At 42.4% G+C, this 67,859-nt stretch overlaps 3 protein-coding genes across 5 annotated transcripts; 2 read left to right on the forward strand and 1 right to left on the reverse strand.

The window, feature by feature from the left end:
* Positions 1–4,439: 4,439 nt before the first annotated feature.
* Positions 4,440–14,226, forward strand: LOC149275802 (uncharacterized). Of its 2 annotated transcripts, XR_016279377.1 has the most exons (3): positions 4,440–4,582; positions 6,259–6,364; positions 12,086–14,226. XR_016279377.1 is itself a non-coding variant. In XM_089504338.1 (2 exons), exon 2 carries the CDS (start codon positions 6,516–6,518, stop codon positions 7,161–7,163), a length of 648 nt encoding a protein of 215 aa, XP_089360464.1. In that variant the 5' UTR covers positions 4,440–4,582; positions 6,259–6,515; the 3' UTR covers positions 7,164–10,195. The 2 variants fall into 2 exon arrangements, 1 of the variants encoding a protein (XP_089360464.1); XM_089504338.1 differs by lacking the exon at positions 12,086–14,226 and having other exon boundaries at positions 6,259–10,195.
* Positions 14,227–21,971: 7,745 nt separating this feature from the next.
* Positions 21,972–29,247, forward strand: LOC149275803 (zinc finger protein 665-like). 2 transcript variants are annotated; one of them, XM_089504335.1, is made up of 3 exons: positions 21,972–22,237; positions 24,797–24,924; positions 25,835–29,247. In XM_089504335.1, exons 2-3 carry the CDS (start codon positions 24,825–24,827, stop codon positions 26,671–26,673), a joined length of 939 nt encoding a protein of 312 aa, XP_089360461.1. In that variant the 5' UTR covers positions 21,972–22,237; positions 24,797–24,824; the 3' UTR covers positions 26,674–29,247. The 2 variants fall into 2 exon arrangements, with proteins under 2 accessions (XP_089360461.1, XP_089360462.1); XM_089504336.1 differs by lacking the exon at positions 24,797–24,924.
* Positions 29,248–42,012: 12,765 nt separating this feature from the next.
* On the reverse strand, positions 42,013–49,776 carry LOC149275804 (zinc finger and BTB domain-containing protein 45-like). The gene is made up of 3 exons (XM_089504305.1): positions 49,554–49,776; positions 44,946–46,574; positions 42,013–43,563 (listed from the first exon to the last, which is right to left on the reverse strand). Exons 2-3 carry the CDS (start codon positions 46,483–46,485, stop codon positions 43,004–43,006), a joined length of 2,100 nt encoding a protein of 699 aa, XP_089360431.1. The 5' UTR covers positions 46,486–46,574; positions 49,554–49,776; the 3' UTR covers positions 42,013–43,003.
* Positions 49,777–67,859: the final 18,083 nt, after the last annotated feature.

Consider the following 67,859-nt stretch of genomic DNA (forward strand, 5'->3'; position numbering starts at 1 on the left):
TGTTAGCCACATGGATTCCTCGTTAATTGGGCGGGATAAATTATTTATTATCAATAGATTTATTATTGTAATTTAAAGGTAAATTTTAATTTGCTAGTTGTTTATGTCACAAGTATTGCTATTACATTCCGTGATATACGGGAATTACGGTTTATGAGTAACATTAGTGCAAACATCTTTACTAAGGATTCTGTATGTTGAGTTATGGGGAGAAGTCAATGGGGAGTGACACCATGAGTTACCTCACCAGGTGACATTAAGCCTAGTGACACTATTGCATTGAACCAATGGTATTTACTTGGGTGTTGATTTTTCATCCAGAAATAGATTCAGTGAGTCTACCCTAATTTGGACTGGCCACTGGATTTAGGCAGTATGAAAGAGGACCACTACATTACAGATGGATATTCTACGGTGAACTCGCCATGGGTCAGCTTAAGAGGGGCACCCCAAAGAAGAGATACAAGGACTCCCTGAAACAACATCTCAGGCTTGGCCAAATTGATCACCAACAATGGTCTGCCCTGGCCTCGCATCGGGAGGCATGGAGACGCACTATCCACGATGCTGCAGCCTTTTTTGAAAGCTCACGCCGAACGAGTCTTGAAGAGAAACGACAACGCAGAAAGAACCGCAACCTGGAAACATCATCCAAGGAGACTTTCTGCTGTGCTTTCTGCAACCAGACCTGTTTATCCCGCATTGGCCTTTTTAGTTACCAACACGCTTGTACAAAGCGCGGGATGAGTCCTTCCTGAATCTTCCTTCGCGAAGTAAAGCCAGAGAGAGACTCAGTCAAGGAAGCCATGGCCCTGCAATAGCATGACCTGAGCAGGGCTGTTGATAACAAGGTTACCTGTAGGTATCTCATTCATGGGGTCATCAAAAGTTGAAGTAGACTTGATGGCAAATTAACAACAAAAAGAAGTCAACGCTTTAATACCATTGGTCTTTTTGAGCTAGTTTACAAGTGAATTTAAGCCACTCAGTCTTCTCTTTGAGGACAAAGAGACCTCTGTTCATGGCAAACAGGGTGTTTGATGTTAAAGTCAACTGAAATTTTCCTTCCTGATACACTTCTATTGAATTTATAATAGAGCAGTGGTAATGAGTGCAGGTTTAAACAATCATATTTGTTTCTGGAAGTGATACATGACTGCATGAGGGCCATTAGGATATTGCATACTCTCCAGTTGTCCTTGTTTGGCAGGGATACTCCAGATTAATACTATGTCCTCCCACTTACTCAGCTGCTTTTAAAATGTCTTGGGCGCTTTACAGAGCGCCCAAAAAGGGTGCTCTGTCGGCGCGGGTGGTTGCTGTGTCAGAGAACCACAGCGGACAAACCATGTGATTCCCAGACGCAGCAAAAAGAACCCGCAAAAAGCGGGTTCTTTTTGCTGCGCAGAAATGATGCCGCAAGACGCCAATGGAGCACTCGCGGCGTCATTTCCACCACGCGATGTGCAGACACTAAGCATCCGCAACGTCAAAATGGTGGCGCCCATGTAGAATGGGTGCCGCCATTTTGTACGTGCTAGGCGCGTACTAGGCTTAGGGGCATCTGGAAAGGATGTCCCTTTCTAACCCTAGTACGTGCCACACATGTACTTTCTGCCCGTGCAGAACAGGCCTTGGTTTCTCTTTTCCCATCCCACTTTTCCCCATCATCCTTGCCTTCAGCTACTGCAAATAACATCCAAAATTGCAAAAGTAGTTCATAATCAATTAACTCAGCAGTGGGAGAGGAGAGGCAGGGCACAATCTTGCTTTTCTCAGTTGGCACAAGCAACAGAACTGCTGCAACCTCTCTTAGCGTAAGCATTCCTATTGATAAGGGAAAACTTTTTGCCATCTTGACCACACTTTCATGTTGCTTGGCCATATGTGTCCTGGTTTTCATCTGTGAAATGCTGAAGGATATCAAATTGCCATTTTCAGTAACAAAGACAATCTGTCTCTTTCCAGGACACAACACTAATATTAACTTGTCCCCCCCCCCCAACAAAAATGTGTTGCATCTTGCATTCTCCTCCTCAAAGTTTTAAATGAAGGTAACAGCAATAGTTTAATAAAGAGAAAAACAACTAACCATAAAACCACTGGAAACAGCAGATATTTAAAAAAAACATTCAGAAAGTTATTCTAAAAATTCCTAAACAATAAAGTATCAGCCTTGCTTCTCGCTATAGGGGAATTTGAACTCTTTTAGAATGGATGGGGTAGGGAAAAGCATACAAATGGGAGAGTCCAGGGTCAGGAGAAAGATAGAGGTCTTGAAAACTGCATTTGTGTGAGCCTCACACTCTGAGGAGGATTTGTGATTTATAGGTTACAAATTTGTGTTAGTCCTAGCACCAATACTGCACCCAGGTCCTTTACTCCAATTCTGTTTGTGAAATGAACTAAATCAATGTTATAACATGGCCCTTGTGGGCTCTCCCAACTCTATAATTCTATGATCTGTGGGAGCTGGTTGACTTTTCCCCTCCCCTGAGCTTTCTTAATACTGCTGCACAAAGGATTCCTCTTCCTGACTTGCACCATAGCCTTGGATGATAAGGGAAACTTGCTCTCTTTCCCCATAACCTTATCAGTCCAGTCATAAATTTAACAAAGCAAGTCCTGGGGGAAAGCAAAAGTATAAATCTCAGGGGATTTGAAACTGGCATGGCAGGTAAGGCCAACATTCGGCTGCATTAAAGAAAAAGCAGTAGCTTTGGTGGGCAAATTACACTAAGGGGGTTATGAAAAAATAGATATACTCCTGTCCCTCCATATTTGATAGGGTTAGGGGCACAAGACCCCCATGAATATGGAAAAACCGCAAATAACAAAAACACTATGTTTTTATCTGAGAGGACACCTTTCTAGGAATCTCTAGGTCCTCCAGTGGTCAACGTCCAACAGACACTGACCATAGAACTGCACTGGAGGAGCTACAAATGCCTAGTAGAGTATTCTTTCTAGGAATCTCTATGTCCTTTAATTAACTTTTAATTAAAGTTGACCATAGGGTTGCACTGGAGGACCTACATATTCCTAGAGAGAATATATTAATCAAATCCGTGAATAATCAAATCCGCAAATATCAAAGCTGCATTTATGGAGGGATGAGTGTACGGTCTCCCCTCCTAACTGGCGGATCTGGGATCTGCAACCTTGAATACTCACGGAGGGGCGGCCTCTATTCTTTCCAATGGGGCGCGCCTCCGTAGTGCGCCTCCTGCGCATGCTCATGGGCACGCACCCCATTCAAGCATAGGGGCTGAGATATGCGTGGGCTTCCATTTTTGAGGGGAGGGGTCCAGAATGGATTCCCCACGAAAATAGAGGGCCGACTATAGTAACACTCTCTGAGCCACAGGGGAAGGCAATGGCAAACCTCCTCTGAACAAATCTAGCCATGAAAAACCCATGAGAAGTTGGGCTTAAAAAGGTAACAAGATTGTCAAGTTGTATCCAACTGTAGGGAGCAGTGCTTATCTACCTTACTAAGCCAAAGAGCCAGTGTTGTCAAAGACGACTCTGTGGCCACATGACCAGCATGGCAGCATGGAATGCTGTTACCTTACCACCAAAAGGGTGTAATCTGCTGGCAGGCAGAGAGTTGTCTGTTTGTCCCAGTCCTGGAACTGAAGTCAAAGGCTTTCCTGGCCAGCATCCATAGTTTTTTGTGGGTTTGTAGGGCTATGTGGCCATGTTCTAGAAGAGTTTATTCCTGATGTTTCACCAGCATCTGTGGCTGGCATCTTCAGAGACTCTCTTCCATGCCAGCATTCTCTGAAGATGCCAGCCACAGATGCTGGTGAAACATCAGGAACAAACTCTTCTAGAACATGGCCACATAGCCCAAAAAACCCACAACAATCTATAGCGATACCTTTATAGGACCAACCAAAAGGCACAATATCCATGTTGAAAGCTTTCGAAGCTTCACTGGCTTCTTCAGGCGAAGTGTTGCAAAACAAACAGGAGAGAGAAAAACTGAAGATGTTATTCATAGGCCTGCATTTTTGCTGACTCTCTTCCAATCCATTCCAAAAAGAAAAAATGTGGTCCCCAAACTGTGCTCTTTAAGGGATTTGGGACTTCAGCTCCCAGAATCCCAGACTTATTGGCCAACATAGCTGAGGTTTCTGGGAGATGAAGTCCAAAAATCCCTTAAAGGCCACAGTTTGAGGTGAGGACAGCATCCACACTGGAGATATAACCCAGTTTTGCACTTTAACTCTTTGTCTGGCTCTTTGCTGTGGAATTCTAGGAGTTGGAGTTTGTTGTGGGGCAACAAACTCCAACTCCCAGAATTCCATAGCAAAGAGCCAGACAAGTTAAAGCGGTGCCAAACCGGGTTATTTCTCCAATGTGTATGCAGCCCACCTCAAAACCCTTGGCGCCAGAAGGGTTAATACCACAGAGAGGCGGAGCTGGAGGAGGACAGGATGGAGGACAGGGGCCTTTCCTGTGCCAGGGCCCAGCCCCGCCTCGCCTCCTCGCCAGGCCTCCGCTTCCCAAAGGCGCCCAGCCTGGGCCTCCCTTCTTCTTTGCCCCTCTGGATCCCTGGCTGAGGGCTTCGGCGTCGGTGAGGAGGAGGAGGAGGAGAGCGCCTGGCTCTCGATCCCGGCCCAGAGGGGCCAAGGAGGGCCCTGGGTCTCCCCCATGGAAGTGTATGGGGCAGCTCTGGGGAGAGGCTGGGCAAAGGAGGCAGATAGGGAAGAACGTCTATACAGAGAGATACAGAGATTAGATAGATAGATAGATAGATAGATAGATAGATAGATAGATAGAAGGGATAGAAGGGGAAAGTGGAAGAATATAGAGATATAGATATAGATAAAGGACCCCAGAAGAGATAGAAGGGGGAAATGCAGGAATATAGAGATATAGATATGGATATAGGACCCCTAAAGGATAGAAGTGGAAAGTGGAAGAATATATATAGATATGCATAGATATGAATATAGAACCCCAGAAGTGATAGAAGGGGAAAGTACAAGAATATAGATATGTAGATATATAGATATATGTAGAACCCCAGAAGAGATAGAAGAGGAAAGTGGAAGAATATAGAGATATAAATATAGAACCCCAGAAAGGATAGAAGGAAAAAGTTAAAAAAAGATGATAGATAGATAGATAGATATCATTTTCTGTTCATTCTTCTGGGTCAGAACCTAAAACATATGTCTGGTTGCTCTGCACAACTCTGTAGAGATGAGTCAGGATGTTTACAATGGCGCAATGATATCTTGTGACACCCAAATCAGTGTGATAGTGAATTTATTAAGTCTGATCTTTAAAGGAACTATCCAGTGACCTGAAGCCATTTTGGAGGAAGAGATCAACACCTTGGACAGCTCCTTTAAAGTTCTGTTTAAAGCCTAGAGATGATTCACCAGTCCCCAGACATGGAAGCCACCTGTTAGTACTGTGAAGATGGGCCTATGCCAGTAGCCCCCAAACTGTGCCCTTTAGGAAATGTTGGACTTCAGCTCCCAGAAGCCTCATCCATGTTGGCCGATAGTCTGAGGTTCTGTGGCAGGTTTCCAAGAAAGAAAGAGCTGAAGTGCAAAACTCCTTAAAGAGCATAGTTTGGGAGCCATAATGGAAAAGAAAGGATTACTGACACAGCTTGGAAACACAGCTTGGTCCCTTGCCCAGTGCCAATCCTGAGCCATTGGCTCCCAATGTATGGCAGGTTTCCAGGAAAGAAAGAAGCAAATATACCCCAAGGAAACAAATTTAGTGCTGGTCCCTAGCTCACTGAAAGAACACAATTACCAGTCCCCACATCAGTGAGCCTGGGATGCACTAGTCTAGAATATTTGGAGGGTTAAAGGTCCTCCTTAGGTCTGAAGTGGTCCCCCCCCAAAAAAAATGTTGAGGAATACTTTAGCAAACACAATGCAAAGAGCTTGCAGGATTACCAGGTACACAAAAGCTGAAAAGTCTGATTATGGACATTTTGCTCACTCCATAATCTTTGACTTGAGGAAACTAAAGGGATGGTTTCATGCACTGAATTTTACTAGCCTTCGCTGCTGTGAAATTATAGGAGATGTAATTCAACACATACAGTGGAACTTTATTTTATTTGTATGCTGGATGGTGTGTATGTGCATGTATGGCAGAAGAGACTGATGCCAATAAGGGAAAGTTGTTCTTAAATGTTCTTTCAGATTGTCAGTGCATTGTACTGCTCAGCTTTTCATATCTGCTCTTTTTTTCTTTTTTCACCTTTCCCCCGTCCTCCTGCAGATGGTGATGGAAAACAAAATGATGTATGTCTAGAGTTTGAGGAACAGCTATTGAAGAAAGGGATTGGAAGGAGACTTGAGGGTTTCAAAATCACAACAGCTGACAGGTGACCAAAGAAGAAGCATTGAGTTATATCACTGTGTGTATTCTGAAGGACATTTTCTCAACCACAGCTCAGGTGGAGGAGAGGTAGATCAAGGTGGGCACTTGCTTATTCTTCATCAAAACCTTCTGAACCTTCTAAAAATTTAGCAGCCATGGGAGAGAAGTCCCACAACTGCCCCTACTGTGGGAAAGGTTTCCGGCGTAACTCACACTTGACACGCCACCTTGCCACCCATTCTGGGCTTCAACGTCCCTTAGGTGGGAAACGCCTTGGGCAACAAGTGCCAGAGGAAGACCGCCCATACCCCTGTAATTATTGTGGGAAGACATTTGCCCGCAGTGCTCACCTAGCTCGGCACCAGGAGACCCATTCTGGGGAGCGACCATACAAATGCACCTACTGTGGGAAGGCCTTTGGTCGCAATTCCCACCTTACCCGCCACCATAGCACACACACTGGAGAGCGCCCCTATGAGTGTGGAGTATGCGGCAAAGCTTTCACCCGCAGCGCTCATGTCACTCGCCATCAGGGCACCCACACTGGGGAGCGACCTTTCCGCTGCACCCACTGTGGCAAGCGCTTCACTCGTAGTGCCCACCTCCAGCGCCATCAGGGTATCCATAGCGGAGATAAACCCTTCAATTGCCGAGACTGTGGGAAAGGCTTCACCCGGAATGCCCACCTGGAGCGCCACCGTGCTACACATTCAGGCGAGAAGCCGTTCAAATGTGCCAGCTGCGGAAAAGGATTTGGGGCTGCCTCTCACCTTGTAAGACACCAGAGAACCCATAAAGTTTAGTTGGCAGAAATTTCTCCCGTCTCCACCTAAACCAGGAGCAGACATATTGTACATGTATGGCCCTTTCTCACTTTTTTCTCCATTCTACAATGCCTAGATGTTTAGCTTGACCTTTGGGAGAGAACTCTGTGTATGTAACACATTCAGTGATGTTTCCACATGGTCTACAGGGGGACAAAAGGGAATGTGAACTTTTCCCACTCAATTCTGCTACAACAAAGACATTTTTAGATGCTGGAACTACTTTTCCCCACAGGTGGGGAAGAGGCGATACTAAACATGCCTGATGTCATCTGTCTTTGCATGTGCAAAATATTACATGTGAAGGTGCTTTGAAGTCTAGCTTCTCTGTCAGGAAAGGTGCCACTCTGAATTGCAACAAGAATGACATGAAAAACTCACTGGAGATCTGCAAGCTGTGTTTGAATTCTTCTCCACTTCACTCCAGCATCACTAGGGATGTGTGGTTGTGTTATAAACACATCAGTGGAGATAAAACATTTTTCTGACAAGTCTCTTGGAATCAACATAGAATAGCTTTTCATTTGACTTTAGATCTCGAGGTTGAGGAAATGCTGGCTTATAGCATAGTTATATCTCCCTGCATTGCCCACTAATACAGGAATCTAGAGGTGTTTTGCCTTTCTCTAGAAAACTTCAGTCCCCTGTGACTAAAGAGGACTATCTGTTTTTATTTTGAAACCAACTCTTCTATACCACCAGCAGTCTCTGCATCTTGCTTTACAGTCAACTATAGTTAACATCTGCAGAATGTTCAGCCAGCCATGCTTTCTTTTGGGATACTCCATTCTATCTCCCTTGTTTTTGGCCCTTGCCTCTGCATTCTCTGACCATTGAACAGACTATGTCCTCATTGAGCTCTTTGTGGGTCGGGGCAGAGAGATTTGCTCCCATACAATTTTAGCCCTAAAGATTATTTGTCCTTTTGGAAATATTAGGGTTCCGCTAGGCATACAGCTAATCTCTTTCTTATTTCTTGCTATGTTATTTTGGTCATAACTCAGCCCCCAAATTTGCGATCAGCATAGATGGTCATTTATGCTCAACTATAGAGTAAAATATTGAATGCTTTACAGATGGCGAGCTGAAGAAGAGATAATTACATTCATGTCAGCCGTTACATGAAGTTTGGCGGAAGTCTCAACCTCTTCAGAAACTCTTGTCTCCTGTATATTTTGTGTCTCCCAAACCTTCAGTCTCTTCAGTGACTCTTAGCTGCTTCTGCCTCCCTATATCAGTGACTGATATAGTTAAACTGATATGCTTCACAGCTACTTAACTCCAGTGTGGTATAGAAATAGTTTGTAAAATTACATCCAAAATTAGTTACTGTTTATTTTTAAATGTCTTAAAACACAACTTTAATTGAATTTTGAAAGGGGATGTGGGAATGTAAAGGGTGAGTTATAAATGATACTGTCATCTGTTTCAGCCTAAAATGTTTAGTATATTTTCTTCTGCAGAAGATCCTGATGGGGACAGTTGTAATGAAATGTGAACTATTGAAGCTATAGCTGGCACAGCCTGCTGCTGTGAAGCACACGGTAGCTGATTTGGTTAGCAAGTTTTTTTTAAGACTCAAAAACAGTCTTTTTGCTTAGACCTGTGGCCCAAGAAAATGTTTTTCTTTGCCATGTTCCTGGAATTTCACCTAAATGATATATCCCAGTACCTCATTCCCTGTGACTCTTAAATAACATGACCTTTCTTCAGATTTGTGGCTGTTTGCGGATATGAGACAATTCAACTCTTCAGAAATAATGAGTACACAAATGCTTGGCTATGATTTTTTCATCAAGGTGCTGACAGAGGGCACCAACCATGCCATGAACCAAGTTGAATATGGCATTCGGTTTTGGCAACAACATTGGGCATACTTGGGTGTGTAGTATGGATGGATTTTAATTTAAGCTCCTTGGAATCAGGGAAATGAAACTGTTCAGAATGACTGCAAGTTTAGCAAAAATAATCATAATGCATTTTGTTTAGAAAAGAAAATGAAATGAAACTTCATAAATGGGAATAATCAGAGCCAAGAACTGACAGCAATCTGCAGAACAATCCCTCCCTTGGTTGTAGCAGGAGAGAATATATTTTATAATCATTTTATCAGTTCTCCAAATAACAGTCGTAAAAAATTTTAAGCCTAGTGCATCATAACAAAGGGAACTGCAAGATACATCCAGCCATTCTTTTCTCTCTGAAGTTTCTGAACTCGTTGTTACAAAATGGAGGAACCAGTTCTGTACTCTGCAATGCCTTCTTGGTAGTCGTCTTGCTGTAGGAAAACAGAGATGAAGTCCTTGAAAAGAATACCAAGAATGATGGGTCAAAATCGCTCTGCTGTAATTTCATATATTCCTCCTCTATATGTGTGTACACTGTGATGCCAGCAAAGAGAGCTTGGCAATAAGAGTTTTCTTCTTCCTATGAATCTGAAACCAAATTGTATCCCATGTTCGTTTATCTCTTTCTAGAGTGGGTAGAACAGTATAGAAATACTGAAACCACAAATCAGTATTCTTTTTGTGCTGTTATTTGGTGTAGTATTTTGTGCTAGTTGGCTTCTTTTGCTTAGTATTCTCATGGCCCAGCAGTTGCTGGCAGTGAACCTCGGATAGTCTCCCTTATCTTAAATTGCCATTACAGCCTTTTAACTGGCTCAGTGGTTTTCTCTAAGGTCAGGTTTGGCTATTGTGAATGGGTATTTCTCTAGTAAATTTGCCTCCTTCCACAGGGTGAGATGTAAAAGGATGCATTTTTGTGCTCTACTTCGGAGTATATAATCTCAAATCAGTACAAAGTTACCAAAGTGAACAAGAGTACATTCATAGTGCAGAGCTTATAGGAAAAAAAAATACTGTACTGCTGTTCATGAATGTTAAATGTGAATACAAAGAAAATGAGGCGGTAATTTTTTTGCTGTGCCCACCATTTTGAAGGCAGAAAATGGCCGCCATTTTGAAATAACAATGTTGTTTCTAAATGAAAATAGAAAACTAGTAGAAGAACCCGTAGCATCAGAACCTCATTTTCCTTTTGCAGCCTTGTGAAGGTGTGTGATGGATCCCAGGAAAGAACTAGTCTGTCAACTGTGTAACCCCATAAGACGTGGGGGGGAAATGTACAAGTGTTGCTTTATTAATTTGTCCAAATAAAAAAAGAAAAGAGAAGAATCAAGGAACGAAAGGAGAGAGAGAAAAACCATCCTGCTCCTGATCCTTTGCTTAAATTGTTATTTCTATTTTTATTTTTGCAAGTATGTAAAGTGTTTCTGCTGTATACAGGTTCTGTTATATGATTGATAATTATCAGAGCATGGAATTGTTACTCAAAAAACCATTACTTGTTAAGTCATTCCCCCTCCCAAGTAGTTTAGTATGTGCAACGTATCCTTTTATCAGTATGTTGCTTTCAGTATGGCTCCTGTAAATCCACCCCTGTATCATTTCTGAAATAACAAGAAAATTTAGCTCATGTACAGGGATGTAGCTATGAGAAAGGGAAAATGAGTGGCTCTCCCACAAGTTAAAATATTGGCTTTGGTGAAATTTTCTTTTAGCCCCCCAAATTCTAGCACTGCAGAAAGAAACACTGAAAATGTTTTATACCTAGCACTTTGGTATTTTCCGTGTTTGCATTCCCGTGGTAACTTTGCCTGCTCTTTTCCTCTCGGTGCCTAAACTGTATTTCTAAATGCTCAAGATACAGTATGTTTTAAGTTACTGCAGTGCAAGACGTGTGAGGACTGAAGGAACATTTCATTTGGGTGGACGCAATTCTTATTTGAGGGAGCGAGGCCCTCATTTTGTTCTCCCTCCCAGCAGCTAACCACCTGTTTGCCTAGAGCAATAAGATGTTTAAAAGAAAGTATGTGCTCCTCCTTGATGAAAGGAAAAGAAATTAGTATCACAAATTTTAATGCTTTACTTCCAAGCTCTGCCAATTCTGTTAATTCTGTGGAAGCACCATGTGGCCTCATTTCTAATGTGTCAGGTATGGCAAAGGCCCATGGGTTCCAGTTGGAGCTAAAAGTAGAAAACCTGGAAGAAAATTGGGGAGAGTAATTTTGTTCTGCACACTTTTTGTTCAGTTTTTCTATGTGGGGAAAAAATGGAGAATTCTAAGAAAGGAGTCCTATGATAGCTTTTCTCTTATGGAATGAATGAAATGCATCTGAGGTATGTTTTTGCTACTGAGAATGTATAGTATGAATATCTTTATGTAAGACAATCTACAGAGTTAGAGAATGAGAATCCTTGTCTATACAGTAGATATATAAAACACACAGTTCCCAAGTGCATTCCCACACTTAGGGTGCTGTCCCCTTTAGGAGAAGAGCAGTCAAGGCTTTTGTTTTTGTAAATTGTTGCTATCCTTCTAGTAACCTTGATGTAGTTTGGAGATCGCTGCCACAGTGCAGATTTAATGCAGTTTGGCACAGCTTTAACTGTCATGACTACATCCTATGGAATTGTGAGGTTTGTAGTTTGTTGTGGCATGAGAGCTCCGTAGCATTGAGCCATGACAGTTAAAGTGATGTCAAACTGCATTAATTCTGCAGTGTAGATGCATCCATAGTATCCTGCACCCACTATCCTTATGACCTGGGCCCTTTTAGCCCAGCACAGATGCCCCACTACAAAACGGTCGGATTTTGTACTTTGGGGGTCACAATCCAATGCAGAAATACCTGTTTGTAAGTTCTAGTAAATAAAATGGGTCCTACCTCTGTGTAAAAATACACAAAAGTTTTTCTGCAAAACAAGTACCATTTTATGTGCTAATCAAATTACAAATGATTAGTGTCATGTTGTTAAAGCATTTTTAAGTTTGATAAGTAAATATTTCATAGAATTCCACCCCATATGTTTGTATGTGTGCATGTTTATTCTTTCTAGGAAAAAACCTCCCAGGGCTTCAGAATTTCTGGAAGTGTTTAATGTCTGCCTAGAAAAGCTTCTCAGTCACCGCACAGAACCTCTCACACTGTTTAGTTTATCTGATCTATGCGTTTGGTAAGAAAACAGCTGTAGGACAGAACTTACAAACTACTGTACAAACGTTTTTTAAAAATTGAAAAGCTGTATAATGTATATAGATGATTTTTTCTTTCAGAGCTGGTGACAGTATTGTAACACAATCATTGCTGGTGATATATGTTCGGGTTTTTTTTTCTGTACAAAAGTAGATTCTGGTAAAATCAGTTATGCAGATTATGTAGTAGTACTTCAATCCATCCCTAGAGAAAAAGCAGAAATAAGCTCCAATGTAGCTACAATCTGTCTGTTTTTCATAGTGACTTTTTCAGTAGTGGAATGCATACGTTGAGCCATTTTCTTGGTGCGGATATTCACCCTCCATTTTATGGAAAGGATTAATTTAGCCCACTCATCCCTACTGTCATGTAATTCTGATTCTGTGGGGAACCAGAATTCATGCAAAGAATGAATGACATTAGTAATTACAGTTCCCTCCTAGGATTGTCACTAGTGCATGTCAGAAGAGAGGAAAGGGATCATTAAAAGAGTGTCCAAATCTGCTTTAGCATTTGCATATATTAATTTATTTGTCTAGATAGAGATAATGACTATAATTTAAGCAGAAAGAAGCCCAAGGTTACTATATACTCATACTTTTATCATATGGTCATACACAACCATATTTTATATGGTTGTCCTAGAAGACTTTGACCTCTGATAGATTGTTGACAGCAACATTGGTTTGCAATTGGCCCTTTAATGAATTGTTTCCTAGACAATACAGTGAGTTTGCTGCAGTGAGTTGCACCTTTCCTGCTTTGCTCTGTTAAAATCATGAGGGACAAAAAAGGGGGCTAAATATATATAATAACTAATCTCTACCCTTTCACAGGTAAAGAAATCAGAATAGGAAGCCTTTAGCTCTGCAGATTTTCTGAATTACGACTCCCATCATCCCCTAACTGGGTGTGCTGGCTGAAGGTTTTGGGAGTACCAAGCCATTTGGAGAGCCAAAAGTTCTTCATCTTTGATTTAAAGTCTGTTCTAAGATGTGATGTAAATGCTAAAATTCTAGTTGTATGTGTGTTAGGACTTTAAAAAAAAACCCTGCATTTAAAAAAAAGCACAGCAGGGGAAACTTTTTATTTTGTCTGTCTGCCAGCCATGATGTTTTTTTGTTTGTTGAGTGTGTTGGTATGGGGTGTCTTTGAAAAGACAATCTCTTGCAGGAATGAGAAAGGGTATTATCAGTTTTACCCTTCTCATCCTGTTGCTTGTATAGGACAGGTCACATTCCTCAAGAATTGTGCTTGGGCTGATGTACCATGTTCTGTTCACATTAGTCAATGCTTTTACTTTATTGACTGCTTTCTGACAGCAGTCTTTCTCAGTTAATAGCAACACCAGGGAACACTTAGGAAGGTGGGGAGGCACAGAAGGGATGGTGTGTATATTGGATTGTGTTCTATTCCAAATGTTTGATTACTGGAAGAAAAAATAATCATATTTCCCCTTAATGTTCCCATCTTAAACATTTTTCTCTGAATTCAATATTACCAGTTTTGATAGAGTTAACTTTCCAGTAAGCACATTCAGGATCAAATGCATTCTTTTAATTTCTAGTTAATTATTTAGTAGGTGTTGCCAGGCAGAAGTGTCATCTCTGGCCTCCAGCTTGCTCCCCTTCCTAGCCTAATGCCATCTGTGGGGTCAGTTCTGCTAAGACACTCACTTTACATTGGTTCAGCTTGACCTTCCTGAATCTGACTTTGTCTTTTTGAAGGGGTTAGGTATTGCTTACATATTGTTTCCGGGCGGGGATATGCTAGGATTGATTTTGAATTGTTTTGACTCTTTTTGTATTTCTATTAGTATTATTGCCAATGGGTATGCCTTAACAAAGTAGTTATAAATGCTGTTGCAGTTGTACCATATCCAAATTGAACTTCAGGTTCTCCTCTACCGTTTATTACTTATCCAGGTATTGCCCTTGGTATCTTACTCTGTTTTCCTATTGTACTGACAGTATCTGTCTTTTCTCTGTATGAAATAAACCTTTCCCCCCCCAGATTCTGAAATGCTTCTTTTGGTCATCATTCATCCCAAGTAGAACTGTGTCTCTCTTAGCAATTACAGCAAGTGTGCATGGCCAGGAGCCTTGGATAGCTGCAATATAAAAGCAGAGGGCCACACTTTCCCCCTCTTCTAATGGGTGTGGAATGCAACAGGCCATCTCTTGTTTGTGGGTCAATTGAACCATAATGCACTAGACTAGTATTTCAGTGAGTACACAGGAACAGATTAATAAATGGTATTGTTTTGTCCCAAGAGCTCTTTTGAGGACTAATCTTTTTTTTCCAAAGGAAAATACTCTCTCCAGGTCTGACTTGGCTGAAATCTTACTACACACTGAAACTTAGCTAGTGGGAGACAGACAGCATAAGACCCTGGGATTTCCCACAATCCTTGTCTTTCTTAAAGCTATAGATCTGTATTTCCCCTCTTAAACTAATACATAGAAAACCTAATATAATCTTAACTAAATATATGTCTCAAGAGCATCAAAGATGCTCTGGAGGCATGACAGGTATGATGGCCATCTTTAAATATCTGAAGGGTTATCACGCAAAAGGTCAAGTGAGCTTGTTTTCATCTCTAGAGTGTTGGATCCAAACCAGTTGATTCAACATACAATAAGGGAATTTCAAGTAAACATTAAGAAGAACTATCTGATGTTAAGAGCTGTTCAACAGTGACTCCTGTGGACTTTTCTTCATGTGTGATTTTAAAACAGAAGTTGGATGCTCACCTCTCACTTTCTTTGATGGTGGCTTTCGATACTGGTATGGGAATAGACTAAGTGGCATCTGCTGTCCCTAAAAGCTTCTGGAACTTATGCATGGAATAGACCTGAGAGCCATAAAAGATCAGCTTGACTAACCAAAGTCCCATAATCTTCAGCAGCTTCTCCCAGAGTTTAACTTACAGTGGATGCAGTCTGTAGTGTTTCTAGGACTTGGCACTTGGGTAGAAAAAAGTATGAAAAGTTATTTGAGACTAATTGAAAGAAAGAAGGTAGCATGAGCTTCCGTAGACCTGAGCCTATCTCCTCAGATGCATGAAAGACATATATTTGGAAGGCATACTGTTAGTTTTTTAATGCTATGATCCTGTCAGGCTGCCTTAGAAGAGAAGTAATTATAGTTTACTACACTATTTTTAGGAGCCTGCATAATGTAATGATATTTTCAGCTCAGTAGTAGCAAATGCAAGAGAAGTTTTTAGAACAGTGACTGAGAGACCAGGCTAATTCGGGAAATTCCCAGTTTTCATCTTGCCTTGACGATAATAAATTCAAAACCCTGGACGTCTCCAGACAGAGACATCTTCAGCTATGAATCAGAAGGCACTGCAACTATATTTGGTCTTTTCCTCCTTAATAATGTAGAGGGGAGAGAGAAGAGAAAAGGGGCTAAAATAAAGTGTTGGGGTGAAGGAAGCTGACATCAGAAGACCTCAGAAAAGTCAATCTAAGAAGCGGGGTAACAGATGGAAGCTTCAGCGTCGGCTATCTCTCATCCTCAGCTCTCCAAATCTGCAATGCTGTTCTTCCAAAACTCATTTTTAAAAAAATGTAAGTCATGCAGAGTGGTGCTTTTTTATTATTGGAAATATATGCTGAGAGAGAGAGAGATTCATTTTATATCTGTTTCTGCTCATTTTTGTTGCTGGAAAGAAGTGCCATAATAATATATAGACATAAATGAGCAGAGGGTGACAGTACTGAAGTTGACCAACCAACAAGGATTCACCAAGACCTAAAACTCTTGACTTCTTTACAGATGTATCCCATAGTGTCCCTGCTTATTTAGCATGAAATATATGCCACATTGCTTGCTTGCTTGTCTCATATCAAAGGCATTCTCTAATACAGTTGGCCCTCCTTATCTAGGGATTCTTTATCCATGGATTCAAGCATCCACAGCTTGAAAATATTCCAAATATATATATATTTCAAAAAGCAGACTTTGATTTTGCCATTTTATAGAAGTGACCCCTTTTTACTACGCCATTGTATTTAATGGGACATGAGAATCCGTGGATTTTGGTATCCACAGCAGATCCTGGAACCAAACCCAGATGCCAAGGGCCCACTGTAACTAAAAAGATACCTAGGGTTCATTCCTGTCTGAATGACATACCAGCAGACTTGGAAGCCATATCTCTTTATCTCAGATGTATGATGGCTTGTCATTCAGTCATGATAACTACAATGTATGTGTGTGTCTACAAGTCGCCTGTTAATGAGTCCATGGATTTGTGTTTTCTTAGGCAAGGAATACTCAGAGATGGTTCGCCATTGCCTTCTTCTGAAATATATCTCACAGAACCTGGTATTCCTTGGCTGTCTTCCATCCAAGTACTAAGCCTGTTTAGCTTCCAAATTCAGATGGGATCTGTTGTCTTGAGGGTAGCGAGAATAAAGCATCACAATTGCTATATATAATTTTCAGTGTTTCATTCCATTCCCCCAACATTTTGTTCCACTCCCTCAACATGCCATCATACTCCCCCAACATTTTCTCACATTCCAGAGTAACCGAGATACACAGCTCAGGGTGGAGATCCAGATATGGAAGCGAACTTGATTCTTGGTAGCTGGGGACAACAGGTGTGGAAAACAATTCAGTTGCTATGCCCAATTCCATGTTTTTTCTCCCAGATGATTTCTTGCCAGTCATTTCTCTACAGCAGGAGTGAGGAAATGTTGGAATCCAGATCTGGGCCAGGGCTGTGATTAGGTTGGGTGAAGTCACTGGGTGCATCTACATTGTAGAGAGTCAGTATGGTGTAGTGGTTTTGAGTATTGGACTGTGACCTGCCTTGCAGAACCCCCTCCATCTGTTGCATCTGCCAGTGAGCACAGGGTGCTGCCATCACCCAAAATCCTCCTCTTTCACCCCATCCTCCTATGCACATGGCTCCCCACCCCTACTCCCTCCACCTTGTGCTTCTCTGCACAAGGTGGAGGGCATAGGACCTTGGACTCTCTTGGCCAAGGTCGACAAAGAAGAGAGACCAAGGCAACAGAGAAGCAGAAATAGGAGGCGGTGGTGGCGAGAAGTTGCCACCTGGTAGCCACTTCCCTCACTCCATTGCTGGCTGCATTTGGCTCCCCAACACCGCCTTGTGCTTCTCCACCATCTTGGGCTCTCCTGAGCTTCAATGCTTTGGGTTCTTTCGATCTCGATGGTGAGCTGCTGCTGCTGCCAGTCAGCAGTTGGCCAGGTGGGAAAGGGAGGCAATGGTGGCAGGAAGGGGCAAATTTGTGGCACCACAGCTGTCGCTGCCACTTCACTTTTCTAGCCAACTGGCAACCTTGCCAGACCCAGAAGGGGTTGCTTGGTGGCTGAAGCACCCCACCTACACCAGCAGCCACAGTTGTTGAAGGGTTTGACCAGGTGCCATCTCCAAGGTGTCACTAGGTGTGGTCTGAACTCCTCGCACCCTCCTAGTGACACCTCTGCTACTAGGTGATTTTGGGCAAGTCCCACACTTGGGTGTAGCAAGGGAGGGGACAAAATGAGGAAATTGCCCCACAGTAAACATGGTATAATAGTTTTAGTGTCGGACTAGGACTCTAAGAGACTAAGATTTCAATCCCCACTCAGCCATGGAAACTCCCTGGGTGACCTTGGGCAATCTCAGTCTAAGAGGGAGTCAATGGCAAACCTCCCCTGAATAAATATTGCCAAGAAAATCCTATAACAGGTTGTTCACTTGAAAGCACATAACAATTAGAATTCAGTCCTCCAAATTAAATTCTTCAGTCCGCAGATTTCTAGCACTGCAGAGCTTGAGACACTGAAATTTTTCAAACCTAGAACTCTTATATTCTACCTAGTGGTAGAATTCAAAGACACACTTGTGTTAGACTGGAAAATCAACATGGAAAGGGATCTTGTAGCACCTTTGAGATCTTTGCTACGAGATCCCTTTGCATCCAGACAAAGTGGATCTCAAAGGCAGCAGCTTTTTGTCTTGCTAGTGGCATTTTAAAGTTTATTTCCCGGACTGAATCTCCCAGCATCCACATGGCCAGGAGGAGGACGGACCCACCTGCATAAATACTCTTCCAAGTTTGGGAAGCCTGTCTTCTTCCCCTTCATCTTAATGTATAGGTAGCATCTAAACTGAGGACAACAGCCACAACATCTTGACCCAATGCAGGGCTATGACTAACATTGTCAAATTTTCTTTTTTTCTCCTGTATGCTTTTTAATGCCTTTGCCTGATGAAGAAGCCAGTGTAGCTTTGAAAGCTTGCAACATGTATAAAGTGTGCATTTTGGTTGGTCCAATATAGGTATCACTGTTTTGTGGATTTGGGATGATACTGTACTTACATTTACAGTATTTGCATTCCCTTGGTAAATTTGTCTCCACATTTTTTGTTTTGTTTTGTATGCCTAAAATGCATTTCATATTGTTCAACTGAAATTTTTAACACATGGAGGGCTTGCTTAGAGTTCAGTGCTCTACCTAACAAAGGAACTTTGGGCTTCACAAAAGACTGAGGCAACTTAGATCCCAAGAGGAGCATCACTTTTGTCTTGCTAATAAAACTTAACATTTTTTCTTGGAGTATCTGGAAACCATGGGAGAGTACTGTAAAATACCATGGCCAAAAGGAGGGACTGGCCTGCATGAACGTCCCCTTAACAACACCTGAACTGAGAACAGCAACATCTTGACGAGATACAAGCATGTGCAGCAGGGTGACCAGATGTCCTCCTTTTCCAGGACATGCCCTAAATTTAACCCTTCTGTCCAGGAGGAATTCCAAAAGGTCCTCCATTTTGAGCAAAAGTAAGAAGCTTGAATTTATATCACATGAAATTAAAAAAATATATAATTAATGTATATTTCTAGGAGTGTTTTAGCTTTTATTTTGTAATGTCCTACATTTTATTGAATATCCTACACTTTATGGTGGCTTGTCCTCCTTTATATTTATGACATCTGGTCATCCTGGGCTTGTGACTAACTTCGGCATAATTTTCCCTCCTCATATATGATTCATAGCATCTTTTGCTCAATAAAGAAGCCAGTGGAGCTTGGAGAGCTGGCAATATATGTTTTGTGCATTTTAGTTCCCCAATAAAGGTGTGGATTTTGGATGAATTCTTTTATAGTTACATCAATGCCAGAAATGTGAGGACAGAAGGAACATTTCATGGAGAGGGGGCAGAATTCTTATTTGTGCGTTTTAAATGTTAAGGTTTGCATTTTTAACATGTTCAATTTTAATTCATAACTTTTCACTTTTAAAATTAATTGATTTTTAAATTTTTTATATTTGTATATTTTAATGTGCTTTTTTCTTTTTTATTATTAATTTTTATTTTATTGAAACAAAATGATACATATATACTAGACGTACTTTACTATGCTATTCATAACAATACATAAAACACACTTAATACATCTAAAATCAAGACACTGCAAACAACGAAATACAAAAATGACTTCCCAACTCTTTTTCCTATTGTTAAAAGTAATCATTACTTCCATTTTCCCATCTAATCATTCATCTGTCAACTCAATATTTATATATAAGAGAAAAAATATTTGTTCCAATAATATATCTCACTCCAAGCCGATTATAAACATATCACCCGATTCATTCTTTAAGTAAAAATTACTAAAGGTTCCCATTCTTTTAAAAATTTACTCAGCAATTTCTTTTTAATCAGTTGTGTTCATTTCTCTGTTTCAAAATAATCATATAATTTTAAGAACGAGTCTTTAACTTTTCTTTTTTCCACATTTTCGCATATAGTATATGCACTGCCATGGTCATATAGAATATTCATTTTCCATATTTCTTTTCTAATTCTTCATTTGTTACAATACTTCACAGGTACATGGTTGGGTCTACATTTTCAGTGATACACTTTCCCCTCCACATTTACTGGAGTTCGGGACACAGGACCCCCGTGAATGTGAAAAAAACAAAAAACAGCAAAAACACTATCTTTTTACCTGAGAGGACACCTCTCTAGGAATCTCTAGGTCCTCCAGTGCAACTCTGTGGTCAACGTCCAACAGCCACTGACCATAGAATTGCAGTGGAGGAGCTACAAATGCCTAGCGGAGCACTCTCTCTAGGAATCTCTAGGTCCTTCAGTGCGACTTGATAGAGAGTTGCGCTGGAGGACCTAGAGATTCCTAGAGGAAACATATTAATAAAACCCACGGATAATCAAATTGGCAAAAGTTAAAGCCGCAAATGTAAATGGACAAACTTCTTTGGGGATGTTGAACTGTTTTTCAATTGTGTTGTTTTTTAATTTGCTGTTAGGCGCTTTGAGTCTTCATGTTGGGAGAAAGGTGGGAGATAAGGAAATAAAATTAATAACAGCAGCAACAACAATTGTATAATATTATATTATTTTATATTCTCTATTATTATATTATTATATTTTAAAAACAATGTTCTTAAAGGATTAGGGTGTCGTATCATTTTAAGTGTTTTAAATTTTTATTTTTTAACTGTATTTTATCCTTTTTATAAGTAATCTATTTTAATATTCTAACAAATTAATTCTGTTTTAACATATTACATTTCTGTTTTTAATTGTACTGTTTGTAAATATTGTGAAGCCGCTCTGAGTCCCAGTTCTGGGAAATGAGAGGGATACAAATAAATATAATAATAATAATAATGAATATTATTAATATCACATAATAATAAATATTATACAAATATTATTAATATTAAATAACAATAATAAATATTACATAAATATTATCAATAATATTACATTATAATAATATATATAAATATTATTAATAAAATTACATAACAATAAATTATATCATATAATATTATTATTAATAATAAATTATATTATATAAATATTATCAATTATATTAAATAATAATACTAAATTATTAATGATATTAAATAATAATATATTAAATAAATATTATTATTATTAAATAATAATAATAGATGTTATATAAATATTATTGCTATTAAATAATAATAATAGATATTATATAAATATTATTAATGATACTAAATAATAATAATACTAATAAATATTATATAAATGTTATCAATAATATTAAATAATAATAAATATATAAATACTGTAAATAATATTAAATAATAATAACAATGAATAATATTATTAAATATTATTAATTAAATTAAATAATAATATATAAGATTATTATTAATAGTAAATAATAAATTAATATTATTATTAATAGTAAACAATAGTAAATAATATACAAATAATATTAAATAATAATAATACATTATATTATATAGATATTACTAATGATATTAAATAATAACAAATATATTATATAAATATTAGTAATGCTATTAAATAATAATAAATATATTATATAAATATTAATAATATCAAATTATTATTATTATTAGGACACAGCACCCCTTCCATAGCTGCACCCCTGAACTGTGTGCCCCTTGGGGCAGCCTTCCCTCACCAAACTACAAATCCCAAAGGATGGAGCCCTGCCACTTCAAACGTGGCATGAAACCCCTCCATGTGGGTCGTGTGTGGACATCCCACATCTCCTCCTCCAGCAGCCAGGCTGGGCCTCCTTCCCTTCTGTTGTTCTCCTTCTCAGTCTTTAAAACCAGACAGAAGGAGGAGAAGGAGGAGGTTTATTCCAGCCAGCAGCTTGCTCCGCCTGTCATACCGGCCGATGCCGCTAGAGGGCTCTGGCCATTGTCAAAAAAAGGCAAGCGAGAGAAAGGCGCACAGAGAAGGGACTGTTCTCCTTTCGCCTCTTTCCTTCCCTCCCACTGGTGCTGACGCTTTTTGGGGGGGCTGAACTTCCCAGGTCAGAACCAGAGAGAGAGAAAGAGAGAGAGAAGCCTCCTCCTCCTCCTTTCCTGGCAGTTTCCTTGTTTTCAAGCCCTGAATTCTTTTCTCCCCCCCTTCTTCCCTCCCTTTCTCCCCCCCCCACCTTTTTCTTCCTTTTTTGGGGAGATCCAAGAACTCTTGCAGCACAAGGAGGACTTTTCCAGGTAACTCAGATGGTTTGGGTTTGGATGCCTCCCAAAAGTCCAGCAGCAGCCAGGCAACTTCCTAGTTAAAGGGGGAGGAGGAAACAAACACATAAACACACCCCAAACACACACACACCACACAATCACACAACCAGAGGAGCCCAGCTTAGCCCCTCCTTGCCTCTGAGCCTCCTCTGGTTTTTCTCTTTGCACCTCCTTGTTTTTGCAATTGCAAAGGACACATGATTCTTTCCCTAATCCTTCCAGTTAGGTTTAAAATTTAAACCCAGATTGAGGTAAACAAGGGATTGGGGAAGGGAGGGTGGAAGGAAAAGGGGGAGGCCTTTAAGGGCTGGGTGCAGGGACTACTAGGAAAGGTTGCCATTTTGCCCCCCCCCCCCCCAGCAGAAAGCAAAAACCAAAAACCTACCTGCCTCTAGGGAAGAAGTTCCCCAGGAAAAGATTTCCCCCTTCATTGGTAAAGGAGGAACTGTTGCTCCTCCAGGTATAGAAGCAGCTGCACCTGTTGAGTTTTGTAATGTTGGTGGTTAAAGCACCCAGGAAGCTTACCTAGGAGGTGGCACAGGATGGATGTGGATGGTAACACCCATGGTTCCCAGCCATAGGCTATGCTGGCCAAGCATGGGGCATTGTTAGGAGTGAAGGCTGCACCAGGTGACACCTTAAAAGGTGAATGTGGAGGGCAATACCCGTGGTTCCTATCTGCATGCTATGCTGGCCAAGCAAAGGCTTCCTTGGGGGGTGCTGGGAGTGTAGGCTGCACCAGGTGACACTTTAATGCATGAATGTGGAGGGCAACATCCATGGTTCCTATTCACAGGCAAAGCTGGCCAAGCCGGAGCATTCTTAGTGAGTGCTGGGGTGAAGGCCACACCAGGTGGCACCTCAAAGCAGTGGCCCCCAAACTGCACTCTTTAAGAGATTTTGGACCTCAGCTCCCAGAAGTCTCAGCCATGTTGACCAATAGTGTGGGATTCTGGGAGTTGAAGTCCAAAATCCCTTAAAGGCCACTGCCTTGAAACATGAATGTGGAGTGCAGCACCCATGGTTTCTGACCACATGCTATGCCTGTCAAGCAAGGGTGTCCTTGGGGTGGAGGTGCAGGCCACACCAGGTGGCACCTTGAAGCATGAATGTGGAGTGCAACAGCCATGGTTCCTAACCCCAGGCTATGCAGACCAAGCAGGGGTGTCCTGGGGGTGGTGGGGATGCAGGCTGCATGAGGTGACACCTTAAAAGGCAATACCCATGGTTCTAATCAAAGGCTATGTTGGCCAAGCAGGGGCATCATTAGTGGGCATTGAGGGTATGGATGCCATCAGGTGACACCTAAAAGAGTGCATGTGGGTGGCAACATCCATGGTTCCTGACCTCAGGCTATGCTGGCTAAACAGGGGCAACAGGGTGTGCCAGGGGTGCAGGTTGCACCAGGTGACACCCAAAAGCAGGGGTGGGGAACCTACGGCCCGCCAGGTTCTGACGAACCACCATTCCCACCATGCCTCACCACCAGCCAAGCTGAAGGAAGTTTAAGCCAGGTTCCTGAGGCCTTGGTTGTAGTTCTTTTCCCCACAGTAATGCTTCCCTTCAGCTTGGCTGGTGGTGAGGCATGATGGGAACAGTAGTTCGTTAGAACCTGGAGGGCCGTAGGTTTCCCACCCCTGACCTAAAGAATGAATGTGGAGGGTGACACCCTTGGTTCCTAACCACAGACTATACTGGCCCAGCAGGCCACACCAATTGACACGCTAGAGTGGTGTGTGTGATACCACTGGTCCCTAAACATCTGCCTTTGGGCAGAAACAGGATGTGGCATTTGCCAGAGTCCCTTTAAAATGCTGGAGCTCAGCAGAAGATATGATGTGAGTGGGACGGTTCAGTGGAAGGGAAAAGGACAGGCTTTAGGGTTTTGTTTTTAAATAGTATTATTTTTCCCTAAAAACATCACATCTTAGCAAATTTTCACTTTTAACCATATGAAACTGCATGTAAATTCATTTAGGTTGTGTGTAAGATATTGAAATTTAAAGACAGAATTTTAATTTTGCTAATTGTTTATGTCACAACTATTGCCATGGCAATCAGTGATATGTGGGAATTGTGATTTATGAGTAACGTTAGTACAAAAAGCATTACTAAGGATTCTGTATGGTTTGGGATGGGAGGAGGTCAGTGTGGGGGGTGACACCATGAGTTCCTGTACTGGGTGATGCCAACTTTAGTGATGCCACTGTGAACAAGGCTGATGGGAGCTGGAGTCCAACAACAGAGGGCTATAGGTTTCCCACCCTGATATTGTATAGATCAGTGTTTCCAAAACTTTGGTCCTCCAGATGTTTTGTTGGCCAAACTGGCTAGAGCTTCTGGGAATTGAAATAAAAAAAACCTGGAGGACCAAAGTCTGGGAAAGAGGGTAGAGGCATAATTTCAAAGGGGTCCTAACTTTTGAAATCAGGAGAGTGAATATTGCCAAGTGAAGGTCCAGTCACAGACATTATAGGCCCAGGACAACAGGGTTGGTCTTGGATTCTGAGCAGGGGACACTTATTCTTTCAGAGGCCAGAGCCTTCTGCAGAAGTGACTGATGTATTTTGCTGAGATACAGTGGGCCCTTCTGGACCCATGCCAGAGACCTGTCTACAGGGACATTGTGCAGGACAATTATGGGACTCTACTCTCGCTAGGTAAGGACTTTTTTAATTTCTTTCTTTCTTTTTTTTCTTTCTTTTTGTAAAAAAATAAAGTTTTAAGGAGTACAGACTTGAGATTGCAGGTATGAGATTCCTAGAGATGCAAAATGGCTGGGAGTAATTATGTTGATATCTGCTGGTTTAAGAATATGCAGACTTAGGAGTTACACAGAAATCTTGATTAAGGTTGAACACAGAATTTCTGTGTCAACCCAGAAGAGAGCATGTTGCTACACCAGCAGAATTAGCTCCAGTGAAATGTATCAGGGCAGGTAAGAGCTTTGCAAGCTCTTAGAAAACGTTCTGGAGTAGGAAACCTCCATCTTCTTGTGGATGGAGAGAGTAATAGAAAAATAGCCATTAGGGCTGAAGGGTGGGGTATAAATGCCATAATAAATAAATAAATAAATAATTAAATAAATAAATAAAATAGAAACAAAAAATGTTATGTGTGCATACCCTGTCCCCATTTAGTCAGCGACTGTACATCAAAGAAGTACTCTCAGTATTTGATGATTGTGATAAAAAAGAATAACTTGAGTGGAATTCTTCCAGTTAGACAAAGGTAGGAGTTAGATTTACAGTTTTCAGCAGCTGCCTCTGTTGCCTTTGAACTGACCTGTGGTCTTTTGTACCACAGCTCAAAGAGACAACCTCTCTTAGCCCCTCAGAGAAAACAATATTCCTTGAATTGCAACATCCACAACATGGGTTTTATTTTATTTATTTTAAAATTATTTTTTAATGACCCATTCTACCCAAATAACTTGGGCTTCCTAATGCTGCATAAAACAGCAAATGTTTCCAACTATCAAGGTAAAGTATCCATTAAAATTTAAGGTAACACCTTCTGAAACGATGTCACCCTTCCCCCATGCTGGCTTCACTCTCTTTCCTTTGGTAGATGGAGGAACCATGAACCCCAACCCCCAACCTGGAGGCACTGAAGCCACACAGACCCAGAAGCAGGTCCCAGGACGGTCCGACGGGTCTGTATACCCTGGCCAGGGTCAAGCTGGGCAGCAAGGGGAGGATGCAGGAAAAGCATGGGCCAAGCCACCTCTTCTTCCTCCAGTGCCAAAAGACAACCCCCCTATCCCACCCCGGGTATATATGGGGCCTGGTCCCAGCTTGTGTGTCCAATGTGGGGAGAGCCTTGCCCAGGCTCAGCATGGCCTCGCCCAGCCCCAGAGAGCCCCCCGCTCTGCTGATAAGCTTTACCCATGCTCTGACTGTGGGAAAAGCTTTGGCGTGAGCTCCCATCTTACGATCCATCGCAGAATCCACACAGGAGAGAAACCATACGAGTGCAACGAGTGTGGGAAGAGGTTCAGCCAAAGCTCAACCCTGGTACTCCATCGCCGGATCCACACTGGGGAGAAGCCCTACAAGTGCACCGATTGTGGGAAGTGCTTCTCTGTGACTTCCCATCTGACCAAGCACCAGAGAGTCCACACAGGCGAAAAGCCTTATGAGTGCCAAGCATGTGGGAAAAGGTTCAGCCAGAGTTCTACTCTTATCCTCCACCAGAGAATCCATACAGGGGAGAGGCCTTATAAATGTGATGAGTGTGGGAAAACCTTCAGTGTCAGCTCCCACCTTACCATCCACCAGAGGATCCACACAGGGGAGAAACCATATCGCTGCATGGAATGTGGAAAATGCTTCCGACAGAGGTCCGGTCTCGGCACACACATGAAAACCCACATGATTCTTGTAAGGCCTTTCAAGTGCCCACCTTAAAAGACCAGACCCCAAACCAGCTTTCCAGCATGTCAAATCTTTATCTCATGATTGAAAACAACAATAGGACAGAGACTGATCACACACCAAAGTTTCTCCACTTGGAAATACAGAAATCATCAAATTGGAAAAATCTAGATTTTTTAAAAATGTAAAACAAGAACAAAAAAGACTTATAGAGACTTGCATACTTTGCCTTAATTTGCATGCTTTATTGTAGGTCCACTTCTGGGGAAGTGTGGAATCTTTGTTCAACACTTTTATGGTTGCAGTTTAGCAGATGAGAGTGAGTGTTCTTGGGACAGTAGCAATCAATAGGCACACGGGAGCTGAGGGCTACATACCCTAAAACAGTGGCTATTTTTTTAAAAAGTTACTTATTGAGCCTGCCTTGAAGATAACATCCTATGGAACTGGAAGCCCTTTCTTGTTAAAAGGCTTTGATAAGCCAAGCTTTGGATCACAGTTGGTCAGCCTTTTGCCTACAGCTTTAACTCAGTGAAAGGGCTGCATCTGGAGAGAGGAGAATCACATTGGCTGTCTGTTCTTTCAAAGATTTGACAGCCTTATATGAAGTTCTGGATGCTATTCATTGGGTGGATCCTGTGAAGGTTCCACCCCTCACTGCAATACATAGTTTGGACCTTTCAGAGGTAACTGTTTGTGGCATATCCAGAGGTAGCAGTGTTGGCCATATAGTAAAGTACAGTGGGCCCTTACTTTACTTGGGGGATCTGTTATGGACCCTCTTGTAAGGTAAAAAGTGCGTATGCTGAGCCCCATTAAATATAATGGGGCTTATGCTCGCAGCACAACAGAGTGCACGCTCCATGGGCACGTGTGCCACTCATTCTTTTGCCATGCGGCTTCAGCGTAGGCTGAAAGCCGCATATAGTGTGCCTGCGTATGGTGTGGGCGCACTGTACAATAACACCTACAATCTACAAAACAGTGATACCTTTATTGGATCTACCAAAATATTCTATGCATTTTGGTTAGTCCGATAAAGGTATCACTGTTTGGTGGATCTTGGATATTACTGTATTTGTGGCATGAGATCCAGGCATGTTCTCTCAAGGAACCACTTCTGTGTCAGAGGGGTGCATTTCCCAAGCAATCACATTACAATATAGTGTTCCCAGGAACAATGCCATTGTTTCTCCAGCTAGCAATCTGGACAGCTGTCTGAAGGGCAAGTTTGTCCATCATAATGTATGCCACAAGCACTGACTGGATAGTGCCTGCAACATCATGGGTGGATGTTGTTTTACTTGCCATCCTTTTCCTTTCCAACAAGTGCAGAAACATTCTTGTAACAAAGTCAAAGAAGACGGCACGATGGGGAAAGAAAAAGGTTGCAAATACCAGCAAGGCTAGTCTTCTTCACAGCAAAGCTCTGCCATTTTGTAAACACGTTCTTTTGCTCTGTTGCTGCGTACGTCATTGTTGTTTCAAAAATAGTTTTATTGTACTTGTTCATTATTTTCTGTGTTGTATGCTTGTAAGCCTCATCAGTGAGGGAAGGGGAACCAGAAGGTTTGACTAGGAACTGAGATAGAGGTACAAATAAGGGTATTAAATCAAACTTATTGTCTGAACTGTGTTTATTTCCCATGCCTAAGATCTAGAGCTTGGGAAAATCCCTATTTTGGACAATAGGTTCCAAAGGTGTCCAAAACATCCCCTCCTACCAGTATTCTGAGAGGTATTGTACAGCAAAAAATAAACTGCCTGCTTTTGGCTGAAACACACACGTCATGTGTGTGGTGCTTTTAAAAATTAGCAAGTGAGGGAGACTGAACAGGCTTTTCCTCCAAAGCAGGGGAATCCCACATGGAATTACCTGATCATAGTTTGGATATCAGCTTTGTCTTCTGTAAAATCCCAAAGCAGCAGACTGGGATATAGCATTATATCTCCCATCCTTTTCTTCCATTGGGCCCTTTGCACATCTCTCCCAGGTATCTGCATCTGATACCTGAAGTGCAACTTGACTTTGACTTCAGTTAAAGTAAGGGACAGCTGGACAAAATAAGAGATGGCCATGGACAAAATCTCTTGGAAAGAAGGGAATCCCTTTAATTCCTTTATTTTCCTTTTAAGGTGGTAAACTGGGTCTCCCAGTCAGTTTTGGGAAGCGTATCTCCTTCCCCTTCATCTTTATGTGTGGGTAGCATGTTAGTATTACTGTTGTTGGATCAGAGCCAGGGCTTGGGCAAAGTTACTTTTTTGGACTACAGTTTCCAAAATTCCCCCAACCAGTCTGGCTTGTGGTCATGCTTGCTAGGGGATTGTGGTCACTGTAGTAACAAACACTAATTTTTCTAAGCTAGCAAAACTATAGCACTAAATAGAAAATCCATTTTTCTTTAGTTTTCAGTTGTTCAGATGCCATTAGATAGTTGAACCCCACCCCTTGCAGTTACAAGAAAGTTGTAGTTTTAGATGGCTCTTCCTTTCCATTTGTAATTTCTCTTAACAATGGTCATTTATATTTCTTCACTTACAAATCCTGCACTAACATCTCACTTCGTAATCACCATGGCTTCATTCAAAGTGTATTAAAATTCAAAGAACTGCATGGAAGTGTTTTGCGTGGTCATTTTTATCTGTCGGCAGGTAAAGCTGGAAGTGTTATTGTTTGGGACAACATTTCAGAATAATGGAATGGTAAGTGGAAAGGCAACTTTAGCGGAGACTGTCATTGTTACAAAGATGAGGGGCATGTTGCCCTCATATATTGTTGGGACTGCAGCTCTCATCATCCCTTGCCATTGGCTGTGTGCCAAAATTGATGGGAGTTGTAGTTCCTACCACGTCTGGAAAGCGACACATCTGCACACCTGTTCTCTCCAGGTGTTGCTGAACTGCAGTCCCCAGCACCCCAAGCCACCATAGGCAATGGCAAGGGGTGGGGAGTTGTAGTTCAACATTATGTATAATTCCCAGCTCTGCAGTGAAGAATTAATTTCCTGCAAAAGAAGATAATTGCGAAAATGTGACTACTTCAACAGTCTAATCTTGTCCATACTTGTGCAGTCAGCTTCAATTTACGATGACCCTATGAAGAGGAGACTACCCTGCTCAGGTCTTGCACACTGAGGCTTCCTTTATTGAGTTAATCCATGTGCAGTATGGTCTTCCACTTTTCTACTGCCTTCCACTTCTACTGTGTTCAAACTGATTTCCCATTGCCCGAAAATAGCTTGCCATTGCCCAAAATTGCGTATGATCACCTCACATCACATTAAACCCCATGATTGCATTTGGACTGACTTCTCATTGCCTGAAATTGCATGTGGTAGTCTATCACGCAATAACGTGAAACCCCATGATTACATTCGGATTGCCATTGGATTATACTTCCAATTTCCCTTGTCTGATAACGTCCCAAGAAACCCTTGTGATAGGTTTGCCTTAGAGTCACCATAAGTTGGAAAGGATTTGAAGACACACGGCAACAACAAAGGTGACGTTATCATGAGCTTTCCTTGGCAAGATGTATTCGAAAGTTTGTCATTGCCTTCCTCTCTAGGATGAGAGAGTATAACTTGCCCAAGATCACCAAATGGGTTTCCATGGCTGAGTGGGGATTTAAACCCTGGTCTCCTGCTAGTCCAACACCCAAACCATTACACTGTGCTAGCCAAAAATGATCTAGATAAAACCATTAGACCACATTTCCTGATGGTCTTTAAATAAATAGTAAATCAGTGATTGCCTCATATAACTATCAGAAATATCTATAATGCTGTTGCTGAGCCCCAAATGTCTGTATATTGTAAATAACTTTGAATTACTAGGGTTAGAAAGGCTAATAATTGTAATATCGTAAATGTAATCATAACAATATTGTATATATCTATGAATATTAGTGTTAGAGTTTTTTAAAGTTATTTTAAGACCTGCAGCTTTTTGCCACTTATGATCAATGTCTTCAAAGAAATAGTTTCTCTCACAGTGCAATCATAGAATATATATGTTTATTTAAATAAAAGGGCCAAGTTTAGTAGAAATGAAGGCAAATGGAAGCATAGTCTAGAACTCCCATTTAGCTCGGGCAAAGTAAAAGATTATGGTGGTTGTAGTAAAAAAAGCTGTGCGGGGGGACAACACCTGTTGAATTTCTGCCTACCATGCAATTGTGTAAAGGTCAGATCCTCAGTGAAAAACCTCCAGATAGCATTGCTCATATTTTACACAAGCAACTAATGTATTTCCAATGCTAAAGCAGGGCTTACTGCTAATGTGTTTTGTCTTCGTCTGTCAAATTATGCCTGTCAAATTATGGTGACCCATGAATTCCATAGGGTTTTCTTGGGCAAGAAATACTCACTCAGGTGGTTTTGTCAGTTCCTTCCTCTGGATTATAGCCTACAGTACCTTTTATTCTTTGGTCTTTATGTGACTGGTTTGTATGGCACTGCCAGCTTCCACCACCATATGGAGATCTGTCATGGGCCAAGGTAAGGGATCTACCTTGATATTTTTGGCACAATACATGTGGTAGATCTGAAACCCTATTCCAGGTAAAGAATGGGAAGACAGATAGAATTGATTCACCAGGCACCATCCTTTGGAGTGTTTGTCTGAGCAAGTCTTGTGGAAACAAATGGATTAATAGATTTGAATATTAGTCTAGATGCATATTAAGCAGGGACAGGTGGGGTTCTTCTTTTTAAAGTATGTTTCATGTCTCATAATCCATGCTTAGCAAATAATAATAATAATAATAATAATAATAATAATAATAATAATGTTGCAATGGGATCTATGAGCAAAACCAGATTTTAGCCATATCTTTATTAGGATCACAAGGGACATACCAGCCTGCTGACTGCAATTTTGTTAGCGTAAGGAAGCAGAAACATACTGGTTTGAGAGCTTTCATTATTGAATTTCTCTGTAATAGCAGAGTGCTTATAGTGCTTTGGTGATCTTTGGTGACCTTTGGTGATCTATGGTCCCATACGATTGTACTATTGGGAGAAAGGCGGGATATAAGTAAATAAAATAATAAAATAATAAATAATAAAAAGGTTCCCCCCCCCCCCAGTTTCTCCAGGACATTTTTTCAGTTTTAGATGGAATCAAATATAAGGGGTAGAAAGAAGACATTACAAACATCTTGCCAGATGTAAAGGCCATTGTGTCTGCATGCCGACTTCCAAGACGGAGACTGCAGAGACTTAGGTGTAAAGGTATCAATTTACATTGTTGCCCTCTTAGTAGTCAAAAAGGCCGTAACTCAGTAAGAAAGCTATTTCTAAAATTAGCCTGTTTATGGAAAATTTTCTTTTATCCCCACTAGGGGAAGCTAGAATTTACGTGTCACAATCACACAGTAACCATCGAGACGGAGGGTGACAGCAGCCAAATGGAAGTTGTCAACTTGGTGACCCCAGGAAATGAAAGACACAGGAACACAGATCTTAAAATACTATGTCCCTGCCTTTTGTTTAGCCTGCCAAATGCTAACGTTATGCCAGATTCGTCATAAAGATGGAAGAAAAGCGAGGCAGCTGAAGCTCACTTCTATGGAGTAAAGGCACATAGAATAAAGCTCTTTTCTCCCCTGGATTTTAAAATGCAATACATGCATTCATTGTACAAAACAGAAGCATTCTGCAATTACACTATTGAGATTTACATTTATTTTTTTTAATGGTAGCCTTTCTGTTCTTGGCATATCTTGTTTTCGAGAAGCTGAACTGAGCATCTTATACTAAAGAAATTTCATTTTTCCTTCACGTGTTATAACATTTAATGTAAGGCTGATTAAAGACTAACAGCGCAATCCGACATGATTACACTGAAATGTAACAGCCGATGTTTTGTAGAGATTACTGTCATGTAAAAGAAAGTCCTCCTGCCCACACCTAGTAAAACAACGGTTTTATTAATACATTAATACATGGAGTTTTAAGGGATTAATGGGTTCGTATTCAATAAAGACTGCAATCCTGCAAGCAGATTTTGTTGTTGTTATGTGCCTTACAATTGTTTCTGATTTATGGCAGCCCAACGGTAACCCTGTCACAGGGATTTCTTGTCAAGATTTGTTCAAAGGCTGTTTGTCATTGCCTTGCTCTGAGGCTGAAAGAGTGTGACTTGTTAAAGGCAACTCAATGGATTTCCAAGACTGAGCAGGGATCTGAACTCTGATCTCCCAGAATTCAGGTCCCTAACAACTACATGATACTCTCTCTCTCCATTATAGTATTCATTACATTATCACATGCATGTGAGTAAGTGGACTTAAATCTATGAAAGCTCATGCTGCCAATTTCTTTCTTTCAGTGAGTCTCAAAGGTGCTACAAGATCTCTCTAAATAACAACAACCAAATGCATCTGAGGAAGTAGAATGAAGTCTGTGAAAGCTCATGCTGCCAACTTTTCTTTCAGTTAATCTCAAAGGTGCTACAAGATCTCTCTACATACCACTTCCACAGATTAACAAGGCTATATCTTTGAATTATCACAGCTGAGCATACAGAAACTCACATTAGATGAAGTATTATTGAAAGTAGTTGTGAGATGGCTGTGCGACAAATAGTCGCCTCACAATATCTTGTTGATGCCTTGAAGGACTGTATAAAGCACTGCATGTTGTTTTTAATTTTTAGAAGAAAGGGAAAAAAATATCAAGAGGGTAAAATAGTAATAGTAGTCACCGTTGTGCTGGATGCACTTTTTCTCTTTGAAAAAGTAATTGAAGGTAACTGAACTAGGTAACTGAAGATATGTTCACGTAACTAAACAAATATAAAGCAAAAAGCCTGCTTCAGGTGTGAGGATGGTAAAATAGAACCAAAAAAGAAGACATTCCTCTATCTGTTTATAATAATAATAATAATTTTTTTATTTATATTCCGCTTAATCACTCGGAATCCAAGCGGATTACAACAATAAAACAAGATACAGTTAAAAATACTAAAAAACAACAACCCTATCCCCCCAGTATTAAAACATAGTAATACTAAAAGGAGATTAAACCAGAAGGACATTAAAACAATAGTATAAAATAACAGTTAAACTAGGTAGGAGATTTGTAGGAAGTTTATAGTGGGGTCCAGATAGGATGGAAAAGGAGATGGAGAAAAGGGGGGGGGGGGGAGGTAAATAGAGGTGGACCTTGTCTGGAAAGGCCTGCCAGAAGAGATGTCTTAATAGCCTTCTTAAAGGTTTCCAAGGTGGTAATCTGACGGATCTCGTCTGGCAGGTCGTTCCAGAGTCTAGGAACAGCTACTGAAAAGGAATGCTGGGTCATGTGCTAGTTATGATGCATAAAGCCCTATATGGCTCAGGTCCAGGCTATTTTGCAAACCATATCTCCCTGTATGAGCTGGCCTGGGTCCTGAGATCCTCAAGAGAGGCCCTTCTCTCAGTCCCACCACTATCACAAGCACAGTTGGTGGGGACATGAGAGAGGGCCTTCGTGGTGGCAGCCCCTAGACTCTGCAACTCCCTTCCCAAGGAGGCCAGAATGGCCCCCTCCTTGTCTTTCCATCGTCTGGCTAAGAAATTTTTATTCAGACAGGGTTTTAAAACAGAAAGTCTTTAAAGAACAGGCTGGGGTATTGTATGATTTTAACTGTACTGTTTTTAAGCACTTTTTATCTTTTAAATTGCATTTTATTCTCTTAATGAGTGATGTGTTTTAATACAGTCTGCCCTTGCAATATGCGGGGGATCCGCTCTGGACCACCACCACCATGCGTAAGGCAAATTTTGCATATGCTGGAGTCCCATTTAGTTGAATGGCAGCACACTCCCATTTTGGCCCTCGCTGCCTGCCATATGCGTAATCTTGAAGCCGCATACAGCAAGGGCATGTATGCTGAGGGCGCACTGTACAAGATTAGTCTGTAGAAACAACATGTAGAGAGATCTTGTAGCACCTTTGAGACTAACTAAAGATAGAAGTTGGCAGCAGCCAGCATGAGCTTTCATAAACTTAAATCTACTTCTTCAGATGCATTTGCAGTGTTTTAATACTATAATAGTTTAATTCTATTTTAATGCTCACTTTTGTATGTTTTTAATTATATAGTTTTTAAAAATTGTAAGCTGACTTGAATCTCAATTTTTTGGGGAAAGCAGGATATAAATAAACATGGTAGTAGTAGTATCTGAAGACCTGTCAGAAGACATCCCCTTTGGAAGAGTGTTCTGTTTTGAAGACCTGTCCTTTAAAGATAAAAAAAAATGTAACAAGACAAAGACATCCAGGGACTTGAAAAGACTTACTGATGTTAATGCCTGGACAGCAGACTGAGCAGATCCACAGGTCACTCAGCCATCTTTATTCATGTAGAGACCTCCAAGTCTAATGGGGGGGGGTCAATGTGGTGTTAAGGTTGGATTATGGGAATGCAGGGTTTATATGCTGGGTAACCCTTGGTCAAGTCACATTCTCAGCCTCAGAGAAAGGCTACGGCAACTCCCTCTGAACAATTCTTGCCCCCCCCCCAAAAGAAAAACCCTGTGAAAGGATTGCTTGTTGTTGTTAACAGCCTTCGAGCCAACTTCGATTCATGATGATCCTATGACTGAGACTCCAAGCCCCCCTGTCCTCAACTGCTCTGTTCATATTCTAAAGGCTCAGGGCCATGGCCTTCCTGATGGAATCCATCCATTTAATATAGAATGATATCCATTTTAAAAAATGGTCCAAAAGTCCAGTTCTGGGCACCACAATTCAAAAAAGACATTGAGAAACTGAAGGGTGTCAAAAGAAGGGCGATTAAATTGGTGAAGGGTCTTGAAACCATGCCCTATGAGGAACGCCTTAGGGAGCTGGGGATGTTTAGTCTGGAGAAGAGAAGGTTAAGAGGTGATATGATAGCCTTGTTTAAATATTTGAAGGGATGTCATATTGAGGAGGGAGCAAAATTGTTTTTCCAGAGACTAGGACCCAGAACAATGGATGCAAACTCCAGGAAAAGAGATCCCACCTCAACATTAGGAGGAACTTCCCAATAGTAAGGGCTGTTTGACAGTGGAGCACACTCCCCCGGAGTGTAGTGGAGTCTCCTTCCTTGGAGGTCTTTAAACAGAGGCTGGATGTCCATCTGTTGGGGATGCTTTTATTGAGAGTTCCTGCATGGCAGGGGGTTGGACTGGATGTCTCTTCCAACTCTATGATTCTATGTTCTCATTCTGTTTTGCATCATTTTTAAAAATCACCCTGTATGTGGCCTTCCTCTCTTTCTGCTACCCTCTACCTTTCCCTGCATTATTGTCTTTTCCAGTAAGTCATGTCTTCCCATTATGTGGCCAAGGTACAACAGCCTCAGTTTGATCTTCTTGGCTTCCAGAGAGATCTCAGGCTTCATCTGCTCTAGTTCCCATTTGTTTGACTTTCTGGCTGTCCATGGTATTCTCAGCATGCTTCTCCAGTACACCTCAAATTAGCTGATTTTCTATCAGTTTCCTTCACTGTTTAGCTCTCACATCCTTACACAGTGATGGGGAGTACTTTAATGTTCTGTTTTATAGCTTTGCACTTATTATTTATTATTCTTTATTTATATAGCGCTGTAGATTTGCACAGCGCTGTACATAAAACAATAAATATAAAAGAGTAAACCTGCCTATGGCGTACAATCTAAGAAATAATAGGATAATACATATAAAATACATAGCAATACAGGAAATGGTTCAATAAAACAGGCAACAAAAAAGAACATCAAATAGCAAGTGACAATCACGCAATGCCTGGGAACGCGTCTCTGAACAGGATGGTCTTCAACTCCATTTTGAAGCTGGTTAAAGAAGTGATGGCTCTTGCTCACGGGGGAAGAAGGTTCCAGGAGTGAGGGGCAGTGAGTGAAAAGGGGAGAATCCGAGATGGGGCAGAGGAAATCCTGCGCTGGGACAGCGAACCCTGACTACCAGAGCGGAGGGCTCGAGTGGGAAGGTGAGGAGAAATAAGGTCTGATAAGTAAGGAGGGGCCAGCCCATGGAGGGCTTAAACGTTGACAGCAGGAGCTTATACTGAATACAGAAAGGAAGTGGGAGCCAGTGAAGGGATGCCAACAAAGGAGAGATATGGTCAGAGCGGTGGGCAGATGTGATAATGCGTGTAGCTGAATGCTGGACAGAGATTAAAGGACGGAGGTGAGAAAGAGGAAGCCCAGCCAGGAGGATGTTACAGTAATCAAGTCGTGAGACCACTAGGGCATGGATCAGAATCATGGCAGTAGAGGCAGAGAGTTATGGTCAGATTTTGGCTATGTTGTATAAAAAGAATCTACATGCCTTGGCTGTGGTCTGGATCTGAGTGATACACGACAGAGAAGAATCAGATAAAACCAAGACTGTGGGCTTGCTGGACTGGTTGAATAGAAATGTTGTCAACAGAGACAGAAAAGGAGTGTTGAAGGGTGGACTTAGGAGGAAAGACAAGAAGCTCCGTCTTGGACATGTTGAGCTTCAAACGGTGATGGCGCATCCACTGCGAGACAGCTATCAGACAAGACAAAACTTGCTGTTCAAGGCTTGGAGAAAGGTCAGGGGTGGAAAGATATAACTGGGTGTCATTGGCGTACAGATGGTAGGAAAAACCAAAAGAGCTAATGAGTTTACCTAAGGATAGTGTGTAGAGAGAAAACAGATGGGGACCCAGAACAGAGCCTTGGGGAACTCCAACAGATAAGGGAATAGAGGATGAAATCTGACCACTAGTGACCACTGCAAAAGATCTGTCAGACAAATAAGATCTAAACCAGTCAAGAACAGAGTCTGAGAACCCAAGGTCAGAAAGTATATCCACTAGAAGACAGTGATCAACGGTGTCAAAGGCTGCAGACAAATCAAGAAGGATGAGAACAGAGTAAAGGCCATTAGCCTTGGCCCGTAAAAGGTCATTTGAGATCTTAGTGAGAGCTGTCTCTGTAGAATGCCTTGGGCAGAAACCAGACTGAAAGGGATCGAGAATGGAGTTGGCTTCAAGAAACTCAAGACAGCAAGAATAGACAACCCATTTAGGATTTTGTCTGGTTCTTTCATAACTGACCTTTTCAGTCTTAACCTTCTTCTGATTTCTTGATTGCAATTTCTATTCTGATTAACGATTGATCCAAGGTATGGGAAATCTTTAACAATTCTCCAACTATTTGTTTTTTTCCTCCTTAAAACATGTCAAGAAATTGCTCAATGATCATTCATTGCTGAAGATGTTGATTGCAATGTATTGGGAAGAGGTAATTTGTTCCAGTGGTACAATATCCTATTACGCTGCTGCTATTGTGCACATGGCATTTATATGTTTGTTTGACTGACATATAAATCACCTCTCTGCCCAGAAGCACTTGAGGCACCACAGTCATTTAAAAATGTAATACACTTTGAAATGGGACATGAGCAATATGGGATAGAATTCATTTCCTCCCTGTCTCTTAACAGCATCCTATACAATCCCCGACTACTCAAAACGTCCTACTGAAATAGGTATAGGAGTTCATCTTAAAATTGGGCCATAATTTTGTGGTACATGTATTTGGCAGCCCATGACAAAACCATATTCTCATGCTCTTAGCTTCATCCAGTCAACTGGTCACCTTGATGACCACCTTTTAAAAACCATCTCTGTGAATGACAGTGGTATCTGAACTTCTTCTGTACCTTCTGCCCCACAGACCTATACTCTTTGTGTGTATGTTTATCTAAGAGAAGACAGAGATGAAATGATAGCCCTCTTTAAAAACCTGAAGGGGTGTTACGTAGAAGATGAAGCTGGCTTGTTTTCTGCTGCTTCAGAAACTAGAAAAAGAACTAAAGGATTACAATTACAAGAAAAGAAAAGAGATTCAACCTAAACATTAGTAAAAGTTTAACCATAAGGGTTATTTGATAGTGGAATAGACTGTTTCAATGGGTAATGCAGTCTTTTTCAGGTCTTTAAACAGAGGTTGAACAGCCATCTTTTGGGTGGGCTTTAGTTGTGCATTACTGCATGGCCTGGGCTTAAATTGGATGGTCCTTGTGGTCCCTTCTAACTCTGATTTTACAACCCATGCCTCCATTGCTATGTTGCAGACAAATACAAATGCACAACCACAAATAGGCTAAAGAGAAAAGAAACACAATTGTGTGGATTTCAAGATACCACATGTGGTAATGAGAGAGTCAGTGGACTGGGATTTGCCTATTTGTGGTTTCTGACTCCAACAAAGGTTTTAAAAAACACATTCTTCTAAAACTGGGATTGCATTGGCATGTTTTACTTCAATGCCACCTAAAGTTTCCCTGATGCAAAAGCATAAAGGCTTCTGGAGAAATTCAGTGTCCTCTGCCTGACAAAAGGGGCTGTGGCCTCACAAAAGATGGAGACATACTGGATTGCAAAGGAAGTATCTTTTTGTGTTGCAAATAGATGTTAAATTTCCTGGACTTTGAGAATCTCCCAGCTGCCACATGGCTAGAAGGAGGAGGTGTCAGCCTGCAAGAGATACCAAAGGTATCATGTTTTGGAGATTTTTGATGTTATTACAATTGTGTGATGTTTGTGGAGAATGATCTCACCAAATTTGTTGTTGCTGCATGCCTTCAAGTTGTTTCCAATTTATGGCGATCCTATCATGGGGTCTTCTTGGCAAGTTTTTTCACAGGGGGTTTGCCATTGCCATCCTCTGAGGCTGAGTGTGATTTGTCCAGGGTCGCCCAGTAAGGTTTCATGACTGAGCGAGGGATTTGAACTGTGGGCTAGAGTTGTAGTCCAGCCCTTACACCATGCTGGCTCTTTATAGAGGTAAACAAATATGGTGGACATGAAGTTCATCACTCAGTATAGGAAACACCAAAACTAGCAACTGGTTGTTACTACAGTGCTAGTGATAATTCCTGGTGATTGTGTGTGAGCATTACAGCAAAGTTTAATTCAAGGCTGGGGAATTCTTGGCACTCTAAAGGTTTTGGATTACAGCTCCCATAATCCCTTATCACTGGCCATTTTTGGTGAGGGTTGTTGGAGTTAAAGTCCCAAACATCTGGAAGTCCAAAGATTCCCAGTCTGTTTAAATACACCCCATTGTAATATGAGTAACTGGTTGCATACAGACTATTAGTGACTTAATTTAAATCTTTTAAATAAATGTCTCATTGTGACCAAGAGATTAATCTGAAAATCTGGGTCCCCTCAAGCCATCTCTAAACTTGTTTAATGGCTGTAGACAAACCACTATCAGCCTCAGTTCTGCTGTCTGTGACAGAGGTATGATGCTTACCAATTTAAATGGAAGTTGCAGTAGTTAACTAAGAAAGTATGTGAATGACTTTCAGTAGGTTACATCACTATATAAAATGAGCAAATTACATCATAAATAAAATGACCTAATCCCAGTTGACATCATCCTCATGTTGTCATTTGCTACCTTCTATGACACTGCATATTGTTTGGCTTCTTGCGAGGTTGCCCCTTTGATTCTCCTCTGACCCACCATGCTTAGGGTGGGTCAGATTCCATTAATGGTACTGGCAACTTCCTTGCATTGTTTCTCTTTGTAATCTCATTATATATATATATATATTTTTAAAAATCTCCCTGAAGGGGAAAACTGATGATAATGACCTCTAATTGTAGCAACTTCCAAAGGGATTGATTAAAAAGATGGGTCTCTTGCCATTTCTCAGCCTGGAGTGTAAATAAACTCGGAGGAAGAACTTGCAACGCCTCCATCCTTCCTACCTGGTTAATTAATCTCACTCTGGGCACCATTAAAAGTTTCCACTTTTTGAGAACAGTTGTACTCTTTGACAGGGCCTCTCTGGAGACAGAGGAGGCAGCTGGCATGTTCTGCTTTGGGTTGCTGCCAAGATGTGCCCTCCTTTTCCTCCTCCTCCTCCTCCTTACACTCTGTTCTGCTTTTACAGCAGAACATTGTCTAAGGCTGGAGCAGATGGCCAGAGAGGCCTGTTGGCCGACAATTCCCAGTAGAGGAAGGACCCATTTGCATTACCAATTTATTTCCTTGATGCCAAAAGCAGAGAGGGTCTAAAAGCAGCGAGCAGCAAATCTGTGCCCTTGGGATATCCAGTTAGCAAGCAATGACTGGAGGCTGTAATACTGAGAAGTGAATATTTTTCAGGGGATTTCAGATCTCCTGGACAGGCACCCAGTACTAGCACAGAACAGTAAACAGAAAACAACAACAACAAAAACAACAACAAGTTGTATGTCAATTTACGTTTGTATATTAGAGGGAGCTGGTAAATGAATGTTTCCGTCTTGCAGAAAGAAATGGGCTCCAAACTTCTGCTCAACTCCACACTGACTGTAAGCCATGGCATCGTCTGGCAGATGTTGGATGTACAAAGTTCCTCTAGGGAGCAGTGCAATTAATAAGTACATTTATGATTTTATTTTATATTTTGGTCAATTATTGGCAAGACCAAAGGAAGGTACAGCCACTTGTTCAGTGACAACGTTCATTGGGTGCAGGTATAGCCAAAAACACATCTGGTTCTATCCTGCGAACATACTGTTTCTACAAAAGGGCCACCATCTGAATAAATCAGGGGTGGGAATCATGCAGTCTGTCAGATGTTGGGCTCCAACTCCCAGCATTTTTCACTATTGCTGGCTGCATGATTCACATCTCTGAAGTAAAATGTGGGATGAGGAAAAGGATAGCAAACAGGTATCAGCACAGCTGGCAGAATCAGAGCTTGGAAATTTTACTTTCTATGGACTTCCACTTCTATGGTGGTTGGAGGATTCTGGGCACAGCTATCCAAAGAAAGGAACTTTTTCAGATCATGGGCAGCAACTAGTGGCTGTTCATGTAAAATCACAAAATGATAATATTCTACCATGTGCTACTTGCCACATGCAGTGGTACAATATAAGGACTATACATTTTCCCAGCAGTACTGCAGGTTTGGCCCCCTGGTGGGACGCTATATCAACTCTTTGATTATTGAATGGACCTATAAATGCATAAACAAGAGAATAACATCATATTAAGTCCAACTGTTTGTGTGTCTAGCCCTGTGTTTTTTATTCTGCACTGCTCAGAAAAATTAACTTTTGCTTGGGGCAGTGCAGCTCCCAGAACCCTCCATCTAGCTTGGGTGATGGCCTCTTGGCTGGGGATTATGGTGAAGGCAGTCCAAAAAGTTAACTTTTCTAAGCTACTTCAACTCGCAGAGGCTCTCCAGAGTCTAAGACAAAGCACCTTCGTTCACTTAACTTGTTGCTAGAGAGTCTTGTAACTGGAGATGCCAGAGATTTAATCTGAGATCATCAGCATGCAATGCAGATACATTGGGGTAACCCTTCAAATATTGCACTTAACACACTTGTAGTTAAGGTATATATACATATACTGCTTTATTTTCTGTAGAGAAGGATTAAATGACAGGAAAAGACTCTGACAAACATCAACAAAGGTTCCCCCACTTCTTATTCAATAGCCTTGGGATCCAACCAAAATACTATAAACCATTTTTTCTGGTACCATCTAAATGTAACTGCAACTACCACTATCCCAAGCCAGGCTATGCTTGGTTATGGTGATGAGAGTTGTAGTGAAATACAGCTAGAGACCAGCAGCCTGAGGGAAGGCTTCTGGGATTATAAGTGTAACATACCCAAGCCTGCCCACTTGATTATTTTTTAAAAGGCAGTACAGAATTTGCATTTCCCATTTCTTGTTCCTGAGCCTAAGAGCGGCTATGCTAGTTCACACCAAGAGTCCAGTTAGTATCTACTTTTATAGTGGGGCTGGCCACAACAAAGTAATAGCCTTTTCCTGCTGGTCCCTCCAAACTTATATTCATTTGTACTGTGGCTATTCTGCTGCTTTCTAATATATTAGACTGTGGATCCATGTAACCTAGCACTGTCCAAAGCACTCCAAAGTCCCAAGAAAAGTTCCATCTCAGTTCAGCCTAAACTGAGGATCCTTTAACAGAAAAGGCCAGCAGTAAAACCTGTGGCTTTGTCCAACCAAAGAACATGTTCTACCAATAAACTACAGGGAGACTAGGGACAGTATTGGGAACAAAACATTGTATGCAACGACATCCCTGATCCCCAGCCCCACCTGCTGACAATAACCTCCTACAGCCCAGGTGCATGACACCACCATGCTCCACATTTGAACCTACTGCTTGCCTCACCTACACAGTAGCCCCTAAAAGAGCTGCCCTGTAGAAGCAGAAGTCCTGGACAAGAGAATGTTCCAGGTTGCAGAATGCTGGCATGGAAAGACCTCTGAATAAAATGATTCATGGCAAGCCTCCAGACAGCCACATCATCTTTGCATGCTGCAGTGGTAAGAGGATTTTGTCAGCTTTGACCACAACCACTTGCTCCTCAAAGCCCTATGCTGTATGAGGCTGTATGGATGTCTCTGAAGCTGGATCCCCCTTCCAGGCTGCAACCGACCCTTCTTCAGTTGCTTCCCCTTTCCAACCCACCAGGTTGCCTTCCCCAGGTGCCGGATCCCCAGCTTTCCAAGTTACAATGGCACTCTCAGCTGACGGCTCCCCAGTCTTCCATGCTGCGGCAGTGCTGGTGACACTACCTTCTATGGCAGGTGTAGCGGCAGTGATGTTTGGCTTCTCCTTCCAGTCAGCAGAGGAGGTGGCTCCAGTCATGGCTGCTGGGGCCTCAGGCTGCCCACCTTTCCAGGCAGTGTGAGTAGTCATGTGGCGCTCTAGTAAGGTGCGGTGGGAGAAGTACTTGTTGCAGATACAACACTGGAAACGTTCTGGGCGGTGGGTGCGCATGTGTACGTTGAGGGAGCTCTTCTGGGTGAAGCGCTTGCAGCAGATGGAACACTGGAAGGCACGCACCCCTGTGTGGGTCACCATGTGCTTGAGCAGGTAGTCCCGCAGGGAGAAAGAACGCCAGCAGATGCTGCACTGGTGAGGCTTCTCGCCTGCCAGGGGAAAAGACAACACTGGTTCAGCACAGAGCATGGAAGGAGTGCCTCAGGAAAGAAGCTGATCCACCCACTAACTTGTAGTGGAGGGACCTATCAAACCTTTGAGAATGAAAGGACAACATCACACTACACTCTTATATCACTATGATTCCACTTTAACTGCTGTGTCTGCCTCCGTAGAATCCTGGGATTTGCAGTTCAGGAACAGGAATTTAAAATCCTCAGTCAGAGAATTCTTAGGCCTCACTAAACTACAGGTCCCAGGAACAAAAAAGAAAAACTTTGTCAAAAGGAACTTCTTTGTTAGACACTCAGATAATGAAGAGTCTGACAAAGAAGATCCTTTTTACAAAGTCTTTACAGCTCCTTGTCCTTATAAATAACTAAATAAATAACTAAAATACTAAATGAAAAGGAAATGATCAGATTGCACAGAAATTCTGATTAGTGAAGGGTCTTCTCTCCCACCAAGTAGACAGCACAGGCCAGGAGTTGGCAAATTGTGGCCTTCCAGATGTTGCTGAATGGCAACACCTTCACCACTGCTGGAGTCTAACAAGCAGGCCCGGGGAGTAGAGGTGACTTCAGGGTTACTCCTTGTCCTACTCTGGAGTAAGATTTTTTTTTTAAATGTTACTCTTACTATTACTCCTGTAAAAATTTCTTACTCCTTTACTCCTTACTCCTACTCCCCAGCCCTGGGGAAAAGCACCAGTTGCTTTGCAAGGCTGACATGTGTGTGCGTGTAAGTAAGTGTCTCTCTTTGCCTTCCAGTCCCTTCCCCAGTGCAATATAATAAAATTGTTTTTTGGTGTTTGCATGTACAATATAATAACAGGAATAAGGAGAAACAATTATATTTTGTTACTTCTTATTCCTACTCCTACTCCTGTAAAAACCTTACTCCTTTACTCCTTACACTTACTCCCCAGCCCTGCTAACAAGATCTTAAAGGCCACATGCTATTTATTCCAGGCATAGGGCATCTTCAACTCTCTAGACAAGCTGCATAGCAGCTTTTGATGCCATCAACGATGATCTCAATTTTACTCTTTTCTTTGAGTTGCCTCCCAACCAAACCACCTTGTCATCATTCATTCATCTTTTAAAAATGATCAAGTGGAGGTCTGCAGATGTGTTTGGGCTACAATTCCCACCACCACACCCCATTTGCAGAAATGGATAGGCTTAGTGGGAGTTGTAGTCTAACCACCTCTGGGAGCAGCTGTCTTGGGAATCACTGTCCTCTAGCATTTTGCAGTGTTCAATCTCCAAACAAATTTGTAGTGAGTCTGTTACTGACAGTCCCTTCACCTCACAAGGCCTTACTTTGCTCTTCCCCACCCAAATCCAGGAATCCACCTCATGTTCATTACCAGAATGGATGAACATATGCTTGGTGTAGTTTTTCCGTGAGCTGAAGGTTTTCTGGCAATGGCTGCATTGGTAGGAAGGCTCAGGGCACCGTGAAGGACCTGGCTGTTGATTCTGCTGCTCTCCACCATGCAAGGTACCCGTGCCCATGTTGCTAGGGCCAAGCTGCACGATGCTGTTGCCACCTGCCTCCTGCTGCTGCTGTTGCTGCTGGATGCTGTAGAAACTCTGAGCCACACCAGTAGGCTGGGGCAGATGAAACTGGAAGATACTGGTGGTACTCGTGGATGTGTTGGCACCACTGACCTCAGCCTTGAGCTCCCGCTGGATGCCTAGAGAGGAGACAAAGGTCAAGCCCCCACTGCCGCTATTGCTGCGTGGTGGGAATGCAGAGGAGGGAGCTGCCAAATCTGGCTTGAACTCCCCTGTTAAGCTTCTCAGGTTGGAAGCCTCCAAACTGCAGTCTGAGTGGAACTTCTCCCTCTCTCGGGTGGCAGAAGTCGCAACCTCTTCGCTGCTTTCCTCTCCCTGCCAGGATGGGATAAAGGACTCCGAAAAAACATCCTGATTCCCAAAGAAATCCTGGCCTTCAGCAGTGGCATAATCCATATGGATGCCCTCCTTCCGGCTGACCCCACCTGTGTTCCCAGAGTCCTTCGAATCTGCCTCTTCACCAAATCCAGCAGGGAAGTTAGTGCTCCCAGCACACTCGGCAAAGCAACTCAGTTTGGCCTCCTGTTCTGAAGTGGCAGCTGTAGCCACCACTCCGTCCCTGCCTTCCCTGCCACCCTCCTCTTCATCCTTGATGATGACAGGGATGGCATCAGATAGCTGAAGCCTCACTGGCTGGCGCTGCTTGCGGCTATGGCAGCTGGGTGTTGCTTCAGATGGGTGCAGATAAACCCCTCCAGTTTCTCCGTCACTGATGCCCCCCTCACATGTGCCTGCCCTGGTCTCCCTATGTTGGGAGGAGAGCAGGTCCCGCAGCTTATAGCGCACCTCCGAAGCACACAGCATCTTGGGAGGTTCGAGGTGGGTGGCCTCCAGGTCACCAGGGCGTGAGACGCTGCCAATGACCTCTTTGGAGGCTGGCTGCTCTTGGGCCTTTGTGGGGAGAACCCGGGGAAGAGAGAGGGCAACCGGAGGGGGAACTGTGGGGGGCTTGGGGCTGCGGCTCTGGGAGATGATCTGGGTGCATTCATCGATGACTGTTTTGATCTGTAAGATGGAGGCAGCTGTGAGAATCTGCAGCGCCTCGGATTGGGCTACCACCAGTGAGCCGCTGTACATGAACTCCACAAGCTGGCGTACCACCTGGCTAGGAACTACTGGCGGGACCTCAATCTCCGAGTAGCCCAGGAGCAGCTTGTCGTGGAAGAAAGGGCTGCCGGCGGCTAGTACGCATCGGTGAGCACGGAGAGTGGCCTCCTGGATATGCACGGTCACATCACAGAAATGTCCGCCCAGCCGCTGCCCGTTCAGAGTCTCCAGGAGAGACTTACTGAAGTTCTGAAGGTGGATGTAATGAACAGCTTCAGCCATGCCAGACTGTGTCCTCTGGACGAACCCTTCTGAAGAACAGTGTACATGAAAAGCAGGGAGTTCTGATGAAGAATTGTCTCGTGTGAATTCTGAAATACAAGAATTGTATAGAATATAAGGTATTGTAAAATATAATTGTAGAATTGTAGAATATAAAGGGGGGGGAAGATAAGCAAAGCAGGCGTAGACGCTGGTTTATATTAGTCAAATTAGGAGAAATGCTCAGTATGGGGGAAGTCTTTAGGCACCAGCTTCCAACACCAGTTCTGCCAGTGATAGTTTTTAAGGTCAGTGACACTTTTTAAAGCCAGTTCCTTTAGTTTGTTGTTGTGTGCCTTCAAGTCATTTCCACTTTATAGCCAACCCTATCATGGTGTTTGGCAAGATTTGTTCAGAGGTTTCCCACTGTCTTCCCCTGAGGCCGAGAGAGTGTGACTTGCCTAAGGACATCCAGTGGGTTTACATGGCTGAGACGGGATTCGAACTGTGGTCTCCAGAGTCATAGTCCAAAACTCAAACCAGTACACCACATTGGCTCTGCTGTGGTGAAATGTATGACATCAGCATGACACTGATGCTTACTGTAGAGTCCATAGTATTGTGGCCCTCCAGATGCTCTTGGACTATAGCACCCATTAGCTTTAGTCCAAACAGCCCATGGAGAAGCATGATGAAAGAGGCAGTTCTGGAACATCAAGAGGTGACAGCCTGTGTCATGTAGTGATTTGAATGTTGTACTAGGACTCTAGGAGGTCTGTTTGAATTTCTTTTCAGCTCTGGATATCCACTTGGGCAAGTCACACACTCTCAGCCTAAGAAGGCAATGGCAAAACTCTTCTGAAAAGATTTGGCAAAAGAAATCTATACGATTGCTGTAAGCCAGAGCCCACTTGAAGGCACATAATGAAACAAAAAGAAAGAAAAAAGGAAGAAAAGAAGGAAGGAAGGAAGGAAGGAAGGAAAAGAAAAAAAAGGCAAACCAAGAAAACACCCAGGCCAGATCCACCATTAGGCAGACTGAGGTGGCTTCTCTAGGCAGCAGATTTTGGTGTTATTCCCAGGAGGAGAGGTGCTTGTAGGATTTTTTTTGTTTCAGGCACCAAAATAATCCTGGCTAGCTACAGGTACAATAGGGGAAGAAGAGACAAAAGCATTCAAATATTCAGCATCCCACAGATAACCAACTGTAGGCAGTAATGATATAGAAGAGGTTGGAGGATGGACATGGTGGAGAGGAGCCTAATGTAAATGGCTTTGCACACAGTAGGCTCCTATCTCCCAGCCCTTCTGTTGTTGCAAGTGCCACTTCCCAATGGAAAGAAATACCTCCATGCCTGCCTCTGCGCTGCAGAAATAATGCAGTTTGATACCACTTTAACTCTCATGGCTCCATGCTACAGAACCCTGGGGTTTGTAGTTTGTTCTGGCATCAGAGCTGTCTGACAGAGAAGCTAAAACATCTCACAAAACTACAAATCCCAGAATTCCATCACACTGAGCCATGGCACTCGAAGTGGTGCAAAATCGCATCATTTCTACAGTGTGTAGATGCACCCTTAGAAAGGAGGACTCCTGGATGAGGAAAGGTCTTCTGCGCATGTTCAGAGGCGCAGCCCAAATGCACCTAAGGAAGTAGATTTAAGCCTACGAAAGTTGATGCTGCCAATTTCTTTCCTTCAGTCTCAAAGTTGCTACAAGATCTCTCTACACACAGCCTCCTTTCCCATGACTGTATGCACACCCTGTTGTTGTTGTTGTTGTTGTGTGCCTTCAAGTCCTTTCTGACTTATGGCAAGCCCCTGTCATGGGGTTTTCTTGGAAGGATTTGTCTAGAGGGGGTTTGCCATTGCCATCCTCTGAGAGACTGCGACTGGCCGAAGGTCACTCAGTAGGCTTCCCTGGCTGAGTGGGGATTTGAACCCTGATCTCCAGAGTCATAAATCCAAAATACATTGCAGAAATAATCCAGTTTGAGACTGTTTTAGCTGCCCTGGCTCAGTGCTAGGGAATCCTGGGAATTGTAGTTTATTGCGGCCCCAGAGCTGTCTGACAGAGAAGGCCAAATGCCTCACAAAACTACAGTTCCCAGATTTTCCTAGCGCAGGGTCAGGGCAGTTAAAGTGGTCTCAAACTGGATTATTTCTGCAGTGTGTTTTGGACCATAGTCCAACGCTCAAACCATTACATCATGCTGGCTCTCAGGAGTAGGCATCAACATACACCGTACCCAGTAGTAACCTATAACATTGTACCCGGTACCTATATACCCAGCACCTATAGCTGTTGTTGCTTATTGTTGTGCACCTTCTGAATGGCCAGTGTGGCGCAGTGGTTTGTGTGTCGGACGACGCCAACTCTGGAGACCAGGGTTTGGTTTTTCCGCTCGCGCATAAAAAAACACACTGGGTGACCTTGGGCAAGTCACACTCTCTCAGCCTCAGATGGCAATGGCAAACCACCTCTGAACCTATGCTAGGTTCACAAAAAATGACTTGGGAGCCACACAACAACAGCAGCAGCAGCAGCAGCAGCAACAACGGCAAACCTTGGACTGGATAGCCCTTGTGGTCTCTTTCAGATCTATGATTCTGTGGCCTGTTACAGAAATTGCAACATAAAGTTGCTTCGGGTCTCTTTGGAGGTATGCTATTTAAATGATGCATGGGTCCTAAGAATCCGGAAGCTGCACCAAAGCTGCACTCCAGTGCTTAGGAATGGAGTGTGGCTTTGGCACGACCTCCGGACTCTTAGGACCCATGCATCATTTAAATAGCATACCTCCAAGGAGACCTGAAGCAGCTTTATTTTGGCAGTCTGTAACAGGCCTGTGATTCCTGGTTTAAAGCGGGTTTGCCATTGCCTCTGAGGCTGAGAGAGTGTGACTTGCCCAAGGTCACCCCAGTGAGTTTCAATGGCCCAGCCAGGATTCGAACCCAGGTCTCCAGAGTCATAGTCCAAGGCTCATGCATACTCTGCTGCTCCAAACTTCCTATGGCAATGCCTGGCATGTCCTCCCATTGAAAAGAACCCAGGGATCCCAGCTTCCCCTCCTTCCTGACCAAAAGTACCTGAGCATCGAATAGAGATGAAGGAGCGCCCTGGGAGATCGAGGGGGCGTGGCTGTCAAGGGCCGGTGGGCGTGGCCTCTCTCACCTATCTCCTGGCTCTCTGCTCCGGGCTTCCCGGCCCCGCCTCCTCCTGGAGCTCCGCCCCCTGACTTCCTCCTTCCGCACACGTCTTCCTCCCTCAGGTCACTTCCGCGTCGCCCATAGAGGCAGGAAAAGTATAGAGTTACACACAGAACAGTGTTTCCTCCCCCTTTTAAGAGATTTTGGACTTCAGCTCCCAGAAGCCTCAGCCATGTTAGCCAATAGCCTGGGATTCTGGGAGCTGAAGTCCAAAATCCCTTAAAAGAGCACAGTTTGGGGACCACACACACACACACACACAGTACAGTCACACAATATAATCACACACACACACACAAAGTGTAAAGTCTCACACACAAAGTATAGTTTCTCTCATACAGAAAGTATAGTCATACAGCAGTCACACAAACGCACAAAATATAGACACACACAAAAAAGTATGGAGTCTCACACACAAAGTATAGTATCACACACACAAAGTATAGTCACACAGTAGTCACACAAACGCACAAAATAAAGAGACACACACAAAGTATGGAGTCACACACAAAATATAGTCACACAGTAGTCACACAAACACACAAAATATAGACACACACAAAGTATAGAGTCTCACGCACACACAAAGCAGTCACGCAGTACAGACACGCACATACACAAAGTATAGAGTCTCACACACAAAGTATAGTCATACACACACAAAATAGTGACACACAAAGTATAGAGTCTCTCTCTCTCTCTCTCTCTCTCTCTCACTCACACACGCACACACACACACACACACAATGTGCTAAGCTGCATTAATTCTGCATCTACACTGCAGGATTAATCCAGTTTTGACACCATTTTAACTGCCATGGCTCAATGCTATGAATTCTGAGATTTGTACTTTTGGGAGCTACTTAGCCTTCTCTGGACATTATCAGACAAGGGAAATTGGAAGCATAATCCAATGGCAATCCGAACGCAATCATTATTGGGTTTAATGTTGTTGGATGATAGACTACCACACACAATTTCGGGCAATGGGAAGTCAGTCCAAACACAATCATGGGGTTTCACGTTATTGCGTGAGCGGTGATCACACGCAATTTTGGGCAATGGCAAACTATTTTCGGGCAATGGGAAGTCAGTTCCAACGCAATTCGAATTCACGTAAATTTGCTGAACTAGTGAATTCACGCAAATGCGTTCTGGCCCCACTTTCTTTTCATTCTAAATTAAGAGAAATTCCTCCCGTGTGATAAACTCCCGTGAATGTAGCTTTTAATCTAAGCAATTTAAATTTTACCATCGAAAGAAAACCTGAGAAAGAAAAATCAGGGCCTGCGTTTGCTTAAGAGTATTTGGAAACTGGGAACACGGGGGTGTGATAAAATTATGGCTATCTTCCATTGAAAGGTGAAAGCAAAACAGGAATTGCGTTACTGGACCCAGAATGTGGTTCTCCATATATATGTCTAATGCTGCAACTCTACTAGCAATAAGAACAGTGTGTGTGTGTGTGTGTGTGTGTGTTTGTGGGGGGTGTCTCTATTAAGAAGAAGAGGGGCCTTAGTGGACACACCAGGGGGCGCCAGAGAGCAACAGTTGTGCAGCCGGAAATAGCGAGTCTTAGATTTAAAATTTCTAGAGCACCCTCTAAAACATGTTAAACATACAAATGCTTTGTAAATCCAATTCAATGTGGAAGGCTGCAGAAATAAACCAGGTTGACACCACCACTTTAACTGCTATGGCTCAATGCTGTGGAATTCTGGGAACTGTAGCTTTGTGAGCTTTCTCTGTCTGAGATCTCAGGGGTCACAACGAACTACATTTCCCAGAATTCCACAAGCATTGAGTCATGGCAGTTAAAGTGGCGTCAAAGTGGATTACATCTGCATTGTGGATGCAGCCAAAGATGGAAAATATCCAATAGTCATTAAAAAGAGAGCATGGTCCTTAGTAAGAGGGTTTTATGCATCTCTAAATAATCATCTGCCTTCTGCTAAGGAAAGCCCCACTAAGGCAGCATCTACACTGCAGAATGAATGCAGTTTGACACCGGTTTAACTGCCATGGCTCAGTACTATGAAATGCTGGGATTTGTAGTTTTGTTTAGCCTTCCCTGTCAGAGAGCTCTGGGGCCATAACAAGCTACAAATCCCTGATAGAAATTGCACAACTCCATTTGTCAGCGGTTCAAACCATTAACTGGATATTCATGCATCTTTGTGAAAACCAAATGCACATTCTACCCTCTTTACTACATTGGTAATGTACCCTTATCACGTTATTGTCACCTGTGTGTGAAAACCATTCCCTCATTTGCACACTTGCACGATACGGACGCTTTAATACTTTAACGGAATGGTGGCACATATGGTCCCCGTGTGACAAAGTCCTATGAAAGGATGCCTATGAAAGGTTCCATCCAAGGGAATCTTGGGATTTGTAGTTTAGGGAAGGGCATTTAGAATTCTCAGCCAGAGAGCTCTAGTGCTTCACAAAACTACAAACTTCAGGATTCCATAGGATGCAGGCATGGTAGTTAAAGTGGAATTCTCATGCTGTAAATATCTAATGTGATTGAGTCACTGGAGTTGTATCTGGGAATGGTGGGAGCAAGAAAGGCAGAGAAGTTTGATTTTCCATTTTGGAAATGTAAATCCCAAGCTAAAATCAGACCTGTCACCATCTTGGACCAAGCATACTAGCTCTTTCATTAGTAAAAAAAAATCAAGAAAGAAATTAGTTGTACACAGTCACGACAGTTTGATTCCATGCAATGCCCTGCCTTCCTTGAACCCAGCACAGATTTCTTTTATGTCTGCCTGTTTATACTGTTTGCTCTCTTAGGGTAGCTCCTTCCTTTGGCTGAACAAAGGCTGTCTGAGAGGGACTAATTGGACATTGGCACAGATTCCTTCACAACGAACCTAATTCTGGAGTCCTGGTTCCTGCCAAGCTCTTTGAAATCAGAAGCCTGCCTGGTTTACATGCTTGCTCTTCAAAGAGTAGTGTGAGAAAGAAGACAACCCAAATAAATCAAGGCAGGATACGGGGTTTGGGGATGGCGGCTAGGACATGGCACCCCTAGTCAGCCTCATTAATGAAAGAGAAAGGGCGGGCAAAAATAGAATTCTCCAAGGCTGTCCTCCTGTGCTCTCGTCTGGCACCATGCTGGCATTATACAGATAATAAATGAAATAATAAGCTTGGAAGCCCTGGCAAAAGGTCAGCCTTGGTCATCTTAAGAAGGCATGCCATGCAGCCATGGGGCTGAAATTAAGCAAGTCTGGATGCATGGTCAATGCCCAGATGGGAGACTGTCTAGGATCCCCATGGATGCTACTGTGAATTTTGTGATGGAAAAACTGCAGGTGTAAATGTATTGAATAAATAAAGTTTATTTATAACATATATAACCTTGCACTTCTCATACTAGGGATTCCTACCCAAGCCCTGTGCCCTTCTTTCTCATCTATTGTGAAAAGGCAATACGTTCCAAAGAGGGGAAATACTTCACTGACTTCTTCTCCCGCCAGCCCTTGGCAGCACAGCCAATGATGAAGGATCATAGGAGCCTTCAGGGGATCATAAACTCCTTCCCTCTGCTGTACTCTATTCTAGATGTTCTTTTTCAACCAGGGATAAAAGTATGCAGGTGGGGAGGAGAGGAGGGCTAGTGGAAGTGATCCTGTTCCATGACCTATTCATATCCTTGAAATTGGTCAACCCAAATGCCACTATAATCACCCATGGATCTTACTCACTTTTCCCCCCGCTTACATAGAAGTGAAATAAATAATATAAATAAATAAATTCTGTTTAAACCATAAATTGATTCATTACTTTTAACCTTCTTCCTGGCTACACATAGCTGCAAAATTGCTCAGCTGGTAATCTTTGTCCAGAATTCAAGGTCCTCTTTTCTCAGCTATACTCTTAGGCTTCTTCCTCATTTTTATGCCTAGAGTGTGCTTGTTAAAAGTTCACCCTCTTTGAACTTTGTTCATACCTACATGCTACAACCTATGTCCTAACTGTTTAATGTTTATCGATTTTATTTTCCAGCAGTGGTGATGTTTGACTATACCTGAAGAACTAAGTTTATTATTAGCCTGTATAAGATCAAATGAAACCATTAAAATTATGCAAAATATAATCCAAAGTGTTTCAAATGTATGTGCCTCACAGAAGCTAGTTTTCTTAACAGAAAAATTGAATTGGTCAGGGAGAAAATTTGAAGATTATCGCACACACCTTATCCCATCTTTTCCTTGACAGGATACGGGTGTGTTTAACTCTCAAAGACAGGTCTTATCACATTCCCCCAGGGCTGGGCATAAGCAGGCGGTATGCAACCCTGTGTTATCCTGTGGCTTTTCAAGGATTGGATTTTCTTGTCAGGGCAGGGGAGCGCGTGTGCACCAGAGAGAGAGAGAGAGAGAGAGAGAGGCTGCATCCACACTCTTGGCACCTCTTTCACTCTTTTCTGGCTCTAGGCTGTGGAATTCTGGGAGTTGGAGTATGTTGTTGGGCCCAGAGTGGAAGAGGAGGAGGAGGGAGAGGAGGAAGAAAAAGGGAGGAAGAAGAGGAGGAGGAGGAAGAATAAGAGGGGATCCAATTCAGATCCAAAGGTCTTCCTGTGTGTGTGCATGTGCGCGCCCAGTCCCACAACAAACTCCAACTTCCAGGAGGGGCATGCAGGGGGGCATGCAGATGTGCGCATGTGCCAGAGAGAGAGAGAGACTGAGGCTGCATCTACACTGGAGAAATCACCCGGAAATCACTGCTTTTAAGCATCCTGGCTCAAGGCTATGGCATTCTGGGACATGGAGTTTGTTGTGGGCCCAACTCCCAGAATTCCATAGCCTAGAGCCAGGAAAGAGTGAAAGCGGTGCCAAACTGGGTGATTTCACCAGTGTAGATACAGCCTAAGTCTCTCTGTCTCCCTCTCCTTGGGGCCCCCTTGCCCAAGCCTAGCTACAGGCTGCACCACCAAGGAAAGGCTACGCGAATGGGAAAATGGCACCGGCAATGCCAGGAAAGAGAACAAAGTGGGTGACACTTCCAGACCAGCCCCTTTAACATTGGCCCTCCCATCCCAAAATTCCCGAATCAGACACCTGATGTTCACATTAATTTATCTCGGATTGGACACGGTCCCTGGCAAAAGAACTGCTGGAAAAGTGGTATCAGGATAACCCGGGTTATCCACTGCTGATTCAGGTTTTCGCTAGAGAAATCGATCAAAATAGGATCGAACACGAATTCAGATGGGAATGATTTTCCTTAAACTAGGATCGAACACAAGTTCAAATGGGAACGATGTTCCTATAATCCGATTCTTGATTCGCTTTATAGCCCAGTGGGAATGGGGCCTTTGAGAGTTAAATGCACCTGTATCCCATCGAGGAAAAGATGGGATAAGGTGCTTGCAACAATCTCTCTTGTCCTGCTAAAATCACAGTGCCTTACAAGTTAGGATCAACCCCTGGGAAGATTTCATGTTACAGAGATTCAAAATAAGGAGTTCTGTTTACTGGTGAAGATGCATACTCAAACATAAGGATCTCCTTGTATTAGAATTGCCACAATCAGGCTGCAACTACACTGCGGATTCTTCCAGTGGGAGAAGCACCACAGGGCAAGAAACATAACAGTTTTGCATTTCCATTAGTGCTGCCATCATCCATTGGGTTAAATAGTGTTGTTGCTGTGTGCTTTCAAGTCATTTCCAACTTATGGAGACCCAAAGGTGAACTTATCATGGGCTGAGAGCATGTGATTTGCCCAAAGTCACCCAAGGGCTTTCATGGCCAAGTGGAGAATTGAACACTGGTCTCCAGAGTCATAGTCCAACACTCAAATCACCATGCCATGCTGGTTGTCATGTATATGTTACCATGTGTGAGAGAACTTCAACATTTCACAGATGGAAATCAACATTTCACAGATAAAAATCAAGGCCAATAACATACTGCATTATAGTGCTATTATTTGACTTTAACTGCCATGGCTGCCTCCTGTGGAATTCTGTAGCTTGTAGTTTAGTGATTCCTAAGGTTTCTTTGGCAGAGTATTCTAAATGCCCATCTGTAATATGTAAATCCTGCAAATCCCAGGATTTCATAGGAAGCAACCATAGCAGTTGAAGTCGAATAATAGTGCTATAACAATATGGTGTGAGGGATGGGGTGGCTTAGTGGTTAAGACGCCAGTTCTGACAACTGGAAATCAGAAGGTTGACAGTTCAAGGCCTGAGTGCTGCATGATGGGGTGAGCTCCTGTCATTAGTCCCAGTTTCTGCCATCCTAGAAATTCGAAAGCATGCAAACGCAAGTAGATAAATATGTACCACTTTGGTGGAAAGGTAACAGAATTCAGAGTAGTCATGCTGGTCACATGATCACCAGAGCAGTTCAGGACAACGCTGGCTCTTTGGCTTAGTAACGGAGATGAGCACCACCTCCTACAGTTGGTTACGACTAGCCATTCATGTTAAGGGACTACCTTTACCTTTTTAAAACAGTGTAGTGTGACATTCAGCCAAAACACATTGGGCCAAGCAACACAAGAATGTGGTCAAGGTGGTGAAAGTTACTAATGAGGAAGAACACACAAGCTAGGAGAGGCTTTTGCCTAAGCCTACTGGGAAGCACGAGATTCAGTTTCCTCTTCTCCCTCTGCTGAATTAAATGAGTGCAAGCTTTGAACTCACTTTGCAGCAACTGAAGTAAGCTAAGTAGGACTAAGGTGGAAAGTGGTAGGAGGAGGAGAAAGAAACCAGGACTTTCTAAAAGCAACTGAAAAGGCAGGATGAGAGTGTATGTGTGTCCATTTGTCTGTCAAGTGGTATGGGAAAGGGAAGTAGCCAGCCACAATGGTAAGAGGAAAGAGGCCTGTGCATGTCCTGGTGCTTGAGGACACCACGAAAACTGTAGCTGGTTCTGATACATTTCATCCTGTCTCTGGGCAGTTAAAGCATTCAGATTCAGGAAGCATCGTGGGAATAGGGTGACAGGGGGAAGGAAAATAAAGGTATCCAAATGGTGCAGCAAAACTTCGGGTTTGCCAAAGCTGGCCTCAGATGAGGATGGCAATGGATGGTGCCCTTTGGGTTCTGCTCTGGTTTTAATAATAATAATAATAATAATAATAATAATAATAATAATAATAATAAACTGGAGGAGCTGGATGTGACAACAACCTTGAAGATGAATTATGTCAATCCTAGTTTAATGTTCACCTTTGTATGTTTTAGCTATCTTATACTTGTTTGAAATTGTTAGCCATTTTAAGCCTCAACTGAAAAAAAGGCAGAATATAAAGACAAAGATGGATTAAAATGATAATGATGATGATGTACATTTATTTCCCTTTTCTTTTATCTCTCCTATCTAGTGTTATCCTAAAAAGTGGAGGGGGACATTGAGGGTTCCAGCAGCAATGCTAGAGTCTCCTTGAAATTTGGAGAAATTTTAGCTCAGAAGGAAGACTGTGAGAGGAGGGTAAATTATGGGGATCTTTTCATCTCTGTATACCAGTACTAACTGTAAAAGAACTCTAGTCTCCGTAAATAAGGTATTTAGAAATGTGCAAGAGTGCATGCAAACATACAAGAATCGAATTAATATTAAGAATCATACAAGGCTATTGGAAAGAAACATTTGAAAGCTGACTAGAGACAGTTCAGGGGTTGAAAGGGATGATAGTTAACAATCTTGGAGAAAGGTCTGTGGAAAATGCAGCAGTATATCCAACATGGTTTAAAATGGCTCAGACCTACAGAGAGATCCTGGTCTGTGAAGAACATGACTAGGACTGGAGTGGGGATTTTTATGCTGCCTTTCATACCCTCAAGTGATGCTTTGTGTGATCCAAGGCTCTGATGCCTTTTCCAGGAGACTGACAAAAGGGTCTGGAATGGTTTGATGGCTTTCACATAACAGTGTCAATGCACGGAATAGACTTGAGACAATCCCTTGATGTTCAGGCAAGAAGGGGATGCTGGAACATCATCAGAAGCTGGGGTGTAGTCTCTGATTCCTTTAACAATGGCTTCTTTTGCCTTCATTGCAAGAGATAATGCAAAGCATATGGGAGGGGGTGTGAGATGTTCAGCAAACCCCATCAGTGCTTGCTTTTGTTCTAGCTAGGTTTCCCATCTGTTCCACAGTTAGCATGACTCCTACATGTGTGCCTTTCTAGTTTTCGCAGATCATTGTGTCCTCAAAACATGCCCAATGCTAGATATTAATTGTGAAACTGCATATCCAGTGGCAGGGGTTTAGGGTATATTAACACTGGCAGTATCTGTACAGTTCTGCACAACATCAGCCAAAATCTTTTTTCATACACTTACAAAATACACCATCTGTAGCTGAGGACATTTGTAATCTCATTTACTAACAGCCTCCTGTGTTGCAATAATGCTGCTGAAGAACATGTAAACAAGCATCTAACAGCCTGTTCCACCTGCTTGGGCAGATCTGATGGAATATTCAAGGAATCAGTGTAAACAATAAAGCACTAAATTGGTGCCTTGCAGGTATTTTGGAGTTTAGCCTAGTCAGAAGGGCCCAAAAGTAATGATGAATTACATAAATATAAGAACTGTAATCCAAAACATCTGCAGGTACCAGCTTGTATTTAGGATTCTCTACTGAAGAGCTCATCTACTCCTCTCAGCTATAGCACTAGAGCTGTCTAGCTAGCAATTCTAAGTACCTCACTAAATTACAATCCCAGAATTCAATGGGATGGTGCCATGCTTATCTGTGTGATTCTGAAACACAGAGACAGTATGAGGCACATTTTGGAATAATATAAAGAAGCTGAGGAAAAAAATTGATTCTCAGGGTCATATGACTGAAATTAGGAGGTTCCTATTCTGTGGTTTTGTCATCCTGGAATGAAGTCTGCAGTCTTTTCTTCCACTTAGCAGCTCTCATGAGATTTTGCACTGCTCATTATCTTCCAGATATGGTGCAGTGTGCACCACAGCACTGGACTTCAATTTTGGACCTATCCAAATGTACTGGATGTCACCCTGGCTGCAACAGGGCTGGGGGGTAGTGTGGCCCCCCAAATCTTGCAAGACCCCTTTCCCCACTTTGGCTAATTGTGAAATATGATGGGCCCTGTAGTTCATGAACAACTAGAAGGGTGAAGATTCTCAATCCTTCAGCTGGGGACTTCTCCTGCCCCTTGACCCCAAGGGTCACGCCTCTAAGCTTCTGCTAGATGCAAACTTATTTGCTTTTCAAGAGTTTCTGTCCAAGGTTGGGAGCTGGTTTGAAGGGCAGAAAAGAATGAAAGGCTTTTGAAGGTGGCATGCAATTACTACAATGTCCATTAAAGCTTCAGGACTGGAAAGTGATCAGTGGAGTTTTGCTTCTTTCTCTTACATCATGTCAACTGGAAGATATGTCCCGAAGATGCTTGCCCAAAAAGCAACAACTCACCTAAGTGTGAAACCTGCATATTGATTCTGGGCGACCGCACCTGTGTGCCCACATTCCTTGAGGAATATTGCAAACAGCAGCTACTGGGCATAACGTCAGCCCTGCCATTAGGGAGAATCAAGTGGTTGCACCAGGCAGCAGATGCTAGCAGTGGGTTGGAAATGGTAGCAAAGAGTTAGAAGATAGTTTTATGTGCCACGCAGCTTACATGATGCCTCCTTAGCTACGTCTTGTCCTCAGTTAAGCTACAACATAACTGTTGTTGAAATGAGACACATCTGCTGGATGAGTTACTCCATATACATGGAAGGGGGCCAGCTTATATTTGGACTTGCATCTGAAAGACCAGAGTTCGAATTCCCATTGAGTAATGGAAACTTGTTGGGTGACCTTGGACAAGTCACCACCACTCAGTGTCCAAGGAAGGAAATGGTAAATCACCTCTTAATAATTCTTGCCAAAGAAACCCCAGCAAAGTGTCGCTATAAGAACCTTATCTCATGATAAAAGAAAGTCTAAATGGAGTGGGAGAGTAGTGGCTTTATTTGTACCTCTTTGCATGTTGTCATAGCACTTCCGTTACACTTCCCAAGGGAGATAGACGTAAGAGTGTGCTTTTGATGAATGGATTTTTCTAGCATGACAAAAGGCATACTTTTATGATCATCTCTCTCGGGAAGCAAACAGAAGTGCTATGATAGCATGTAGAGAGGCATGGAGAAAGCTGCTATTCTCCCACTCTGATTTGGCTTTCTTTCTCATGCGATAAAGCTCTAAATCAGGGTTGACTTGCAGGCACATAACTACAGCAACAAATCAGGGTCTGAGTAAAGGACAGCCAATTAGTCCTCTTAGTGAAATTTTGTTTTAAAAACATGGAGGAATTTCTCTTACTTCTTGCCTTCCTGCCCTCCCACCCACACCAGGGGCTCTGTTTATACAATGAATGGAAAGAATTATCAAGCTGATTCAGGACTATACCACTTCAAGTTTCTACTCACAATTTAAAGTGCCAATAGTGATCCATAAAAGCCTTTGTGTCTTGGTTCCAGACTAACTGAAACACTGAATTTCTCCACATGAACCTGTCCAAGGAGCCCTGGTGGCGCAGTGGTTAAGTGCCTGTACTACAGCCATTCACTTAAAACCACAAGGTTGCGAGTTCAAGACCAGCAAAAGGGCCCAAGCTCAACTCAGGCTTGCATCCTTCCGAGGTCACTAAAATGAGTACTCAGACTGTTGGGGGCAAATTAGCTTACTTGCTAATTAGCTTACTTGCTGTTCACCGCTATGATCTTTGGAATAGCGGTATATAAATAAAACAAATTATTATTATTATTAATTATTTGAGATCTTTGGGGCTAAACAGACTGCCCCTCTGGAGAAACCTGCTGCCTCCCCTTTCAGTGTGGTGCAGAAAGGAGCAGCAAAAAGTGGCTCCTTTTAGTGCCAGGGAAAGGGTGCCTTTGTTGTGGCGGTGGCAGCTTCTGGCACTCCTTTTGGTTCTGTCTCATCTGGACGGAGCACCAAAGGAGCGCCATAATGCCGCCTGCCATGCAGTCAGGTGCATGGTGTGATGGCGGCATCAAGGCAGCATAAGGGCATGCATTGTGTGGACGTCACACCCCCACTCTGCCCCGAGGCCGACATATAACACCTGTCTGTGTCTGTACAACCTATTGCTCAAGGGCTTTCTTTCAGTCACAGCCTTCTTGGAGGCTGCTCCCAGACTGTGAAAATCCCTCTGACAGGACACTAGGTTACCCCCCTCTATTCTCTCCTTCCATTGGCAGACAAAGGCCTTCTTATTTAGACTTGCTTCTGGCCCTAATTGATGTGGCAGAACTTTTAAACAGAGGATGCTGTACTTTTTTCTCATTTGTTTTAAATGCTCTGAAACTGTTTTTAATTTAGTACTGGTTCTAATATGAGAGCGTGGTTATTTTTAGTTGGTTTTAAAAATATTATTTATTTTATCCACATCCTGGTTTAAACTATATTATAAGCCATCATGGGTCCCACATTTGCAGGAGGAAGAAAGGAAGGAAGGAAGGAAGGAAGGAAGGAAGGAAGGAAGAGGGAGGGAGGGAGGCAGGCAGGCAGAGAAGAAACAAATAACAAGCAAATAAATGGGTGTGGCAGATGTGAAAGTGAATATTCTTCAATGTGCAAAATTCCCTATGCATAAAATGATTAAGCCAGACCAATGAATTCAGAGTAAACTATTCCTTGAGACAGTTTTATCCCAGTTTTCTACCTACCAGCAGTTGGTTTTATGGAGGAACCATTCAAAGATGAAACTTTGCTACTTTGGAACCAGAAGTGTCACAATCCAAGGTAAAGCTGATGGCAGAAACAGGTTCTAATAGCAAGTGGTTGAAGTTTCCACCCTGCGAGTAAACATCTAGGTGGGGTTTTTGTTTTTGTTCTTTAGCATAGGTTTGTTAAGTATTTAATTAATATTTAATTAGAGAATTATCCACCTGCAATAATTCTCTCTGAAATGCACAGTCTTCTTGCAAGTGAGTTACAGGAATATACACATTCTAGACGTTACACAGGATTCACAGGATCATACCCTCCACTTTCCTGATTTGGCAGGGACAGTTTCCATTAATACTCTGTCATCTCATTTTTTCACTTGTTTTCTGTATTGTCCCAGTTTCTCTCTCCTTCTTCCACTTTATCCTCAGCTTTCTTCAGCTGTTGCAAACTGAGTACAAAGTGTAAAAATTATTTGCATTCAGTTAACTCATGGAGGAGGAAAGGAGGGAGCAGAATTGGCCCTTCCCAGAAGGCAATGGCAAAAGCAAACTGCTGCAGCATTCCCAAGCTTGTGTGATTTTCCTTCATTAATAACTTTTGCCATATTGACCACATTTTTATATTCCTTGGCTATATGTCCCAGTTTTCATTTGTGAAATGTTGGAGAGCACAAGAGATGTTTTTGAAACGCACTGAGGCCAGCGACATCACTAGGGTTGGTGGCTCCTAGTGTGGTTACTCATGACACCCCTCAGTGACCTCCTCCCATTTCACCCCATGCAGAATCCTTAGTAATGCTTTTTTGCACTAATGTAACTCATAAATTGTAATTCCCATATATCACTGAATGAAGTGCTAATAGTTGTGACATAAACAACTAGCAAAATTAAGATTATACCTTCAAATTACAATATCATATGCACAACCTAAATGTATTTACATGTACATAGTGAAGATTTGGTTAAAATGTGATGTTTTTAAAGATTTTTTTAAAAAAATTAAAAAAATTAATTAAAAATTTGAAATTTTAATTTTAAAAAATCTGGGGCCTCCCCTTTCTTCTCTCACTGAGCTTCACCCCATTCACCCCATCTTTTAAAGCATTTTAAAGGGAATCAAATGAATGCCAGAGCCCAATTCTGGCAAAAGGTAGATTTGAAGAGCAGTGGTGTCACCCCCCCTTAGGTTGCCACCTGGTGCGGTCCGCACTCCCACATCCCCAAGTGATGCCACTGACTGAAGCCCTTCCCAAAGGGGAAAGAATTTCCTTGTTCCTATCTAGAATTACTTTCAAGAAAATCTAGTAGTGCCCAGAAAGGAATGCTGAGTTTGTTTTGTTTTAGAAATCTGAGCTGCTGTTTGCTTGACATAAACTCACAGCTTGGAAAAGTTGCTTGTAGGATTGCACCTAGGTAATCCAAAAAAGTAAATTTTACAAAGCTCTGCATAAACTTAAAAACAAGTTTTAAAGGCCTCTCTCCTGGCCTCTCCCCTAATATGACTTGTCTCCATTCCCAAACCCTTTGGAGTCAGCAGGCAAATTGTTCCAGTCTTCCCAAGGTAAATGATACACTCCCTCTCTTCTTTGCCATAGGCTTGCCCGGGTGCTATTGAGTACGGACTACCAGGGGAACCAAACACACAAGACTCTTTGTCTCTCATACAGCAAGCCTGACCTACATTCCTACGGGAGTGCTCTCAGTTTCTACAACACAACAGGCTGAGAATCCAGAGGGGAAACAAAATGAAACGGAACAAAACCAGAGAACAAAATCAGAAAGTAAAAAGGATAATCCAGGCTAAAAAGGATAATGGTGTGTGTTGTGTGTGTGTGTGTTGGGGGAGATAAGCATCTCAGGCTTGGCTACGTTTCTTCAAATGTGCTTCATTCATTCCCCACTCCCCTTGGGCTTCCATTCTGTTCTAGCATTTGGCCGAAAGTGATGCTGGATGCTGGGAGCTACAGTCCAACAATATGTGAAGCAGAGCTTGGAATGTTGCTTTGAGAAAGAAAAGGATGGAATGATTTATTATTTATTTTACTTCATTTATATGCTGCCTTTCTCCCAAAGTGGGGCCCAAGGTGTCTTCCAAAAGTATCAGACTAAAACTGTTTACAATTAAAAAAATTAAAAACAATTAAAAAACCCCACATTAAACACTATAAAACAATTTAAACGCCATACAATGACACACTGGAGCCTTCTCTAAGTGGGTCCCAGAGCATCATTCTATCACTTTTCAGTGATGGATGGCTTCCATATGTCATAATATTCATTCTCTTTAAAAATAACTTCACTAAGATTTGTCCCAGAGTGCTACAAGTTGTCCACCTGGGTCTGAGAGAAAGAAATCCAGAAAGGAGAAGACTGGGGCAAAGGACAGAATCATAGAATCATAGAAATGTGCTTCTTTGAACTGTTTCTAGGTTCTCCATTCTTCCATTTCCTTGTAAAGATTGTATCATTATTTGTCGCCATGTTTATCATTTTGGAAACATTTCTTTAGCGCTGAAAGCTTGAAGGTTTGCAGGAGCAGCATATTCTCTGCCTTATCACATAGAGGCCTGTACCAAAAATAGTTTCAGAAACAAGGAGGGGATTTTGTTCTCATCTAGCTGGGGGAGATGCACATGCATGTCCCTTGCAGGATTGCCATTAACACAGTGGATTTTTGTATCTCTCGGCTGCTAAAACTTGGAACAAAGTTAGGGTGCAGGCAAAGAGAATGGTAAATGCAAAGTTGCCTTTCATGTGACTTCTAAAAATTGGAAACAGCAGGCTGGTGGGATCATTATATATCAGGATTTTGGTGTCGGGGTAGTGGGCATTGAACCTGCCCACTCCACTCCACTCCACTCCATGACCAATATTTGTTCAATTCACTAGTCCCTTTGGGAGGGATGCTAACACTGCAGATAGTGGAGGCTGGTGGCTCTGCTCTGGCTTTTCACCTGTTCGTTAACAAAGCAAGTTTGAGACTGAGGTTAAGGTTTATCACCTTAGGCATGGTACATACCGCCCCAAAAAGGTGGGCTGGAGGTGCCCAGCAGCCAAACCGTGCGACGTCCCTCCGGACCAAAAAGACCCCGTAAAAAACAGGTTCTTCTTGGCACGCGTGGACAGCAACATCAGTGCACCATTGGCACACTGTGACACATGCATGACGGAAACACGGCCCCGAAGGTGCCAACGCGGTGCTGCGCTTGCTTCATGCATGTGCGCCCCATATGGACGGCATTGCGTAAAGATGGCACCGTCCATACTTGCTAGAGTTCCAGAGAGTGCAGATGCTGTGTGCTCTGGAACCCTAGAATTGGCCCGAGGCCACTGCAAACTAGCGGTCTGTACTGGGCCTTAGAAAGCTTTTTTAAAAATCAGATTAAATCCTAGAGCAGCTTCACTATCCCATTGACCAGGAGGCCACCACCTTCCATTGATTCCAGGGATGGGCAACATTAGATCCCCTCTAATATAATGTTGCATTAGATCCCTTGTAATTTAACTTGATCCTGTCTGACCTTGCTGTTCACAGTGCAGAATTTCAGGGATGCAGTGGCAAAAAGCCACATTTGTGGTTTAAAAACAAGTCTTATGGGAAAGCAAGTGCCTTGTTTTAAAGTAGAATCCTGGGAGACAGAAAGATGTGGCTTCTCTCCCCCCCCCCCCCCCCCGCCACAGTACCAAAATTTGGTGGCATGGCAGTAGTTGGTGCTTAGGAGGGGCATAAATAGGAACAGAGTAATATGTGGTCTGGAACATTGCTAGGGTTGCTGTGTCAGGACAATCCCAGGCCTTGAGATCAGAGTCAAAACTTAAGTCCTAGAGGCCACCCTTTGTGATGACACATGATAAGGGTTCTGGTAATGTTACAAAGGTGACGCTGCAGTGCAAGGGAATGCCTCTGCTGATGTTATTAAAGTATTGGCCATCATACACAGTGTATACTATTCAAATAAAATAATACCAAGTTGCAGTAATGAGGACAGAATATTCACACACACACTTTTAAAGGCAGCGTGTCCACCCTAAGATTCCTTCCCCAGAGGAATGGAGAAGAGGAACCAGGTCCTGAGATCTGAGGACCTTAGACATCAGTAATGGTGAGCAACACAGCTCCCACCCACCAGACCCCTGACTTAATTTAGAACTGGCTAAAAAAGTACAATTTTGGGAAGGGATTGGTAAAGATGTGTACTGAGAGAGCGAGAGCGAGAGAGAGCGTCATGATTTGTGTGAAGTGCCTCTAGAAATGGCAAGTCTTTTTCTCTTTGTGAGAGCTCAGATTTTGAGACCACACAACCTATGTTGATCCCCCTTTATTTATATGACCTGCCACCCATTTAGGCTCTGTGCTTCTCATGTTCATTCCAATGTGGTGCCAATTTCAGCAGATAACTCATGATTGTAAGAGAGTCAATGGTGGCATGAGAGTACATGCCCGGTTCCAGTTGTTCCTCCTGTTTCATTTTGTTAAACACGTTGTGCAGGTTTCTGAAGGCATGGCAAAAAACAAAAAAAGGAAAAGGAAAAAAAAGCAAGCCAGCTACTACAACTTATTTGCTGATGAGGAAAGATATAACATTTAATAACAGCAGAAACTGCCACTGGTCTCAAAACGTATCAGTTTTTTCTTATTTGGGGAGGTCCCTGGAAATATATTAATCGTCAAGGTTTTTTTTTAAATTCAGAAATTGTAATTTCTCATCTGAAATCAAAATGGATCTTTTTGTGATTAGGTCAGGGCCACTTGAGATAGATATAAATTTTTCATCTGTGAGCCACCTTGGGCCCCTTTCCAGGGGAAAGGCAGCATAGAAATGAATTTGTTTATTTATTTAATTTAATATATATGCTGCCTTTCTCCCCAAAGGAGAGAAAAATAAAACAAAACTTAACATTCATTCGCTTTTTACTAATTAAATCAGCACCCAGTTTTCCTCTGGTTAGCGAGTTAACCCAACTATCTGCCTTGAGTTGAAGAGACAAAAGAAGGCTAAGGTGAGGTTTGTTGCTCATTAACACAAAGCAAAGATGGGATAGGGCAGGAGAGCTGATTGTATAAGAAGGGGATAATTTGGACTTTGGCTAAAGGTTGCTTGTGGAAGCAGTTTCTTGGCTTCTCCTTGACCTCTGTTAATCATCTGTTGGGGCACAAATTACAAATCTGCAGGCTAAAAGAGGCCTTCAGTATCAAAAAGCTTAAGGTGTGTCTGCACTATTAACTGCTTTTTATTTCATCTCCATAGAGATTATCACATGGCTTTCCCTCCTGATCTGGGCACAAACTGAGACTGTGTATAAACAGATGTTATCATACAACTTTGTGCCCAGATTGGAGGCATCCCATACCCAACTGGGACTTCTCCCATACTGAATAATGAAGGGAAGAGAACAGTTTTTTGCTCGGTGTGATAGAAGTCCCAGTCAGGTATGGGATGCCTCTGATCTAGGCATGAGGCTGTGCGATAACATCCTTTTCACACTATCTCAGTGCAATAATCTCCCACTTTAACTGTAATCTTCTATGTTTCTACCATAATTCCCTGGCACACTTCCTTAGAGCCTTATCACATGAGAAAAGAAAGCTGAAATAGAGTGGGAGAGTTCTGATTTTCTCTGTGTCTCTCTGTATGCCATTGCAGCACTTCCATTCACCTTCCCTAGGGAGAGGGTCATAAAAGCGTGCCTTTTGCCAAACTGAGTTTTCCAGCACAACAAAAGGCATGCTTTCATAACCACCTCCCTTGGAAAGAGAACATAAGTACTACGACATCAAGTGGAGAGGCACAAAGAAAGCTTGTATTCTCCCACTATGTTTTGGCTTTCTTTTTCTCATGCAATAAGGCTCTTATTTGGTGATCACGAGATTAGGTGTTCCATTTCCCCCCCTACAGTTCAGAGCTGGGAAATGTTATTTTAAAAAGCAATGGATTATTCCTTTGCACAAAGATGAGAATCACATGGCCCACCAGATACCATTGTATTGCAACTCCCATTAGCCTTACCCAATGTAGCCAGTGGTGAGGGTTGCTAGGCTTTCCAGTCCAACAACATCTGGAAGGCTACATGATTTCCACCCCTGTAGATTAGATGGTAATTCTTGTTAGTAATAAATAAAATAATTTTGATTTTTATATGGGGAAAATATAACTACAAAATGGACAAAAATGTCCCCAAATCCTACTCCATTTGTGAAGTAAAATTCCTAATGCGTAGTAATGCGTAGTAATGTATAGTAATGGGGGAATGTTATGTATTATGCAACAATTTTAATATAATTGTCACTATAATGCTTAAAAACAATGACATGCTTAAAATAATGTTTAAAAAATGGAAGGCAAGCAACTGTATTACTTTAATCACATTGCTTCCAAGATGGGACTGAATTTGTACAGTTGTACCTGTGAACTCAGATAATAACTGGTGTGTGTATCAAAACAAGTAAAGTAGGAGAATAGACTGTGGGATGGGTGTGTGGATATGAAGGGAGTCATGGCCATAGC

Source organism: Sceloporus occidentalis, unplaced genomic scaffold (assembly GCF_023333645.1).
Source record: "Sceloporus occidentalis isolate IW3139 unplaced genomic scaffold, rSceOcc1.0.p SCAF_265, whole genome shotgun sequence".
Taxonomy (NCBI): domain Eukaryota; kingdom Metazoa; phylum Chordata; class Lepidosauria; order Squamata; family Phrynosomatidae; genus Sceloporus; species Sceloporus occidentalis.

What these genes read in the sequence shown, in the direction of transcription:
- LOC149275802 (XM_089504338.1), top strand. Translation starts at nt 6,516, where the DNA reads ATGGGAGAGAAGTCCCACAACTGCCCCTACTGTGGGAAAGGTTTCCGG.
- LOC149275804 (XM_089504305.1), bottom strand. Translation starts at nt 46,485, where the DNA reads ATGGCTGAAGCTGTTCATTACATCCACCTTCAGAACTTCAGTAAGTCT. An exon ending in GCATATGTTCATCCATTCTG is followed by an intron (nt 43,564 to 44,945) that starts GTAATGAACATG and finishes TTCCCCTGGCAG; the next exon opens with GCGAGAAGCCTCACCAGTGC.
- LOC149275803 (XM_089504335.1), top strand. Translation starts at nt 24,825, where the DNA reads ATGTATTTTGCTGAGATACAGTGGGCCCTTCTGGACCCATGCCAGAGA. An exon ending in TGGGACTCTACTCTCGCTAG is followed by an intron (nt 24,925 to 25,834) that starts GTAAGGACTTTT and finishes TTCCTTTGGTAG; the next exon opens with ATGGAGGAACCATGAACCCC.